Source organism: Engraulis encrasicolus, chromosome 15 (genome assembly GCF_034702125.1).
Source record: "Engraulis encrasicolus isolate BLACKSEA-1 chromosome 15, IST_EnEncr_1.0, whole genome shotgun sequence".
Lineage (NCBI taxonomy): Eukaryota > Metazoa > Chordata > Actinopteri > Clupeiformes > Engraulidae > Engraulis > Engraulis encrasicolus.
The window spans coordinates 46,402,209-46,457,568 of record NC_085871.1 but is presented as its reverse complement, the minus strand read 5'-3'; the positions used below and the strand labels follow the sequence as shown (position 1 = coordinate 46,457,568).

Below are 55,360 nucleotides of genomic sequence, written 5' to 3'. Positions count from 1 at the left end.
TTCAGTGGTGAGGGTGTGGGCAACCTCCTGGATCAGTGGAGCCTGCAGATTCACCAGGGCACAGCATAACTGCATCAGGACGTTTGCCGACTGCCGCTGATAATGTGGAATCAGCTTTAGGATCTTAAAATCCTTAAGCCTTTTTATTGCCCGTTCCACATGAACACGGTTTTTGGCCATTTCCGTGATGGCCCGGATTTCGCTCTCCGTAAACTCTCCTTTGTTTAGGAATGGCGGGATATTCACGATGACACCCTTGGGCAGGATGTCTGAAATCAAGAAGTCCTTGTCAGCCAACACAATGTCCCCAGAAACAAGAACATCTCGGATCCCAGACTGGAGGACAATGGTCTTGTCCGATACCGACCCAGGGAACAGGCGACTACAGAAATTGATGACACCATTGGGGGCCACGGAGATGAGGACCTTGATTGTGTGCCTACTTTTGTAGCTGGAGTAGGTTTTCTTCGCCTTGTCCATCTCAGACGGCTCTTCGACAGGGATGTCCGTGCAGTCCACAATCATTCGGCAGTTGGAAGCACAGGGCACAAATGACTGAGGTAAGCTTCTCTGATTCTTCTGCCGACTGGGCACTGAAGCCATGATGGTCTTGTGCAGTAGTGTGTGCAGTAAGTGCACCATGGTTGTAACCACATTACTGACAGTGGCAGTGCTGCAGCAGAATATCTCCGCCAGGTGGAGGTATGCATAGTCCTGGCCAAGGAGAGATAGATATATAGGAGGGCTTACTTACGTCATAACAGCGTAGTACGAAATGATGGCGAGGGGAGTACGGAAAGCATGCAATGCGACTTCCACGAGGGTCGGAGTGTGGAACAGGTCATAGGACAGCGTGAATGTTTGTCAGCTGTCCTTAATTACCCCCAGCAACTACTGCTGACCAACAGCTGCAGTTAATTTGGCCACAAATTATCCGTCATGATGTCGCCCCCACCAACCATGCGCAAGAGAGTACGGAAATTGTATCAATCGCACCCACTGACCAATGACCATGAGCAAGGGAGTTAATTTTCCATCCACTCGTGTCCTCAGGCAACGCCCCCGTACTACACCGTGGCCAATGCATTTCCCCCCGAGAGATTGTTCTTCTGTTGAGTTTCTTTGGTCATGGGCAAGGTTGGCAGGGTGGGGCAGTTCTATGAGCATGGAGAAGAGCAGTTCTATGAGCATGGAGAAGAGCAGAAGTTAACCAAAGATGATAAACAAGGAGGAGACAGTTTGCCCAGGGTCTCAGATTTCCTAGAACCGCCACTGATGTTTGGCGCCCCCTTTTTACTACACAGTGGCCAATGCATTTCCCCCCCGAGAGATTGTTCTTCTCTGTCGAATTTCTTTGGTCCTGGCGGACCTTCATCAGGGCCATGAACACCTGGTTCTCCAGGCTCACACCCTCCACATTCCACCCACTGTAACCGCAGAAATACACCAGCGGCGATCTGAGCGAGTCGAGCGACGGAAGTAATTGACTTTGTATTGAGTCGAGAGACAAAAGCGATTCTGGAGACTAGAGCGATTTGCGCGACAATTTGAAGTTGCCGTGACAGCCAATGACTGTATAGAGGTCAGTGACCACAGCCAATGGGAATGCTTTAATGCTTTGCCTTCTGCCTGTACGGACATACTCTTGTCTCCTCAATCGCTCGTATCGCTTGCTGCTGCACTCTGTCGCTTGAATCGCGTCGCCGCTGGTGTATCTCTGAGGTAATAATTGATGTTCCCCCTGAAACTCTCCACCAGGCCTGCCACCCTCTTAAACATCGCCATATCAAGGAGACCGGTCTCCGTTCTGATAACTTCATCCCTCTTGCCCACCACTGAATAGGGTTCCCGTGTTGTGCTGATTGCTGTTGGAATGCTCTGACACAGATTTTCCTCTTCAGGAGGGATCTCTGGTGCGGCCGAAGTGAGGAGGACTGCCTGGGCCAGTGTTGCCAGATTGGGCGGGTAAACTTGGGCTACTTTGGATGAGCGTCTGCGGGTAAAAATCTGAAAAATTGGCCATTTGGCGTTTTTTTTTTTCAGCCATTTTGGGCCCATAGAAGTCAATGTAATTTGTTGAATTTGGGCGGAATTTAGCGCATTTTGGCGGTTTTTGAGAAGCTTTTGGGCGGGATTTGGTCAGACACATCTGGCAACACTGGCCTGGGCCACATCGTTTGTCTGCTCGTACTGTAGGTGTGGTCGTGTAGGTCAGTGGTTCCCAACCTATGGGTCGGGACCCCCCTTATGGGTCGCCAAAGATCCACAGGGGGTCGCGGAGCCCTCTTGATTTCAAGGGGTTTCGTTTTAAATATATATAGCCCATGTTGAATAAAAGACAAAGCATTGAACTAATAAATGCATAGACGCAACAAATTGTAAGTGCTACATTAAACATTTATTCTATATTTGACCAAAGACGAATTGAGGAATAAAATAACTAAAATAAGTTTTCGCAGGAAACGGAGGGCATCTTGTGACTCCGTCTCGTGCGGGCGCTCACGTGGTTGGGTCACCAAAGCTTACAATAGTAAAAACATGGGTCCCTTAAGAAAAAGGTTGGGAACCACTGGTGTAGGTGGTGGGTGATGTTTCGGTCTGCATGTGGAGGGGCTGTGTTCCAGGGCACTGCGTTCCAGGGGAAGATTGAAGGGCCCAGCTCTTTTTTCCCATCAGGGAAATGACAGGAGCATACCCGGGAGTCATCATGTGGCTCCTGATCTGCTCGTCTGTAATGAGAGGTACAGTATCATCAGAACCGTGTCAGTTTAGCAGGACAAATGTGATGTTAATCAATAAATCTTGTTGAAATACAGTGAACTGTATATTAGAGATAGCCTGGTTCACACCAGACGGTGTGTGTGTAGCTTTGGCGCCCCCTGGCGGAGCAGAGCTACACACACTACCATCTGGTACAGAGTCATAGAGCATGCTCCGTCTCCAACCAGAAAATAGACGGAGCATTTATTTCTTAAATATAAACGGTAACTCACATTGAGGAGTCACAAAACAGATTAGAGACTATATTGACTCTTTAAAGATTAACAGGAAGGTTTTTGAAGGAATTTGTTGGTGAGGAGGCCGTGCAGAAGCAATAAATTCTCAGCCTATTTTCTGGTTGGAGACGGAGCGTGCTCTATGGCTATGTACCAGATGGTAGTGTGTGTAGCTCTGCTCCGCCAGTGGGCGCCAAAGCTACACACACACCGTCTGGTGTGAACCAGGCTATATAGGCCGGAAGGTGACCCTCGAAAAGTGCTTCAGAAACCGAACTTCGCTCCACAGCCTCCGAACAAACAGACATTCAGTTCATAAAAAAGAAAGACTTATATAGAGGTGTGAATGGGCTAGCGGTACCCTGGGTACGGGTGAGGCAAGGCTGGACACTTGGAGGTGGAAGGAGGCTCAGGAGGCAAGACGTACAAAAATAGTTTGTGATTTATTTTTAAAAATCTGTGCAGTTCCAAGAATACCCACCTGGGGTGCAATGCAAAACAGTCCAAAAAATGAGTGATGAAAAATAATCCAAAAATAATCAAAAATAAATGTCCAACAAAAATGCAGTGCTATTTGCTATTAGCTTGTAGCCTCTGGTTACTCACAAGCACAAAAAACAATAGCATTTAGCAAAAACAGGTCAGCATAGCATTGTACTCACTTTCCAGAATAGCAGCACAGCATTTAGCTCCTACCCCATGGCTCTCCTGAACAGAAATGAGGCCCTGTTTAAAAAGGAAACCTCTCCCTTCTAAATTAGCCAATCAGAGCCGAGTGGCTCACCCCATTTCCCATTAACAGGTAAGTACATCAAAGAAAAGTATTTACATAAACAATAAACCCCTCTAAACCAAAATAAACATAATCGCGATTATCCACCACCATAATAGAATCATAACAAATTAACAAAAAGAAAATAAACATACAGATAACTGCACAATGCACTCATTCCCCCCCAATGTTCAAAATGCGCGCTCCCACCGTTCCGAGGCTGGAGAGAAAACCCCACCTCTCCCAGCGCTCGCGTTTCACACGGCAGTTGTGCTGGAGGCGGCAGACAGGTAAGTTGGTAATGTTTGTGTTCGAGATTATGGGGAAATTAACAGTGGAAAATGTGTGGAAAATGAGACATGGTAGTAGGGCCCTTACTACGTGTCAAAGATGGTGTAAAAGTTACTTTGTGGCAGACGGGAGAAATGATAAGCGAGTGAGTTTTACTGTCGGGGTTGTGTGTGTGAAAACGCCAAACTGCGAGGCTGTCACAATGGCGCCGCCTCCAAACACTTCCCTGTTTCCCCCCACAAGTCACAAACTTTTCCCAAGTCCTGGAATGTTTCCCAAGTTTACACCAAGCATACAAATATTGTCCACAAGCATTACATTGTCCATTGAGGGTCCTGGTGCATTTTGTGAGTGTATGTGTGCGAGTGTATGCGAGTCAGTAAATATGAATACGAAATCCGCGTTGTGCTTTGCTTGCGCAATGTAACAGTCACCTGCTGCGTGTAACATCGTCAAACGCTACTCTATCAAGAGTTCACAGCGAAGCAGTGAGGAGGGGGAAGATCAACTCCTCACAAGAGGATTTAAAACCTCTGTTCGGAATAGTCCGCACTGCAAGGCTATTCAAATTCGCAACGTGTAATGACGAACTACTGTCTCCGAGGCGTATGTAGATATTCGGCCGGCGTAATAATACTTTTCGCCTCGAGAGGTGCCACGGTTGAAGCGTCATCAGAAGGAACGAATCAGCTAACTGCTATGTCAGCTGAGATGAGGAGTAAACGGAAGTAGCATGGCTACCGAAGGAGCTGGTCGATCATCTTGTAGTACCGAGGAAGACGAAATCTCGACCGAAAATGTAAAAAAAAAAGACATCTTCGAAACGCAAGTTGTGTTACATGCATATATCTTCGGTCAAGCATGAAGAAACACAGAATTTCACCAATATACGGTGGAATACATATCGAAATTTTCGGCAGCGGCTAGAATTGAAGGGTGAGTGCAGAGTAGCAGAACATTTTAAGCAATGTATTGAGTTGGAGTTTGACGAAATTCCCGAGGATGCGGCTCTCCATCCCACATGCTACCGGAGGTTTATTGACAAGCGGGAAATTGAACGAGTCACACGGCGTGTCTTGCGAGAGGCAGAGAGGGGAGATGGCCAACAAGACCCCCGAACTAGCCAGGCTACCTCCGCTTTATCGGCTGTGACCACCACTCCGACCAGGAAACTGCGATCCAGATCAAGCTTGGCCATCACGAGCTCTGGCCCCGTTCTTCCTTCTGTCTGCATGATTTGCAAGAAAGATAGCAAATTTATCGTCGCGAGTGGCAGACGTCAAAGAGAACGAAAACACAGACTTTAACCGCAGGTAAGATTACTCTCACCCCCACCACACAGTCTATGCGAATGCATCCCATCCCCCAAATCACACACACACACACACACACACACACACACACACACACACACACACACACACACAGATGTTAGTAGAAGTTGACTGACTATCTAGCCCACACTGCTGCACAATCATTGTTTTTTTGTCTAATTCTAATATGAATGCACGTGTGAATTGGCATAATGTGTTATGTGTGTGGGTGTGAAATTACATTCCAATAGCCTGCAAAACATCCCCATGCCTATAGTACCCCCAGTGTTTTAGGTTTTAGATGTTTAAATGAATCACACTTTGTCTTAAATAGGATAGGGTATGTTTATATGGATGTCAAAGCATGCCTGATGTTGATATGACTCTGAATATCTGTTCAGAAATGTGGCTCCTCAGCCTGATGGCCTGTCTGGTTAAGACACTGCTTCTGCCATCCCATCCCCCGTGCCATTCCCCTACCCCCCACTGCCCCCCTCTCTCACTTGTACACTTGGGATTTTTCCGCTTCTGTCCCTGGGCAGCCTCAGTGACCAGGCTCAAGAGGTGTATCCTGGCTGTGCTGTACATCTGTGTGCTTAACCCCTTAGCACAGCACCTATGTTATAACCTTACTGTCACCAAAATTTTAATATGTATGTCTTAATCTGTTACTCTGCACTATCATAGCAATGCTGTTATGATGTAGTTTTCAGCAAATAGTGAATAGGCCCGCTGGCAACCCCATCTGCACTGCAGTAAGAGGCTACGGAATGCTTTTTTGGGGGGTGCAACACCCATCGCCATTTTGGTTTTTTTACAATACCACTCCACCAGGAAAAATGTCTAATTGTTTGCCTGTCTATTTATTCATTCTTTTTTCTTTTCTTTTGTACAAGGCAAGTTGCAGGAAGCAGCTGAAGTAAAGGAAGCCAAGAGCATCCTCATTCACATCAAGGACAGAGACTGTGTGGCTCTGGAGGTGCAGTACCACAGAAGTTGCTACAGAGAGTACACAAGGTTTTTGAGTGAGCCTGTCAGAGCAGAGAAAGAACAGTAAGTCAATCTTAATTTTATATAGAAACACAGTACAATGTGTGTCCTATGATTGAGACAGTTTGTTCTCACAACATGGATCTCACAAAGAAAGCTCTCACAACACACATCTTCTTCTATATTTTTGTAAGGATTGGGCCAACATTTGATCTGAGCTACAAGTTATTCTGCGAGAGGGTAATCCGCTAAAGGCTACTGATCAACCAAGAGGTGCTGAGGATGAGCCAACTGAGGAAGGCCTTTATTGCCCTTGTGCAGTCAAGTGAAGGTGTTGATGCTTCAACCTACAGGTCAGTGTATTACGAATTTGTCAAATCCAAGGGAAAGTTCACGCATGTGACTTAAAGGACCACTTCAGTCAATTTCAATATGCTGTTGTATTGCTCATACCCTTAACTTGTCAGTACCCGGTGATGGCACATTTTTCGGCTCAGCCCTTTCCGAGATATGAGCTATTCTAATGGGGGCAGCATTTGTTTACATTGTTTACAACATAGGCCTACTCCAAATATTTAAAGGGTGTCGCTGTTTGCTAGTTGTCGGCTGATGTTGTATAACCTTTTGGATGTTTTTGGGAATAAATAAAAATGTTTTTTGAAATGTAAACAAAGCGCTGCCCTCATTACAATGACCAGAATCTCGGAAAAGGCTGAAGAAGAAGAAAAAAAAATCTCTAGTACTGACACGTCCAGGGTAGTGTGAGCATTACAACTGCATGTTGAAATTGACTGAAATTATTCTCTAACACTCTGCTTGTCATCTGCACATACTGTACTTGTAATATTTTGAAATAAGGAGGATGGCAGTATTCTTGATAGTGTGATGTTCGTTACAGTATGTGCTTCCCTTGGGAATACTTGGTATTATATCTGTTGCATAGCAAGTAAACTCCACCAATATTATTTATTCACTCCGAGTTAATGTGTGAGGGTGGCTATTGCATATCAGCGACTACATGAAGCCCCACTATGCTTGTACTGATATGCCTCTTTTTTTTGTTGATTTGTGTTTACAGACAGGATATATTGAAGAAGAGGCTCAGTCGTGATTTTCCTCAGCTAATGTTCCACACCCCCGCCAAACGCAACACATCTGAACTGGTTTTTGCTGAGAACTTGTCGACGAATGCAGTCTTGGACTTGTTACCATCAGGTGCGGAGACGACTCAGTCCAGCGAAATGAGCCAGACAGACAGCGACACAGAAAGGAGGAAGTCAAAGCAACCAACCACAGCAGAGGAGACACGGACACTTTACACAGCAGCTTTGCTTTTGAAGAGGCTGCTTAGTCACAGTCCTGGCATGTCATGCCCATGGCCCCCAACTGCAGTAAACTTCAATCTCACTGAAGTCATTTGCTGTGGCATGCGCAAAAGATGTGTACCTGGATGCTTTCACACAGTTCATGAAAATGCCGGTTCATGTGTATGCCACTTGTTTTGATTTTTTTATCTGTTGTATAGTTATTAGTGAATAAATGAATACATGAATACCTGAATGGTCCTTATCATTGATCATTAGATTATTTCCATTTATTAATGTGAATATGAAAAGGTAACCTTATCATCCACTTGCATAATAGTTGTTGGTGCTATAAACAAAGCACTGTTACAATCACTTAGAGGGTTATCAATAGCCTGGGTTATCTATAGCCTACTTATTGTAATTGTTTCCATTAATTGCTCAAAACCACAGGATGAAATGTCAATTGCAAAATTGTGCCTTGTGCTGTAAATAAAGCACTGTTTATGATTTATTTAGAACTTATCCCAATCCAGAGATATATGCATGAGTATTATTTTTGATAATTGTTATTATATGTGAACATGAAAAGGTAACCTTATCATCCACTTGCACAATAGTTGTTGGTAGCCTGAGTATCATCCTCCGTAGTGACCGCGCTAGCTCAATACTTTCGCTTTCCGTGGTCAGCAAGCGAAAGTATTGAGCTAGCGCGGTCACTACGGAGGATGATACTCAGGCTAAGTTGTTGGTGCTATAGACAAAGCACTGTTTGGAGTTACAATCACTTAGAGGGTTATCAATAGCCTGGGTTATCTATAGCCTACTTATTGCAATTGTTTCCATTAATTGCTCAAATCCACAGTATGAAATGTCAATAGCATAATTATGCTTTGTTCAGTAAATAAAGCATTATTTATTATTTATTTAGAATTTGTCCCAATCCAGAAATGTAGGCACGAGTATTATTTTTGATAATTGTTATTATATACCCTCTTCAAAAGGGTATTTTGGGAGATTCTTATAGGTAGGTCAGACAGACGGCTTGTCATTATTTTCAGTTTTTCAAACGGCTTGCCACTTTTTCCCCGTAAATCGGCTACGTGATTGGTTTAAAACGGTCACATGGTGTCCAGTGACGTAAAAATCGTCATTCCCTACAGAGGGTAAGATTTCTTACTAAAATGTCACCGTTTTAATTACGTGCACGATTACATGAAGCGGACATTTCACGGTAAGTTGAACATAGCTTTGGTCGTTTCATCATCTAAGGGACCTGCTGTTCGGAAGCTGTGGAGCGAGGTTGAACGAAAAGGGCTGTCACCCTACGGCCTAATATTAGAGATGCACCGGATCCTGATTTTTTGGATCCTGCCGGATACCGGATCCACTGCTTAAGATCCTGCCGGATCCGGAACCGGATACCGGATCCTACGAAAGGGTTGAAACACATGGTCTACTCGCACACGTGGGCCCTTTTTATTTTGTTGGCTCAAACTATTTTTTAGACTCTTTCTCTTACTGACAAACTGCCTGCAACGGCCACTTCCAAAGGGCTTTCACTCCATGCAGTGATTGGGGTTATGAAAGTGTAGCGAGACGCACTGAGTCAAGTGCTCTGTGTTGGGCTTAGCCAATGGAGTGCGTTGCCACCCTATTTATTTGTGGGTAACTTTGAACTCGGGAGGCGCGACAATCCGTCCCCCCTCACCTTGCCGGGTCCTGTCACACCCCTTCCTGTTTGCTTGTGGCTGGTAAGCACGATTGCGTTTTGATCTTCCTGTTATTCTGCTTACCTTTTTCATGTATTGCGATCATGACCGAATCTGGTTACTTTCTCAGTGTCCCCACCGCTTGGCTCTGCGGTCTCGGTCAGCAAATGCTCAACTTTGCGAGGCGACTTCTCTGCCAGTGATTGAACCTTTTCTATGGTCGTGCCCAGCGGTGCATGTCGTGCACGGTGAATTCCCAAATGTGCTTGTGCCGTCGCTAATGAAGCACTGATGCTCTGAAGTCTACGCATTTCGCTGGGAGTAGGCGAAGTTGTGAATCACCTGGTACGTGCCATCCTTTCGATTTTTCCCTACTCCGCGTTTATTATGCATAGTGTTAATCAGGCGTTTCATTGTACTCTCTAGGTGTTGCCGGTTTTGCTCTGTTGCTGCTGCTGTTCTTGCCAACGCCAAATTCTACTGAGTGCTGCTTCGCTGGCTGGTGTAACCTTGAACTAGCCGCCTGCACTACGAGAGCCGTGACTGAAACACCAACCACTAAAGCACTTTAAACGGCCTTATCGCTTTTTAACATTTGCAGTGTGAACGTGTGTGTGTGTGTGTGTGTGTGTGTGTGTGTGTGTGTGTGTGTGTGTGTGTGTGTGTGTGTGTGTGTGGTTGTGTTCGTCAATTTGTGTGTGTGTGTGGGGATCCTTTCCTTTTTGGGTTACTAAGTTGAGGGATTTTGTTTTGTTTTTGTCCTGCTTAAGTTCCACCACTGGCAGGAGGCCCTTTTTGCCATAGCTGTAGATAGCCAGTGGGCTGTCTTATTATTGGGCCTGTGTTGTACTTTATTTTCGATTAATCGCTTTTCTTTTGTACCATTTGTTTATTTCATTTAAGGCTACAAGCGCCTTATTTATATTCATTTTTGTTTGAGACCAATCACGCCTACACCTTCCCTGTGTAGTAGCAAACAATTGTTTGTTAAGTGCATGTTAACTCTGGTGGGAGGCTTAGGTCAGCTGCGGATCATCAATGATCCAGTTTCCCCTCCCCTTAGTCTGTAACTGGCGTGATTGAGTCATTTCTTGTTTATTTGTGTTGTATTCTGACCCTCCCCTTACCTCTCCTCTTCTTCTTTATTTTACAGGTGCTGAGTGCCCAAAGCAGGGTGGCAGTAGATCCCAAAGGTGGTGGTATTTCCTGCGTATGTATGTGATCACGTATGCCAGTTTGAATTTCTTGTAGTTTAGTGTTTGCAGTGATTTTGATTTATTTACTTATTTTCCATTGGTTTGCTGTGCTGTGAGTTTTCTTTATTTTCTTTAGTTTGATTTGTAGTGAGTGTGTCACGTGTGTTTGCATGGTGTAAGCCCTCCTTCATTTCTCAGTAGCTGGCCCCCTGCTGGCAGGCCTCAGCCCTGTTCATTTTGGTCCTCCCCTCCTAGCTCCCATACACGTCCTGTCAATTACTGTGTGAGTGAAAGTGTTGAGTGAGTGATTTAATGTTGTGAACGGTACCTTTTTAAAGACATTGGCAATTGTAATAAAAATAAAGTATACCATTTTGTATTTTTCTAACTTTGGTCTCTGGTGTCATTAGTCTACGAACCTTGCGTGTCCACATTGAAGTGTGTTCTGGGTAATACTCTAGGGGTGAGAGTCCCCTGGTGGCGTAGTCGTGCAATTGTCTTCTTTAAAGAAAAATCAAATTTTATTCAACCCTTTCAACTTTACGGCCAAGGCTACAAAAGACTGACTGAAAAGCCTAGGCTACATAAAAATTAGAGATGCACCAGATCCCGATTTTTAGGTAACTACCGGATCCACTGCTTAAGATCCTGCCGGATCCGGATCCTGTGAAAAACCCTATTATCCTGCCTTTTCCGATCCGGAACCGGTGCATCTCTACTGTATATGCCGGTGTGTTTCCACCCTCGTGTACACATATGTACAGTTAGACATATGCACATGTTGACTACCAAATCCCTGTTCAGGCACACACACACACGGGCGTGCGCACACACACACATCTAATATGCAATTGCATTGACGTGTCTCCTTTGTATAGTAGGACCAGCATGGGGTATTTGAGGGGGAGGCCGTGACCAGGACGAATGCAATGCCAAAGCACAGACTGCACAACGCCCAAGTTGGTGAGGATCAGCAGGAGTTAAATGTGAAGGTGTTTATGGAATACCATGTGATTTGAAGTGTGCCTTGCCTTTGCTGTGACCCTATACTCATGATCGACCATCCGGGTACTTTGCTCGTAAATGTGCGTTACGCCACTTTATGGGTGAAAACAAACCGAATGTCTCATCAACTTACATGCTACATCGACTTGTCTAAATGAACACAGTCCATGCTTCAGCCACGCTGTTTGGCTCTATTATTTGAACAGCCGGCAACACAACACGTTTTCAGCATGTTGCGCGTGAACAACGCTAGTCTACAGGTCCGTATCTTTCATTTATTAAACCCCAACATCACCAATTGACTTGCATGGGTTGTTTTCCCCCACAAATGGGCGTAACGCTCATGGAAAACGTTACGCCGTTCATGAGTATATGATTCCCATTTTTTCTGTGGATTTTCAGTTGTCAGTTTGTGTTATTACAGAACCCATGGGCGGCTGATGACCTCCACCATTGGTGCAGGGAGCTTTGCAGACTGGACAGTGGTTGTTAGTGGAATGCACAATGGTATGAATGCCCTACAAATGTTTTTGATATTGCTGTCCTACTGACGAAGCATTACTAAAGCCATTTGTAGCCCTCCTATCCCATACACACTGATTATTCTCACTGCTTAGTGGGAGACATAGCCGGAGCAGTCATAGATGTGTTGTTACATTTACAGTATAATGGTAAGGTGCATGCTTACACTTTTCACTTTTCTTTGTCTTTCTGTACATGCCTGTGGATAGTCACTAGAATTACATGTTTTAAGATGACGGTAGCATCTCTTTCCCTTTTCCATGTGTCTTTTTGTGATTTTTCTTTCTTGTAACTAAGGTGCTGTTTCCACGTAGCAGGGTATTTTTTGTCCTGCTACGTGGAATGCAACATATGGATTAAAAAAATCCTCCATTGTAACAAATGCGTTTCAGACCCCTAAACAGGATATTTTTTTCTCCTGCTATTTTTTCCTCCTGCACCTGGATTTTTAAATATCTGCTACGTGGAAACGGAAGGCCAAAACCAATACAAGCAGGAGAAAAAATATCCACATATAAAAATATCCAGCTACGTGGAAACGGCACCTTAATTCATGTTGGTTAATGTTTGTATAGATGAACCAGGGCCCAGCAGAGCTGCACCAGGGGCTTCGGAGTTGAGTGGGGATCAGATCCAGGACATGGCTGGCCTGTGGCTATATTATATTATTTCATATTGGTTTTTTTTCACAGTCATGGCTGTATGTCTTTGTTTTTGCTTTTTGAGCATGCTGCAGTGCTTTTATTTAGCTTGTTTTTAATGTTTGTGTTTCAATAAAATGCTGATGCTTGTGGTTCATTAAAGTGAAGAATGTGAAATAATATGTCTCTGTGATCATTTACTTCAATCTCATTTTATCTGAGCAGAAAGTGTGATTATTGTGTTACAGCTTCCTATGGCCATAGATAGGCTTATGTGTAGTGCAGTGTTACAACTGGTGTGTATTGGACTAGACATGTGTTCAGGGCATGTATTATTTATTTGGGAATAATGTAATATTTTACTCTGAATCTGGAATAGGTCAGGATGAGGTTATGCAGCCATGTGGCTGACACTGGCTTATCTGGTAATTTACAGACTGCAAGTTAGGAGGTATATCTCACCTGACCGCTTTTATCCATCTATTCCTTGCTTTTTTCTCTGTGGGAAACCGGTAGAAAGAACACCGAGCATTTGGGGAATAGTGTTCACACTGTGGCACAAAGCAAGAAGGCATCTTCATGAAGAAACAGTTGGCTTGCTCTCAGGTGAGTTTGCAGGTGGAGATGCTGTGGTGACGTCACATGCGCGACTTAAATAGTGTGGGGTGAGGTGTAGTCCAAATACTTACCTGCTTTTTCACAGTGATTTCTCAGCAGTTTGTTAACAAAATCAGTCGAAACTCACATTAAAAATGATCTTTTATTAAGAGGTACAACATATGTGTGATTCAGGGCACATGACAGAGTAGATACGATTTTAGCATTTTATTTCCCATTGGGTTTCAGTCATTCAAATCCCGATCTCCAGCCCCATGAGGCGACCGGAAGGGTTGGAGACTTAGGTGCCCCATTCCTGGGAACTGCCAGTGAGGTCTCCTCCACAGTTTAGGCGTATCTGGTTGCTATTTCTGCATGCCACATCAGCATTAGGCTACTACTTAAGCTACTGTAGGCGAACATTTGTGAAAGGTGCTAGACGTCTCCATCCGACCGACCTCTAGGCCAGTGTTTCCCNACCTTTTTTGCCCTGCGTACCCCCTAAGCAATTTTGTCATATGATAAGTACCCCTCTCACTCATGCTCTATATACCAATGTGACTATACTCCATATACTTGCTATTATACCCCCCCCCCCCCCGCGTACCCCCTGAGGTGTGCCCGCGTACCCCTTGTGGTACACGTACCCTTGGTTGGGAAACACTGCTCTAGGCTACCTCTATCTGTCATACAACCGTATCTCACGCATTTCGTGAAGTACTCATGAAAAACATAACTTTAATTTTCGTGGTGCATTCACGTTATTGCCCGTTTTTCGTGGTTGAGCAACAAAACGCTGCCTATTCATTTGAATTGCCCGACTACTGCCTAGCGACCCACTAGTTTGACGCCCTTTCGCTACCGTCACATGGTTTTGGTACCGTCACATGGTAATCAAACATTTCAAACAAGCAATTTAGGGTTAGGTTTAGGGTTAAGGTTAGGGTTAGGTTTAGGGTTAAGGTTAGGTTTAGGTTTAGGTTTAGGGTCGTATGACATAAGGCGTAAGGAGTGTATCAGCAGTGTTCTGTCAGCACCCCCTCCCCGCCCCTGCAGGCGCTTGGATAACCATAGCAGCAGTCAGGCAATTAAAATGAATAGGCAGCATTTCGTTGCCCAACCACGAAAAACGGCTGCTATGGTTATCCAAAGGTCTGCAGGGGCGGGGAGGGGGTGCTGACAGAACACTGCTGATACACTCGGGACTCACTAATTCGACGCCTTTTCGGTACTTACGCCTTATGTCCCCTAAACCTAACCCTAACCTTAACCCTACTTAACCCTAAACCTAACCCTAACCTTAACCCTAACCTTGACCCTAAACCTAACCCTAAATTGCTTGTTTGAAATGTTTGATTACCATGTGACGGTAGGCTACCGAAAGGGCATCAAACTAGAGGGTCGCTAGGCAACAGTCGAGCAATTCAAGTGAATAGGCAGCATGAAAATTAATTATTATTTTCGTGAAGACTTTACGAAAGGCGGGCAATAACGTGAATGCACCACGAAAATTAATCTATTTTTTTCGAGAATGCTTCACGAAATGAGTGAGATACGGTTGATGAGAGACAGAGTGCAGCCTGTAATACACGCCATTATCTAAACTCTCTTCCTCGACTTGCGCTTGTGGAATGGCCCTTCACAGACGCTTCCGTGGAGAAAACAGTTTCCACCCTGTCAGCCTAGGCAGAACAATGTTGGTGGAGATTTCTTCATTCAACATCCCAACATCCCAAGAAAACCAATAAACGCAAAATACTGTTCAAATTTCAGAAAAAAAGAAAAGACGGAAGCGCTGCATGGATCCAGATCTTTTGACACGGGTGCTCTAACAGTGTGTGGATAAAGTTGACATCAAAAAATTGAAGAGCAGGAAACTGTGGCACTCCGTTTTCTTATTTTTTAATAGTACAACGGCAAATAGACTGCCCGACGCGTTTCGACACAAGGTCTTTGTCAGGGTGACTGTTTGTCACTGTTCAAATTTCGTTTCGGTTTCCCTGTTTATGATTTGTTCTGTTTTAGGTTGTAAAACGAAAACAAACATCAATCCCCAATGTTTTGCTCATACTAAAAAACTATATTTTTGTTAATGCTATTGTACTTAGTTACACTGTTATTTAATTGTTTTATTTTATTATTTTGAAAACACAAAAGTTATGTGTTCATCCACTTCCTGAATTGCAGTGAGTTTCAATTCCGAATTCCATTTCCTGTAATTCAAATTCAATTCAAATTCGATTCCACTTCCTGAATTGAATTTAATTCAGAAATTCTGAATTCCGTAGGCCTACAAGCCTGATGGAAACAGAGGTTATGGTTGTCTTTTTGTGTTGCAGAGACTATGCTAATCCATTTCCCTTCACTTCTAATAATTCTATTGTATGTTTTCATAAAGCTGTAGGCCTACAGTATTTTGTGATTTTTTCCATTCACAAAATATTAACACTGTAAGATAGGCCTACAGTAGTTTGATTACTTCCGGTGATAGGACTACAAAGCGCATTCCAGGGTACTTGTGTATTATTATTATTATCATCAGTGAAATCAACTTTCTTCATCACCAGCCAATAGTGGATGTTAGTTTTACTGTAATAACTTTCGCTTTTTCACTTTCATTACTAGCCAAATACAGTCTCACGAATGTGTCAAATCTATTCTACTAGTCAAAGTGAAATATCACCAACATTTGTCTAATTGGCAGGTATTAATTTAGAGGTCTGTCTGTCATTATTATTCATTGGGAGTGGAGCGGACCTTGGAGTTTCCAGCAGGAGGCGCTAAACACTGGCGAAAATAACCCCGGAGCAGCGCTTGTGGATTGATTCGTAGAAGAAGCAAACTCGCGCAAGCAAGTCAAAGAAAGTAGGAGTGCATCCCAATATGTGTCCTTGCCTCCTCCACTTGCGCTTGTCTCCTCGCCCCGCCTCCTGGCCCCTCCTCCGTGGAGAAAACGATAAAGTTTCCCAGCTGTCAGCTTCGCCACAACAACTTTTGAGGGACTGTTTTTCATTCACCATCCCAATTGCAAATGAGAAAAGGACTTTACAATTGAGCTTTTGCAAGATATTGAAATATAATGCTGTTGTCAGTGATGTCATCATGACGAGAAGCAAGTGGAGGAGGCAAGGTCACATATTGGGATGCACCCTCGATCTAACAAGAAGCGTCATTTTGTTTCTTTTCCGGTATCCACTTTATGGGTGCATCCCAATATGCGACCTTGCCTCCTCCACTTGCTTCTCGTCATGATGACATCACTGACAACAGCATTATATTTCAATATCTTGCAAAAGCTCAATTGTAAAGTCTTTTTCTCATTTGCAATTTGGATGGTGAATGAAAAACAGTCCCTCAAAAGTTGTCGTGGCTTGGCTGACAGCTGGGAAACTTTATCGTTTTCTCCACGGAGGAGGGGCCAGGAGGCGGGACGAGGAGACAAGCACAAGTGGAGGAGGCAAGGACACATATTGGGATGCACCCTATGTCGGGTGAACGCCCCTTTAGGAGACCTTCGGTTAGGAGACCTTCGGAGTCCTGAGGTTGAGAATCAATGAAGTCCCCTTAGCGCTGTAGATGGCGGTAGCACCCGTCGTGTGCAAACACCACGAAAAGAGAAGAAGAAGGAGGGACAACGCCCCCTTAGGAGACCGAATTTTGAGCACTCGCTTTTGCATTGAGTGGGCGTGTTTCGAGTCCTCTTTATTAAATATCCAACCTCTTTGAGCAAGTCCTGTAAGACGACCCTGCAAAAACAGCTAAATTGCAAACGTTACCGTGTGTTTCCCTAAGCCACGTTATACTCACTTTTTTGATAGTGCCGTTTTGATAAGCCAGCTTCCTTTGCAGAGTTGTAGTCTCGCTGTCCCAGCTGCAACCAAAGGCAGCAATATACTCGGCTGAAAGGTGGGTGAAATCTGCCGTGTGTGGTCTGGTGGACCAGTACCACTATCACTGCCCACGTTCTGGGGTGAAATTAAATTATGAGCAGGCTTTTAGAGATAGCGGGCTTAATCTAAACGTGTTGCGAACAGTGGATGTAAACGACAATCTGGTGATATAGACTTAGTAGGCCAATGCTATCTGTTCATGTAGTCTAATTTCCAAGGTATTCAACCTTTAACATAACATTTTTAGAGCCCCTACTCGGATGTCTTGAAGTCCCAGCGAAGGCACATTCCTTGTAGCCTCGCGAGCCATCCACGTACTTCCGCCAAAGGATTGGCTCCACCGAAATGAAATGGTAGTATTATGGGATGGTCAGGACCAGGCTACATTCCTTGCACCAATGGAGTATGAGGTGAGTGGAAAATATTATTATCCCATCTCTTAGTTGTAGTGTGACTGGAAAATCAGGGCTCCCTGAGAAAGACTAACCCCAGAATTAACACCGTAGGCCTAATGGTGTTGGTTTGTTGTCACATTTGCGTAACAGCTCATTCTACACTGGCCATATAATTAGAATATCATGAAAAGGTTGATATATGTCCACAATTTCATAATTAATGTTAAACTTTCATGGCTTATGGCTGCATTTTGAAGTAATAATTCATTTGTTTGTTTATTTACACATTTTGGCCTTCCAGCTCCACAAAACCATGAATTGAGGAATTATATGGGATCTATGACTTGGTCTATCAGGCCTACCCATGTACCTGACACATGAAACATTGGATTGGTATAGATTTCCCTGCAATATTAGATTTAAGTAAATGTGACAACCAACCCCAATTTCCATTTGCTTGTAGATCAATGTTGTTTCCCACCATGTTGATGCCAGTCACAAACAAGCCTGTAGTGACCTTGAGAAGGCCAGCCAATTCATCGCAGAAGCATTGAAGGTAGGAAATCCTGTGGGTCATCAGAAACTCCGCCTCATATAGAGGCCTACAAATTTACCTGACGCATGAAACATTGGATTGGTATAGAAATGGTTTTCCTGCAATATAAGGTTTAAGTAAAGGAATAAATGTGACAACCAACCCCAATCTCTGCCTATATGCATTTGCTTGTAGATAAATGCCATTTTCCACCATGTTGATGCCAGTCACAAACAAGCCTGTAGTGACCTTGAGAAGGCCAGCCAATTCATCACAGAAGCATTGAAGGTAGGAAACCCGGTGTGTCATCAGAAGCTTAATAGTTGGCAAGGTAATCCACACCTCTTGCACAAAAAAAAACACTTTCAAACCCCAACACGTTTCACTTTCATTTTATTACTGGTTGTGCTGTGTAACAAGCAACTCTGTGTGTGTGTGTGTGTGCACACGCGCGCGCGCGCGCCATCAGAAGCTTAATAACAAGGTAATCAACACATCTTGCAAAAAAACCCCAAAAAAACGAAGGTTATGTATATAACCACGGTTCTATGAGTTCCGGATGACCGCCAGAGGCGGTGCTTACAGCACATGGATATCCATGCACGTCAGTGCAGGTCGAGTACTTAGTAACAACAAATTCACTTGTGACCTGGGTGACGTCACCCGGTGACCCCGGGGTCGGGGTCAAAAGAGCAACGCACCCAGGAAATGTCCTCTTGGCAAAATTTCTCGTGTACACTCCGAGTGACAGCCAAGCTCTGGCGGTCATCCGGAACTCATAGAACCGTGGTTATATACATAACCTTCGTTCTATATCGTTCCTCCTGACCGCCAGAGGCGGTGCTTACAGCACATGGATGACCAATACCAACAAAGTCATGAGGAGTGCCCAACCGTCGTCAGTGCTACTGAGACGGACCTGAAGCCACCGCAGTCGCCACAGGATAATGTGGGACGACATCAAGACAATAAAACCTGGTGAAGGCGCAGCCGGATGCCCAGGAGGCCGCACTGCATACGCCTTCACACGTACCATAGGCCACATGCGAGCCAGTGCAACCTGGTCTAAAGGGCCCACGGGCTGCCAAAGTGAGAACCACAGGGGCAGCGCCAACCTGGTGGGGAAGCAAAAGGTCCAACCGCACCACCCTGTAGCCGTACCAGACGGCTCGGTACCACCTCCGGGTCCAGCCTCCATGGATGAGGCGGAACACAGGAAAAGAAGGTCAGCAACAGAGTCCTGTACGATGTCCGCAAGCGTACGCCAAGACCAAGGCGAGTGTCACCACCACGGACAAAGGCAGAGTAAGCAGCCGGAGACAATGCAGAACAGTCTGCGGCATTGGGACATGGCGCAGGCAAGACCACGTACCCATACCTCAAGAGGCCACAGCAAGCGGAGGCCAAGGGAAACGATGCAGGATGCCGGGGTCGGCACACACACACACCAACACCTGGAAGGAGTACAGCGTCACGAAGGAGCGCGTCCAATGCCGGCAAGCACGTAGGATGCCAGCAGCAGGAGACCTTGAGACGGCGGTCTAGGAGGCCGCAAGTCGAGAACGGGGCAAAGCCCACGTCATGACGGGAACGGCAACATGAGTGGAATAAAACCACATGTAAGGAACCGCAGCGCCCAGAAGGCTACACCACAGCGCAGCAAGTGGACGGACCAAAGGGGCGTCCAGGGATCGCTGGCAGCAAGCAGAGGGCCCCCCAGTATGGCTCAGACAGGGGTGCTGCGCAAGCCACAGCAATCACCGTGCCATGGTCCGGTTGGGCAAAACCTTGCCCAGTACCCCGGACACATAGGCCTGCAACCAAGAGTCAGAGAGGCAGGCCCGGGCAGGCGGGTCGGCCACAACGGCCCAGGGTGGCCGAGAGACGGCCAACAAGACATGGGGCACCGAGCACCCTGGCGTGCCGCAAACAATGTTGCATCACAACTCCCGCAGACGAACACATCCGCGCCGTGACATTGCGGCCGGGGCAGTGTGCCCCCAGGCTCAAGACCTTGCACGCAATGTTGCATCACAACTCCCGCAGACGAACACATCTGCGACGTGACATCGCGGCCGGGCCACAACGGCCCAGGGTGGGCGAGAGACAGCCAACAAGACATGGGGCACTGAGCACCCTTGCGTGCCGCACGCAATGTTGCATCACAACTCCCGCAGACGAACACATCTGCGCCGTGACATTGCGGCCGGGGCAGTGTGCCCCCAGGCTCAATACCTGAACTGGTGAGGCAAGTAGAGCGTCCAGAACCGGGTTAATACCCAGGAAGGAATCAAGGCCATAGGTGGAGGCCTCCAGTATGCCGGCCAAAATCTGATCCCCAAACCTGAGCGCAAAGCGCATACGGTCAGCCACATACGAATACGGCCAGCCACAACACACACAGAGCCCTGTAGGGGGCGTTGGTACAGAGGGAGAGGGCCGTCCGCCCGACGAAGACAGTCAGGCTCTCCGAAGCCCTGGCAGAGAGTACGCAATTCCATGGGCAGACACACCCGGAGAGAGGGCAGGGTGGCACGTGCTGCCAAGCAGCAGGTGCAGCCACCGCAATAGAAATGTGCAACAGGCCAGGCGGGAATGGCAACAGCCAGGCCCAGAGAAGGCACGAGACGACACAGGGCGCACTCGCCCGCGAGTTGCGAAACAGCCAAAGGCCCTGCAAGGTCCGAAGGACGATGCGCCAGCCATAGGGCAGTGGGCAAAAGCGGACAATAGGAGGCAGAGCGGAATCACACGCATATAGCAGCCGCAGCCGAAGTGGCGAGGGCACCAACGGCAACCACAATCAGCCCACGGTGAAGCCGCACACGGCCAAACAGGCCCCAGAGGATGACGCGTAACAGTCCAATGATAATGCAGACAAGCAAAAAATAGGGCACGGAGCGGAACCACTCCCACACAGCAGCAGCAGCCGTAGAGGCGTAGACACCAACGGCACACTCAAGGAGCCGACAGGCGGAACCGCCCACGGCCAACATGGTGAAGAGTAGCGAGCCACATAGCATGATCTGGAGCGAAGTCACTCCAACAGCGGCAGCAGCCATGACGGCGCGGGTGCCCTGGTGTGCTCAAGAAGCCAACGGGCGAAACCGGCCACTGCCAACCAAAGCCTGGATAACGACTCGTACCAGTCGCAAGGCGATGAATAAAAGCAAGCCAGGCCGCAGGACAGGGAGCTGGACCACTCACTGCAATGCAATCATGCAAACCATGCACATCCGATACCATCACAAAGGTACCAAGGCCCACACATCAGCCTGCAGCAGCCGTCAAGGCGTAAGCGCCGGTGGCATCATCAAGAGGCCCACAGGCGAAACCACCAGCGGCCAAACACCCAGGAGGACGACACTAAACAGTCGTAGGACAGAGATAACAGTAGCCAGAGCGAGATCACTCATGCACAGGACCACCACAACGTACCGTAGCTGCCATAGCTGCACAAGTGGCGACGGCGTCAAGTAGCCTTCAGGCGGAAACGCCCACAGCCAGAATGACACATTAGGACGGTGGTCAACAGCCGTAAGACAACGGAGAGAGGTAGGGAACAGCGGACGAGCGGGAACACTCACGCCGTACAGCCACGCAAGGGCACAAATTGTGCAAGCATGTAGTGCCACTGTGTAACCTATGCGCACAGAAGAACGGCAGGATGTCTGGACCCCGTCAACACACCATAGCAGGCGCAGTAGCGCACGCGTCGACGGTAGTGGAGCAGCCTACAGGGCGGAAAACACCCATGGCCAGAAAACAACTCAGGGAGGCTACGTGCAAAGGTCTGAAGATCCCGGAGGAGTGTTCAGAACAGAAGGCGTGACGGAACCCTCCACATAAAATAGGAATAGCCGCAGTGGTGGGAGCACCAGCGGGATTCACAAGTAGTTCTAGCCTCAGGCGAGATCACACAAACCCAAAGGGACGTTGTGGAGCAGACCCCAGACGATGAACAAAGTTGAACACATCGGACAGGGTGTAATCATGCACACACGGTAGAAGCAGCCCTCGTGGCGAAAACGCCATCGGCACGCACAAGCAGTCCCAGCCCCAGGCGAGATCATCCCATGGCCAAACAAAACAGTCACCAGACTGGGAATAGAGGTAACGCAGCAGCGCTGTACCAGTTACATCCTGAAACAGGGCATGCCGCTGGTATCGGCGGCAGGCAACCGGCATGGCGGCAACAGAAACCAGCTACGTCGCCGGCATGTGGTGTGCAAGCGAGAACACTGCCACCCTGTGCCCTCCGAGCAGGAGGCTAGAGGAGGGGAGGTAGAACGTCCAACACTCCAAACAGCCAACACCACGTCCACCCAGCGGCGCGCGTCAGGCGGAGGGCCCACACATGGCCCAGCAACATGCAGGCTGCACAGGCCAAGCAGGTTAAACCCCGCCACAGGCGTTCCCAGGAAGGAGGGGCACTTGTGAGGGTCGACATCCATCTCCAGGACCACCCAGCAGTCGGCGCAGCAGTGGGAAAAAACCCAACACGGTAGCCAACATGGAAGTCGGTAGGCAGCCGAGGACACTGGGCTGACAAGCAAACAATGCAACATACACACTAGGGCGAGGGCACCCCAACGGAAGTCAATAAGTAAGCCAGCAGGGAGGCGAGGACACCAGGCAGGCGAGCAAACACTGAGAAAAAACACATAGAAGGGGCGAGAGCACCCCAACGGCAGTCAAAACACATGCGTACACAAGCAGACAATGCAAAATACACACCAGGGGTGAGGGCATCCCAATGGTGGTCAGTAAGGAAGTCAGCAGGTAGGCGAGGACACAGCACTGACAAGTAAGCACTGAAAATACACAACCCAGGGGGCGAGGGCACCCCAATGGCAGCCAAAACACCTGCGTGTAAGCACACAATGCAAAATATACACCAAGGGCGAGGGCACCCCAATGGTGGACAGTAAGGAAGTCAGCAGGCAGGCGAGGACACCGCGCTGACAAGTAAGCACTGCAAATACACAACCCAGGGGGCGAGGGCACCCCAATGGCGGTCAATAATGAAGTCAGCAGTGAGGTGAAGACACTGCGCCGAGAGAACACTGCAAATACACAACACCGGGGCGAGGGCACCCCGAGTGTAGCCAACAAGGCGCCAGCAGACAGGCGAGGACACCAAGCTGACAAGCAAGCAATGACACAAACTGCACATTGCGGTTGGCACTGGGCAGGCGCTGTCCAACCAAAGCGACTCACAGCAGGGAACATAACCACAGCCAACATCACTAGGCCGTAAGAAATGCACAGCAATACAATTGCATGGCAGATACACATCACAGGGGCGGAGGCACCCCAACGAGGAGACAAGCAAACAAACGACCAGGTGACAACTGAGTGAGTACACAGGCAGTTGGCAGAATACAATAATACCATAATACTAAACATGGTAACAGAATAATAGAACGGTGCGTGGCCCAGTAGGGAGACACTAGCGTCAAGTGCAGACTAACCATGTAAACAATGGAGCTGGCATGTAGCGGTGCGAGGGCCCTTTGGCGAGAACACCGGGGCAATGCAAATTGTAGATGAACCACCGCCACGCAGACAAGGAAGCCGTAATGTCAAACGAGTACGTAAGTAACGGCAATACTAGAACTTAACAGAATGCGCCAACGCAAGCCAGCCCGTGGACAGGCACAGGCTGAAGGCGCAAGTACACTAGCGTATTACCAATAAGTTAGCAACGTTGCAACAGTTCAAATAGTTGAGCAAGGATCGAACTATAAACTGAGGAGGAGTCGTGCGCCATAACCGCTTATTAAACAAAACCAGCGGGGGAACACTGGAAACAAAGCGAGAATCAACGAAATCTGAATTAAGCAAACGACAGCGGCGCACCAACATCACGCAAACGCCATGGTCTAACAAGCAGTTCAGTCAGCCAACAGAGAGGCGACGTTAACCACAACCGCTTACCAAACAAAACAGCGGCGGGAAACACCGCTGGAAAGTTGGAACCAAGCGGCGACAGAAATAAGATATTAACAACACGGCCTACCTTCAAATGAAATGCCGGTGGAAGCCATCAGCGGCGTGAACACCGCGTCGGGGCGAGGGATACAACAGGTAGCTTAGCTCAATCGAGCGAGGACACTCGGCAATGAGGCAACGCATTACCTTTACCTCCACGCAAACATGGGACATCTGAGGAAAACGAAGGGGACCAAAGCGCAGTTTCTTGGGGGATGTAAAAACACAGCCCCAATCCCGAGGGTAACGAAACCGACAGGCGCTAGTCCAAAATCCAGTAATGTTACATTTCACAGCACTCGCGACCTGCGATGATACGCGAGAAATGAAAAGAGGACATTTCCTGGGTGCGTTGCTCTTTTGACCCCGACCCCGGGGTCACCGGGTGACGTCACCCAGGTCACAAGTGAATTTGTTGTTACTAAGTACTCGACCTGCACTGACGTGCATGGATATCCATGTGCTGTAAGCACCGCCTCTGGCGGTCAGGAGGAACGATATAGAACTCACGTTTCATTTTATTACTGGTTGTGCTGTGTACCAAGCAAGTGCGTGTGCGTGTGCGTGTGCGTGTTCGTGCGTGTGTGTGTGTGTGTGTTTCAATCAGAGTGAGGTCCAGAGGAACACAACCCTGCACATGTTAATCCACCGTCTGGAAGAGAGGGCAGCTGAGAATGGAAGGAGCCAATCAGAGCAGGTGGAGTCCAACCGGCAGCTGAAGCTCCAGGTGGATGAACTACAGAAACAACTGGAGGACAAAGATAACTCCTTAACACAAGCCAAACAGGTGTGTGTGTGCGCGTGTGTGTGTGCGTGCGTGTGTGCGCGTGTGTGTGTGTGTTAAATTTTCCTTTCCCATTTTGTAAGATGTATGGAATTAGTGGATACCGTAAATCCTCAAATATTGGCCGGGGCCTGTATTTACTCAAGTGCATCTTGGACCAGGCCATAATTGGAAGGAGGCCAGAATTAGAGACAGGCCAATATTCCTATGTAAGCAAAACAGACTACCAATGGAATGAATAAAACCATGTGTCTACCGTATTTTGAACCAATAAAATACTTGGTTCATTTACTGAAAAAGTAGGCTACAGTTACCATAATAGTTACGGTATGGTGCGAATGACTAGGAGACCATCGTCGGCCCATTTTTTACTCACGAGGCGTGTGTCCCTTCCTCCTCTGTTTGTCTTTCCCCCCCGCTCTTGCCTTGAGCTTATGGACGTGACATGCGGCAACAACATTGACGGTCGTATTCCAATATCTGCGACTGTTTCACTCCCTATTTTACTCCACTTCGCAAGGCAACCTGTTTCTTGCTGCAGCCAAATGTCGGGGAAATATACATGCAATTTCTGTCTCCGGTCCGTAGCCTGAAGCAATCTCTATGCGTACGTTACTGAAATATGAAGGTTAAGCGAGGTAGCCATATTATTGTCTAATACTGTAGCGTGCCTTCTATTTTCCTCCACTGGCAACGCATAGTAAAAGTTTGACTGCCAAATGCATTTACGACGAGGGCTCTCACAACTTTGCAACCAAGGCAAAATGTCTTTCTGTATGGGCGCGCTCTGCCTCCGGCTGTATTCCGGGCTCGTGTTGTTGCTATAGGTTACCCACACGTCTTCAGGAAAGCTGACCGAAGCGGTCGCTCTCACACAGCTGATATTAACACACTGCTCACATGTAATAACTAGTCTTTGGCGTGTGCACCGTTTGTTTTTATAGTAGCAAATGAGTCCTTTTTCGAAGTGAGGAACTATGTCTAATGTTAACCAGCTTAATGATTACAGTTTTGAGAACAACGTGAGATATCCGGTAAACGGAAAATAAATCATTGATTCTATTTTTAGACCCGGCCTGTACAAGAGACCGGCCCCAATTTACATCCGCCGACCGCGAGACCGGCCAATATTAGAATCCCGGCCAGTAATGGAATACAGGCCACAATTAGAGGATTTACGGTATATGCAGGGCTCTAAATGAGCAGCTGCCAAGCAGCCAAATGCTGGTGAAAATTCAGTTTGGCTGGTAGAAAAGACCAACGTACTAGCTACTTTGACCCACCACAGGAACTGTGTCATCTTACTTGCAGTCATTATGTATGATTTGATGGATGTACATTGACTGAGTGTGTTTGCTTATTTTCTGCAGAGTTTTGCAATCCTGACAAATGAACTGACAAACCTGCAACAGCAGCTGCAGAGCCACCAGATTAGTTGCAGGTACACACACACAGGCACACGCACACGCAAGGCAAGTTTATTTGTATAGCGCATTTCATACACAGGTGCAACTCTGTCTGCTTCACAAGCAAAAGAAAGGAAACAAGAAAGACAGAAAGAAAGAAATTAGAGTCAAAGACATTAAAAACATTAAGATAAAACATGGTAAAGAATAAAAATAAGAATGCCATATAATTTATCTAGGGGAAAGCATCTGAGAACAGCTTTGTCTTGAGTCTAGATTTAAAGCTATCAATCGTGGGTGCATTTTTTGTCATCTGGAAACTGGTTCCAAAGCTTTGCAGAATAGAAGCTAAAGGCTGCCTCTCCATATTCTCCGCACACACACACACACACACACACACACACATGCTGAATACTTCAAGCCCGCCAAAAAAACCTGGTCTTCCGACGCCAACCCAAATGTTTAAAATTCACTGCTTCCATATGTGAAATCCAGGACACATCAGGGTTGAGCTTGATTCGCTCCATTTACTTCCATTTAATTTTTTTGCGAGTTGTGACCCATGATCCGTAAGTAGAAGGTTGTGACTTTGGCACCCCAATTGAATGCTGACATCAACTGTCAAATAACCTTTGAACTTTGACCTCTGAGATCTGTGTTTCCTGCAGGACGATTCAGGAAGTGACTGATGGACTGCAGGAAGGAGAGAGCCAGGCCGATGTGGTGGTATGTAAACCCACTTGCTCTCACTCACTCTCTCTCTCTCACTCACTCTCTCTCTCTCTCTCTCTCTCTCTCTCTCTCTCTCTCTCTCGCTCTCCCATACAGTGTAATATTTCCCATGTGTTTTGCAGAAAGAGGAGGACGGTCCACTGCAGAATGTAGCATTAAAGAGGAAGAAGATGACGCAGCTGTTGCTGATGGATACCAGTGTACTCAATCTGGTATGACACACACACACGCACTGTATCTACCACTGCACATGTTCTTGCTGAACAGTTTGCCAAGTCCAGATCTGACGTGTGATTGTTGGATCATCACTGGGGTTGTGGCTTTCTTAGGCCCTTGGTATGCTTGCTGTAAGCTGTAAATTACGCGCGTCACCGCGAGCAACCGACTGCCGGAAAACGCTCGCGTGGAACTGTGCGCAGTCTTCCTTACGATTGCCCCCAGCGATTTTGGAAATATCGCACAAAACGCTCGTGTATGGATGCAGTATATGAGGCACGTGAAATTGAAATGAAATACGTATGTTAACACGTTAAAGGGACACTGTGCAGGAAATGGTCAAAAAAGTTACTGCAACTATGGTACTCGTTGAAACTGGGCTGCCTATTGCCAAATTTGATGTTTACATGAAAGTTTACTAAGTAATAAACAAATATTTTCTAGCATGGTCCAAGCACAGTCATTTTTGCAGCTAAAAATTACTATTTTTGGAAATTCAAAATGGCGGACCATGGAGAAGATCCCCCTTTTCATGTATGAAAAGTGCAATTTTTCCAGTCATAATGAATACTTTGAAAATGATGCTGGTGGTAAGTATTCATGAAAAAGGTAACATTAGTGAATTGGCAGCATGAATTCTGGAAATAAACAACTACAAATCTCACACAGTGTCCCTTTAATGCACGAATCGTGCTTGCGCTCGCGTATTCTGCAGCAAGCGTACAGAGGGCCTTAGACTGTCTTGACACCTAAGTGTCATACTCAGAGCCCATGGTGGTGGATACACCAGAGGCCTTCTTTCAAATGAAACCTAGACTACCGCCAGTTGGTGTGGAAGGACAGATATGTTTCCATGTATTTTGGCCACCGCTGGTAAAAATCGCTTCAGTCCCGCGATTCTTCCACCGCTTTGGTGTGAAATCGGCCTTAGTGTCGTAGTCAGAGCCCATGGTGGTGGATACTCCAGAGGTCTGGGTTCAATAGAAACTGAGATATGAGTTAATCTTCTTTTGTTCCCCTTTGATTTTGCTAGTTGGAAAACAAATGCTTTCTGACCAATACGTTTGTTACAATCCTGTGCACTTAACTGAACTGTTCTACCAAACAAGACCATTTGTGCTTTTAGTTGTTGTTGATCTGTTATTGATTTTGTCCTGTAGATGAAACTGACTCTGCCCCAGAACAGATCACCTCCTCATCTGCAGACATTAAAGCTGAACCAGTACAGGTAGAGTGACTGTTCACTTTTACTGAAGTTATTATGAGACCAGTTTTATATGAAACTAGAAATGCACTCAGAGTGCAGACCTAAGGGAGCTGTTTGATAGAACATTTGACAGTTACACCCTATTTTGTTCAAGTCTTTCTGCCTTCTTCGTTATCCTGCTGATAGACAAACAGACAAACCAACGCAACCAAAAACATAACGTCCTTGGCGGACATAATAAAGCGTACATTTTTGAAATGGTTGTTTGTAGGTATCCAAAGATACTGCTACTGCTATTAGTCCAACACTTCTTCGATACACATACTCATGTCGATACCATACGGTACACTGATTCTGTTTTCCCCTGTCCTCCATTGAAGACAAAAGGCATAAACTGTGGGTGCGTTCCAATATGCAACCTTGCGTCCTCCAGTTGTGCTTGTGGCCTCGTAATATGTCATGATGACATCACTAACAACAGCATTGTATTTCAATATCTTGCAAGAGCTCAATTGTAAAGTAAATTTCTCATTTGCAAACTGGATGGTGAATGAAGAATAGTCCCCCAAAAACTTAATTGTTTTCTCCACAGAGGAGGGGCCAGGAGGCGGGGCGAGGCCACAAGCACAAGTGGAGGACGCAAGGTCGCATATTGGAACGCACCCTGTATCTCAAAGTCAAGGTCTAGGACGTGAAACGCCCAGTGATTGGATACTCAGTGGAGTTCACCAAAAAAATATCCAATCACTGAACGTTTCACGTCCTACCAAGGCCAGGATCCTTGACTTTGAGATACAGCCGTAGTGTGAATGAAATGACCTGAGATTACAAGGAGAATATTAAAGCATTAGTTACTGAAACTGTTTGAAAATGACCACTTCCTGTTTCCTGTCCTTCATTGCCGGGCTATAGGGAGAGGATGAAAAATCAGACCTGGCTCCAGTCGTCAGCTCAGACCTGGCTCCAGTCCTCAGCTCAGACGTGGCTCCAGTCCTCAGCTCAGACCTGGCTCCAGTCGTCAGTTCTGCAATGAGCCAGTTCCTTCCAGATCCACCGTCCTTGGTCAAGTGCAGGAGGTTATCAGTGCAAGTGGTCGATTGCTGTGCAACACAAGGCCAGCAAAAAACACAAGACCGCAAGAATAACACAGATGGAGAAAACTCAAAAACTGGTAAGAACTCACTCACTCACTCATTCACTCATTCACACACAGAAACATCCTGGAAGGTGTCTTGTGTCTTGTTTCTTATTTGGTGGCAATGACCACATTGATACAGCCATGATTACCTTTTATTTAAACATCTGTAGTTTGAATCTTGAGTAAAATCTCAATATCATTCATGTACAGTTTTTAATCAGGGGATGTATGTATATATCTGTGCAGGGATACCTAATATGAAGATTTCCAATTGTGTTGTGTTTATGGTGCAGGAACAGAAGGAGAATTCCAGCCTGCCTTGTCATCTGCCCTCCCAGAGACTACATTGGAGAAGCATCTCTGTTCTGGTGTTGACAAGAGCTTCAGTAACGTGAAAACTCTAAAAGCACACAAGCAAACCAATCAAGGAAAGCCACCTCATTGCTCTGTCTTCGCAAAACCTTTCGCCACAAAGAGGTGTTTGAAGAAGCGCCAGCGCATTGAAGATGGAGAGGACCCCAACCAGTGCAGACAGTGTGGGAAAGGTTTTAGTGCATCAACACAACTTAAACGACATCAGCTTACACATACAAAAGAGAAACTCCATCAATGCAAACAGTGTGGAAAATGTTTTTCACGGGCAGATACTCTCAATCTACACCAGCTCACTCACACCGGACAGAAACCCCATCAATGTGAAGAGTGCGGCAAATGTTTTACAGTGGCAGGGAGCCTCAGACTACACCAGCTCACTCACACCGGACAGACACCCCATCAATGTGGACAGTGTGGTAAAAGGTTTACACAGGCAGGGAGCCTCAGAGTACACCAGCTCATTCACACCGGACAGAAACCCCATCAATGTGGACAGTGCGGGAAAAGGTTTAGACACGCGTGGAACCTCAAAGCACACCAGCTCACTCACACAGGAGAGAGGCCATACAGCTGTGAACAGTGTGGTAAATGTTTCACCCAGACAGGGAGTCTCAAAGCACACCAGCGTATTCACTCTGGAGAGAGGCCATACAGCTGTGGTCAGTGTGGTAAATGTTTTACAGAATCAGGGAATCTCAAACGACACCAGCTCATTCACACCGGACAGAAACTCCATCAATGTAGACAGTGCGGGAAAAGGTATACACAGGTGTGTAAGCTCAAAGCACACCAGCTCACTCACACAGGAGAGAGGCCATACAGCTGTGAACAGTGTGGTAAATGTTTTACACAGACGGGGCACCTCAAAGTACACCAGCTCATTCACACCGGACAGAAACTCCATCAATGTGGACAGTGCGGGAAAAGGTTTACACACGCGTGTAATCTCAAAGCACACCAGCGTATTCACTCTGGAGAGAGGCCATACAGCTGTGGTCAGTGTGGTAAATGTTTTACAGAATCAGGGAATCTCAAACGACACCAGCTCATTCACACCGGACAGAAACTCCATCAATGTAGACAGTGCGGGAAAAGGTATACACAAGCGGTGCACCTCAAAGTACACCAGCTCACTCACACTGGAGAGAGGCCATACAGCTGTGGACAGTGTGGTACATGTTTTACAGAATCAGGGCATCTCAAACAACACCAGCTCATTCACACAGGAGAGAGGCCCCATCAATGCAAACAGTGTGAGATGAGTTTTCAGTACCCAGAAGCACTTAGACGACACCAGCTTACACACACATGAGAGAAATCCTACCATTGCACATACATGAGTGAAACCCTACCACTGCACATAAATGAGAGAAACCCCCCCGTCAGTGCAAACAGCATACGGCGAGCTCTGTTCCCAGACTCACTCCAACGGTACCATCTTAAGCACACAAGAGAGAAAGCTCATCGATGTGAACAATAGCAATAGCTGCCTTCGTTCCTTTTCTTGGATTCTTGTTTCTAATTTTGTAGCAATGTTCACATTGATACAGCCATGATTACCTTTTGTCATAACATGATCAACGCACCTACACCCAGCACACGGCTAAAAGTTTAAGATCTTTTTTCTTTTTATTCTGGTTCCTGCATTGTTTTTCTTTCAATCTATAGATGGGTTTCATATTCACAGTGCGCCTGCACACACCAACACGGGGCAGAAAGTTATCAATGACAATAGCAAACATTACGAGGTCCTGTTTCAATCTATTGTGTATTACTTGTTGTCTACTAATCGCTCTTTTGTGAACAAAAACAGCTGGTAGACACGGCACATTCCCAATCGTAATATTACGCGTTGAACATGGAATCTTGACCTAGAAGAAGGCAACAACAAAAAAAAGTCCAAGAAAGCTCTTATTTTTCACCCTGGATAAACCATTTACAACCGTGACAATCAGGGAGCAATGGGGCAAGTGGCAACCCTAGTCTGCATGCCACTGATCTGGACTACACAACACCCACACATGCAAACAGATGCACACCGTACATGTACTGTACACAGTATAGACGCAGACATGCAAATAGACATACTGTACACGCAGACACACACACACAGTACACACATGCAAACAGATGCATACCGTACATGTACAGTACATATAGACTACGTGTACATGGCACTGATCTGGCCTATAGTAGACACACACACGCTAAACATAGAGTAGACGTGCACTTGCATTCTGCCCTGTCTAGGACTCCCTCTGGTGGAGAGTATTGGGTGTTTCTAAGATGCTCCAGGTCTAGAACCTTCTCATAGCGTTAACACACACACACACACACACACACACACACACACACACACACACACACACACGACTGACAAGGAAAGCCAGAGCAAGAGGTGGTAGGTGGGTGAAAGACATGGCTAAACATAGACTAGAGTCCCACAATGTCTTTGTCTGTCCTCCAACAGGTATCGAATTAAACAGCACACCCCCCTTGTACCTACAGTACAATGTATATGTGCTTGTCTCTGAGCACAACAATACAGGCGTTTTCTTTTCTTTGTTTCAAAGTTGATCATGTTACTCAGTAATGATAATGTTGTTCCCTGTTGTTATTGACCACCTCCAACTGTACTGTACCCCGTACCTGGTGAATGTTCAGGGGACACATGCTGCTGTCCGTGGCACTGAAACCCTTCATTTTCAAATCTATTATTGGAATTATGCGCAAAAGTATATTTTCACGTTTTTTTTTTTTAAATACATTTTTCCATGTGTAGATTCTCTCTTGTACAGGTAAATTGTTCATAAAGAGTAAAGATGTAAGCAGGCAATCTGTGTTTATATTCAGAGCCATTTATTTAGGCAAAAACTTATTTTCAACATTCTTTTTCAGGTTGACACCCATGGTATGAAAAACATTGGGAAGGAATGAGGAATATTGCTGACTAAAACTCCCAACTTCAACAGTAGAGAAACGCAGTAAATTAGAAATAAAATAGGACATGACATGCAAAGGACAGAGAACACAGTATCATGAGTAGAGACACAAACGCCCCTTTCAGAAACATTGTTTTCCAGTTACCTCGCGTACCAGGCCACATACCAGTTGAGGTACTATACTCCTCATACTAGTTCACTTAGGGCACATACCAGTTGAAGTACTATACTCCTCATAGTAGTTCACTTAGGGCACATACCAGTTGAAGTACTATACTCCTCATACTAGTTCACTTAGGGCACATACCAGTTGAAGTACTATACTCCTCATAGTAGTTCACTTAGGGCACATACCAGTTGAAGTACTATACTCCTCATACTAGTTAACTTAGGCCACATACCAGTTGAAGTACTATACTCCTCATACTAGTTCACTTAGGCACATACCAGTTGAAGTCCTATACTCCTCATAGTAGTTCACTTAGGCCACATACCAGTTGAAGTACTATACTCCTCATAGTAGTTCACTTAGGGCACATACCAGTTGAAGAACTATACTCCTCATACTAGTTCACTTAGGCCAAATACCAGTTGAAGTACTCCTCATAGTAGTTCACTTAGGGCACATACCAGTTGAAGTACTATACTCCTCATACTAGTTCACTTAGGGCACATACCAGTTGAAGTACTACAGTATATCACGAAAGTGAATACACCCCTCACAGTTTTGCAGATTTTTGAGTATATCTTTTCATAGGAAAGCATTACAGACATTTCACTTTGACACAATGATTAGTGACCTTTTAACAACATATTTAACCGCTTAAATTTCTTGTTCACTCAGAAAGAAACAAAATACAGCCATTAATGTTTGAACATGTACTCACAAAAGTGAGTACACCCCAGATTAAAATCTGGTAGAGAAGGGGCTATGTTGGCTCGAATCGTCTCAAAATGAAACAAAATGAAAAGGGATGACAAGGGAGGTCATCAGTGTGCGTTTCAACCTTTCTTTGCATTGAACTTTTAAATTTGAGTCTGCATCTGGCTTAAATAGATTGGTGTGAGATTTGAATGCAATCCTATGGAGAATATCATGATCTGCTTCAGTAGTCACAGTGCATGTTGACATGCATGTTTCTTTTAGGTGTATTTCAGATTGCCAATGTTGACGGCATTCATGCATCCCCAAACCATGTCAGTCCCACTACCATGCTTGGCTTATGAGAGGATACACCTTTTTTGTAAAACTCACTTGTTTACCACCACACATGCTTGACACCATCTAAAGCAAATTTGTTTATCTTGGTCTCTTCAGATCACACGACATGGTTCCAGTGATCGATATCCTTGGTCTGTTCATCTCTCTTGAGACCAAGATAAACAAATTTGCTTTAGATGGTGTCAAGCATGTGTGGTGGTAAACAAGTGAGTTTTACAAAAAAAGGTGTATCCTCTCATAAGCCAAGCATGGTAGTGGGACTGACATGGTTTGGGGATGCATGAATGCTGTCAACATTGGCAATCTGAAATAGACCTAAAAGAAACATACATGTCAACATGCACTGTGACTACTGAAGCAGATCATGATATTCTCCATAGGATTGCATTCAAATCTCACACCAATCTATTTAAGCCAGATGCAGACTCAAAATGTAAAGGTTCAATGCAAAGAAAGTTTGAAACGCACACTGATGACCTCCCTTGTCATTCCTTTTCATTTCGAGACGATTCGAGCCAACACAGCCCCTTCTCTACCGGATTTTAATCTGGGGTGTACTCATTTTTGTGAGTACATGTTCAAACATTAATGGCTGTATTTTGTTTTTTTCTGAGTGAAAAAGAAATTTAAGCGGCTAAATATGTTGTTAAAAGGTCACTAATCATTGTGTCAAAGTGAAATTTCTGTAATGCTTTCCTGTGAAAAGATATACTCAAAAATCTGCAAAACTTTGAGGGGTGTACTCACTTTCGTGATATACTGTATACTCCTCATAGTAGTTCACTTAGGGCACATACCAGTTGAAGTACTCCTCATAGTAGTTCACCCAGGGGGTCCAACGACAGCTGTGGTGGTAATGGCCAGGGGCTCTGCAACACCTCCTGACACAAAACAAAATGGAGGACAGGTGATTACATCAGAAGATGTGGCGTATGTATACAGTTTAGTTGGAGCCATGCGCCTCTACACTATGTATATGCTTCTGCACAGACATTTTTCAGTTTCAGGTTCTAACTGATCATATACCTCCTTTAGTAATTTGGTTCCTTATTACAGAGCTAGAATATGCTGAAATGTAATTTTGAGAGAGTAAATAAATACAGATAACATTCTGGCAAAGTGAATTCACTGACTGTGTGTGAGGTTTGAGGTCTGATGGTTGATATTATTAAAAGTGTTTCAGGTCAATGTCTGGACTGAAAAGGACTGGGAGAAAAACGGTTTTCTTCTGCGGCCCTGGTAGGATTGCTATGGTAACAAAGGTTATGGTTGTCTTTTTGTGTTGCAGAGACTATACTAATACACTTCACTTCACCTCTAATTATTCTATTGTATGTTTTCATAATGCTGTAGGCCTACAGTAGTTTTGTGATTTTTTTTCCAGTACTTAGTGTTGTTGTTGTTGTTGTTATTATTATTATTATTATTATTATTATTATTATTATTATTATTATTATCATCACTGAAATCAACTTTCTTCATCACCAGCCAATAGTGGATGTTAGTATTAGGCCTACTAACTTTAGCTTTTTTTTACTTTCATTACTAGCCAAATACAGTCTCACGAATGTGTCAAATCTTTTCTACTAGTCAAAGTGAAATATCACCAACATTTGGCTAGTTGACATACAGCATTATTATTATTATTCATTTGGAGTGGAGCGGTCCTTGGAGTTTCCAGCAGGAGGCGCTAAACACTGGGAAAACGTATCCCGGACCAGCGCATGTGGATTGATTCGTAGAAGAAGCAAACGCGCAGACAGAGGAAACTTCACAAGCAAGTCCTGTAACACACGAGACCTACAGGTAAAACAATTACAAACGGTACATTGTTTTTCCCCACGTTATGCTCACTTTCATGATAGGCTACCGTTTTGTGTCTTCAGTCCCAGCCAATGATACAGTAAAGTAAGTAACTTATGTAGACCTCCTTGGTCCCAGCTGCAACATACTCCGATGAAACGCGGGTGAAATCCGCCTTACTGTAGCCTAGTCTGGTGGTCCACGGTCACTGTCCACGTTCTGGGATGAAATTAGATTGTGATGTAACTGAGAGAGCGGGCTAAATGTGTTCCGAACAGTACAAGGAAACGGAAATTTGGTGCTACGATATACTGTGCTAATGCTATGTTCAGGTAGCCTAATTTCCAAGGTATTCAACCATAACCATTTTTTTTAGCGCCCTGACTCGATGTCTTGAAGTCCCAGCCCAAGACGCATTACGTTAAAGTATACACCAATGGAGTATGAGGTGAGTGGAGATGAATTATTATCCCACCCCTTGTCGAGTGAATGGAAGTCAGCTGACTCCCTGAGAAAGAATAATTAACCTCAGAATTAACACCACAAATGTAGTCACGTTTTTGACAGGCCATTCTACAGGTCCCGGCAGCATAGGCCTACCGGTATTATGAAAAAGTTGATTTCCATAACTCCATCAATAATGATTAATTTTTATGGGTTATAGATGAATTGCCCACATTTTCAACTATTCCAATCATTCATGTCATGTGTTTATTTATTTATTAATTGTACACATTTTGGCCTTCCAGCAGCGCCACAAAACTATGAATTGAGGAATTATATGGGATCATCTATGACCAGGGGCAGAGCTATAGAGAGAGCGAGCAGGGCACCTGCCCCGGGGCCCAGGCCCTCCCGTATTGGTGGTGGGGGACTTATTGTGGGCTTGGCAAGCTGTGTAGGGGGGCCTAGAAGTGTCTTGCCCAGGGGCCCTGTGTGCAATTGTTCCACCTCATCTATAGGCCTACAAATGTACCTGACGCATGAAACATTGGATTGGTATAGAAATGGTTTTCCTGCAATATTAGATTTAAAGGGACACTGTGCTGGAAATGGTCAAAAAGGGTACTCCAACTATGCTGCTCATTGAAACTGGGTTGCCTATTGCCAAATTTGATCTTTTCATGAAAGTTTACTAAGTAATAAACTAATATTTTATACTATGGATGAAGTACAGTCAGTTTTACAGCTAAAAATGGCTATTTCTGGAAATTCAAAATGGCGGACCATGGAGAAGATCCCCCCTTTTCATGTATGAAAAGTGCCATTTTTCCAGTCATAATGAACACTTTGAATTTGATGGTGGTGGTAAATATTCATGAAAAAGGTAACATTGGGGAATGGGTAGCATGGATTCTGGAAATAAACAAGACAAAAATCCTTAAATGAATAAATGTGACAACCAACCCCAATATCTACCTATATGCATTTGATTGTAGATAAATGCCATTTTCCACCATGTTGATGCCAGTCACAAACAAGCCTGTAGTGACCTTGAGAAGGCCAGCCAATTCATCACAGAAGCATTGAAGGTAGGAAACCCTGTGTGTCATCAGAAACTAAATAGCTGGCAAGGTAATCCACACATCTTGCACAAAAAAACACTTTCAAACCCCAACACTTTTCACTTTCATTTTATTACTGGTTGTGCTGTGTAACAAGCAACTCTGTGTGTGTGTGCATGCTTGAGTGCGTGTTTGTGTGTGTGTGTGCGCATGCGTGTGTGTTTCAATCAGAGTGAGGTCCAGAGGAACACAACTCTGTGCAGGTTAATCCATCGTCTGGAAGAAAGGGCAGCTGAGAATGGAAGGAGCCAATCAGAGCAGGTGGAGTCAAACCGGCAGCTGAAGCTCCAGGTGGATGAACTACAGAAAAAACTGGAGGAGAAAGACGACTCTTTAACACAAGCCGAGCAGGTGTGTGTGTGTGCGTGTGCGTGTGCGTGCGTGTGCGTGAGTGAGAATGATATGAAGATAAATATGATAACTGCCACTGTGGGCCCTAAAATGGGTCCATTTTACTTCAAACCAACTGCAACATTGTCCTTTTCCATTTCGTAAGATATATGGAATTAATGGATATATATGGAATGTAGAAATGAGCTGCTAGTGTGTTGTCCCAGTTGAAAAACAACACATTTCCCCTCATTTAACCCATTTTCGTTTTTTTGAGGACCTAGCTTTTAAATGTAACTTATTTCATGTTTGTATGTGCTTCGGAGGCTGAGATATTTAGGATTTAATAGGCAGAGGGCACCCTTTCCCAAAAAGGGCTTAGGCTAGAATGAGTTAAACACAGGTAAAAAAATAAATAAGAGAGAATGGGAGGAACTGTGTTATCATACAGTCATTATGTATGATTTGATGGATGTACATTGACTGAGTGTGTTATTTTCTGCAGAGTATTGCAATCCTGACGAATAAACTGACGGACCTGCAACAGCAGCTGCAGAGCCACCAGAGTAGTTGCAGGTACACACACGACACTGCTCGCCTTCAGCTACGGTTCACTTCAAATATGTGAGACGCATGTAGTCTATCTTCTCTTCTCTTGCTCAAAAAACAAAAATGTATTTTCTAGTCTGCCGAAAACAACTGGTCTTCCGATGGCAACCCAAATGTTTAAAATTCACTGCTGCCATGTGTGAAATCCAGGACACATCAATCAATCAGGGTTGAGCTTGATTCACTCAATTTACTTCCATTTAAAGTTGTTAGAGTTATGACCCATGATCAGTAAGAAGAAGGGTGTGACTTTGGCACCCCATTGAACGCTGACATCAACTGTCAAATAACATTTGAACTTTGACCTCAGAGATCTGTGTTTCCTGCAGGACGATTCAGGAAGTGACTGATGGACTGCAGGAAGGAGAGAGCCAGGCCGATGTGGTGGTATGTAAACCCACTTGCTCTCTCTCTCTCCATCTCTCTCTCTCTCTCTCGCTCTCTCGCTTCCTTTCTCCCTCTCTCTCTCTCTCTCTCTCGCTCACTCACTCACACATACACACACAGTAATATTTCCCATGTATTTTGCAGAAAGAGGAGGACGGTCCACTGCAGAATGTAGACATCTGCATCAAAGAGGAACAAGATGACGCTGCTGTTGCTCATGGATACCAGTGTACTCAATCTGGTATGACACACATACACCACACACACACATCTTCTTGCTGAACAGTTTGCCAAGTCCAGATCTGACGTGTCCAGAACTGCCGGAAAACACTCGCGTGGAACTTCCTTGCGCTCGTCCCCAGAGATTTTGAAGATATCGCATGAAACGCACGTGTATGGATGCAGTATCTGATGCGCGTGAAATTGAAATGCAATACGCATGTTAATAACACGTTCATGCACGAATCGTGCTTGCGCTCGCGTATTCTGCAGCAAGCGTACCGAGGGCCTTAGACTGTCTTGACACCTAAGTGTCATACTCAGAGCCCATGGTGGTGGATACACCAGAGGCCTTCTTTCAAATGAAACCTAGACTACCGCCGGTTGGTGTGGAAGGAGAGATATGTTTCCATGTATTTTCACCACCGCCGGTAAAAAGCGATTCCGTCCCACGATGTTTCCACCGCTTTGCTTTGAAAGTGACCTTAGTGTCGTAGTCAGAGCCCATGGTGGTGGATACTCCAGAGGTCTGGGTTCAATAGAAACTGAGATATGAGTTCATCTTCTTTTGTTCCCCTTTGATTTTGCTAGTCGGAAAACAAATGTTTGCTGACCAATAGACGTTTGTTACAATCTTGTGCACTTAACTGAACTGTTCTGCCAAACAAGACCATTTGTGCTTTTAATTGTTGTTGATCTGTTTTTGATTTGTCCTGTAGATGAAACTGACTCTGCCCCAGAACAGATCACCGCCTCATCTGCAGACATTAAAGCTGAACCAGTACAGGTAGAGTGACTGTTCACTGTTACTGAAGTTATTATGAGACCAGTTTTATATGTAACTATGCACTCAGAGAGTGCAGACCTCCGTCAAGGAAGCTGTTTGATAGAACATTTGACAATGTTACACCCTATTTTTCCAAGTCTTTCTGCCTTCTTCGTTATCCTGCTGATAGACAAACAGACAAACCAACGCAACCAAAAACATAACGTCCTTGGCGGACATAATAAAGTGGACATTTTTGAAATGGTTGTTTGTAGGTATCCAAAGATACTGCTACTGCTATTAGCCCAACACTTCTTCGATACACATACTCATGTCAATACCATACGGTACACTGATTCTGTTTACCCCCTGTCCTCCATTAACGGTACACTGATTCTGTACGGTACACTGATCCTCGTACCAGGAAGTAATATGTCATGATGACATCACTAACAACAGCATTATATTTCAATATCTTGCAAGAGCTCAATTGTAAAGTAAATTTCTCATTTGCAAACTGGATGGTGAATGAAGAATAGTCCCCCAAACACTTTATTGTTTTCTCCACAGAGGAGGGGCCTGGAGGCGGGGCGAGACCCCAAGCAAATGTGGAGGACGCAAAGTTGCATATTGGAACGCACCCTGTATCTCAAAGTCAAGGTCTAGGACGTGAAACGCCCAGTAATTGGATACTCAGTGGAGTTCACCAAAAGAATATCCAATCACTGAACGTTTCACGTCCTAGCAAGGCCAGGATCCTTGACTTTGAGATACAGCCATAGTGTGAATGAAATGACCTGAGATTACAAGGAGAATATTAACGCATTAGTTACTGAAACTGTTTGAAAATGACCAATTCCTGTCCTTCATTGTCGGGCATTAGGAAGAAGATGAAAAATCAGACGTGGCTCCAGTCGTCAGTTCAGACACAGCTCCAGTCGTCAGTTCAGACGTGGCTCCAGTGGTCAGCTCAGACCTGGCTCCAGTCGTCAGCTCAGACGTGGCTCCAGTCGTCAGTTCTGCTATGAGCCAGTTCCCTCCAGATCCACTGTCCTTGGTGAAGTACAGGAGGTTATCAGTGCAAGTGGTCGATTGCTGTGCAACACAAGGTCTCCAAAAAAATAAAGACCACAAGAATAACACGGATGGAGAAAACCCCAAAACTGGTAAGAACTCACTCACTCAATCACTCACTCACTCACTCACACACAGAAACATCCTGGAAGGTGTCTTGTGTCTTGTTTCTTATTTGGTGGCAATGACCACATCGATACAGCCATGATTACCTTTTATTTAAGCATCTGTAGATTGAATCTTGAGTAAAATCTTAATATCATTATGTACAGTTTTTAATCAGGGGATGTATGTATATATCTGTGCAGGGATACATAATATGAAGATTTCCAATTGTGTTGTGTTTATGGTGCAGGAACAGAAGGAGAATTCCAGCCTGCCTTGTCATCTGCCCTCCCAGAGACTACATTGGAGAAGCATCTCTGTTCTGGTGTTGACAAGAGCTTCAGTAACCTGAAAACTCTAAAAGCACACCAGCAAATCCATCAAGGGAAACCACCTCATTTTTCTGTCATCGCAAAACCTTCTGCTACAAAGAGGAGTTTGAAGAAGCGCCAGCGCATTGAAGATGGAGGCGACCCCAATCAGTGCAGACAGTGTGGGAAAGGTTTTAGTACATCAACACAACTTAAACGACATCAGCTTACACATACAGCAGAGAAACCCCATCAATGCAAACAGTGTGGGAAATGTTTTTCACGGGCAGATACTCTCAAACTGCACCAGCTCATTCACACCGGACAGAAGCCCCATCAATGTGGACAGTGTGGGAAATGTTTTTCATCAGCAGATTATCTCAAACGACACCAGCTCACACACACCGGACGGAGACCCCATCAATGTGAAGAATGCGGCAAATGTTTTATCCAGACGGTGCACCTCAAAGCACACCAGCTCATTCACTCTGGAGAGAGGCCATACAGCTGTGAACAGTGTGGTAAATGTTTTACACAGGCAGGGAGCCTCGGACTACACCAACTTACACACAACGGACAGAAAGCCCATCAATGTGAACAGTGTGGTAAATGTTTTACCCAGGTGTGGAATCTCAAAGTACACCAGCTCATTCACACAGGAGAGAGGCCATACAGCTGTGGACAGTGTGGTAAATGTTTTACAGAATCAGGGAGTCTCAAAGCACACCAGCTCATTCACACTGGACAGAAAGCCCATCCATGTGGACAGTGCGGGAAAAGGTTTACACACGCGGGGCACCTCAAAGCACACCAGCTCACTCACACAGGAGAGAAACCATACAGCTGTGAACAGTGTGGTAAATGTTTCACGCAGACAGGGAATCTCAAAGCACACCAGCTTATTCACTCTGGAAAGAAGCCATACAGCTGTGGTCAGTGTGGTAAATGTTTTACAGGATCATGGAATCTCAAAGCACACCAGCTCATTCACACTGGACAGAAAGCTCATCTCTGCAAACACTGTGAGAGAAGTTTTCAGCGCCCAGAAGCACTTAGACGACACCAGCTTACACATACATGAGAGAAACCCTACCACTGCACATACATGAGTGAAACCCTACCACTGCACATACATGAGAGAAACCCCCCCCCGTCAGTGCAAACAGCATACGAGCTCTGCTCCCAGACTCACTCCAACGGCAACATCTTAAGTATACAAGACCGTAAGCCCATCGATGTGAACAATAGCAATAGCTCCCTTCGTTCCTGTTCTTGGAGTCTTGTTTCCAATTTTGTAGCAATGTTCAGCCATGAATACCTTCTGTCATAACATGATTAACGCACCTACGCCCTGTTCAAGTTTTTGCACACGACTAAGAGTTTAAGATCTTTTTTAGATGCGTCCCTATAACAGGGTCTGTCTGTCCGTCCGTCCGTCCGTCTGAAACGCTTTCATTAAATTTCCGTCCGTCTGAAACGCTTTCATTCAATTGTTGTCCGTCTGAAACGCTGTCTTTAAATTGTTCCTTCCTGTGGCCACCAGGCGGCAGACTACGGAGCGAATGCGTGCAAGCATAGCCTTTCTATACTAAACCGGATGCTAACGTTGGCGAAAAGTAGCCTAGCCACAGGCTAACTGACAAACGTGAGGCCAACAACTCAGCCGATCGTGATGTACGCCACAAATAGACCAATCGACCTCATATTTAGACACTACAATGTTGATTTCTGCCTTCGATTTTCATCAGTTAAGAAATCTAGCGTCGGATTAACACATTATTAAGGTAGTAAAGCGAGTTGCCGCCATGTTTGTTTTCCAGAATCACCCGGGTAGAGAGCTCACGTGCAGCATTCTGGGTAATTGAGTTTCACGTTATTAATGCACAAAATGCGTGTTTTTAAAAATAATGCTGCAGTGAGTTTAAAAAATCAAACCAACTGCCATTTGGAAGGGCAATGGTGCTTTTCGTTGCGCTCAGAGAGAGTACAGGAGAGAACGCGTCTTTCGTAATTGCTTTGCAGTCGTGTGCATTTGATAAACTCTGGCACGGAAGTTCACTGCTTTGTGCCTTGACGGTGAAGCTGGTATTGAAAAAAAGTCCATAATTCACCTAAAGGTTCAACCCATAAGCGCATGATTCACCCAAACGGTTTTATTTATTTATTATTTGTCGATGTTTAGATTCTTTCCCACATGCACATAATTCTGAAATGGCGTGATACTAAAGGTTGTTAGGCCTAATAAATGTCTGGTAATTTGTAATGTAGCCTACTTCATCTAGGCTATGTGAAATTTCAAATCATAGCCTATGGTTCTTTTCCAAATCCAAGAATGATGATAAGCTTATTATACCCTAAACTGCAAAAAATGAAGCCATGTCTCGCCATTTTGCTGCCTTGCTGCCTGCCACAATATTTGGAGTGTCCATGATGACCAATAAACAAAAAGTACATCCTCGGGGGGCGTTGACAGGCTAGGAGGAGGCCAGGGGGGCGTTTGGGGGGAAAATGGCATAGTTGGAACTGGCATAGAGGGACGCATCTGTTGTCCGCCTGTCGGCCTTGTTTTGTTTTTATTCTGGTTCTTGCATTGTTTTTCTTTCATCTATAGATGGGTACCATATTCACAGTCTGCCTGCACACACCAACACGGGGCAGAAAGTTATCTATCACGATAGAAAACATTACGAAGCCCTGTTTCAATCTATTGTGTATTACTTGTAGTCTACTAATAGCTCTTTTGTGAACAAAAGCAGCTGGTAGACACAGCACATTCCCAATCGTAATATTACGCGTTGATCATGAAAAAGGCAACAGCAAAAAAAATCCAAGAAAGCTCTTACCTACCACTGCACATACATGAGAGAAAACATTAGAAAACATTACGAGGTCCTGTTTCAATCTATTGTGTATTACTTGTAGTCTAATAATAGCTCTTTTGTGAACAAAAACAGCTGGTAGACACAGCACATTCCCAATTGTAATATTACGCGTTGAACATGAAAAAGGCAACAACAAAAAAAGTCCAAGAAAGCTCTTATTTTTCCCCCTGGATAAACCATTAACAACCGTGACAATCAGGGAGCAATGGGGCAGATGGCAACCCTAGTCTGCATGCCACTGATCTGGACCACACATCACCCACACATGCAAACAGATGCATACCGTACATGTACAGTACATATAGACTACGTGTACATGGCACTGATCTGGCCTATAGTAGACACACACACGCTAAACATCTGCCCTGTCTAGGACTCCCTCTGGAGAGTATTGGGCGTTTCTAAGATGCTCTAGGTCTAGAACCTTCTCATAGCTATAACACACTACTGGGCCACTACTGTATTACTAGAGTGACTATTCATTTTATGTCCATTAAAACGGTTGTTTGGTAATTGATTTTGTTCTACTGATGGCTGGTCGCACCGGTGCGCCTAAAAATATTTTTTAGGCGCACCATTGAAAAAAATGGGCGCATATGCGACCAAATTGGTCGCACTCTGGAGCCCTGCACACACACACACACACACACACGCGGCTGACAAGGAAAGCCAGAGCAAGAGGTGGTGGGTGGGTGATAAACGTGGCTAAACATAGACTAGACTCCCATGTCTTTGTCTGTCCTCCATCAGGTAATGAATTGAACAGCACACCCCCCTTGTACCTACAGTACAATGTATATGCGCGTGTCTCTGAGCACAACAATACAGGCAGGCAGGCGGTTTCTTTCCTTTGTTTCAAAGTTGATAATGTTACTCAGTGTTGATAATGTTGTTCCCTGTTGTTATTGACCACCTCCAACGTGTACTGTACTGTACCCCGTACCTGGTGAATGTTCAGGGGACACATGCTGCTGTCCATGGTACTGAAACCCTTCATTTTCAAATCTATTATTGGAATTACAATGCCAAAAAGTTATATATTTTCACATTTCTTTAAAATACATTTTTCCATGTGTAGATTCTCTCTTGTACCGGTAAATTGTTCATAAAGAGTAAAGATGTAAGCAGACAATCTGTGTTTATGTTCAGAGCCATTTATTTAGGCAAAAACTTATTTTCAACATTCTTCAGGTTGACACTCATGGTATGAAAAACATTGGGAAGGAATGAGGAATATTGCTGACTAAAACAACCAACAGAGAAACACAGTAAATTAGAAATAAAGTAGGCCATGCAAAGGACAGAGAACACAGTATCATGAGTCGAGACACAAACGCCCCTTTCAGAAACATTGTTTTCCAGTTGTACTTCACTTAGGCACATACCAGTTGAGGTACTATACTCCTCATAGTAGTTCACTTAGGGCACATACCAGTTGAAGTACTCCTCATAGTAGTTCACTTAGGGCACATACCAGTTGAAGTACTCCTCGTAGTAGTTCACCCAGGGGGTCCAACGACAGCTGTGGTGGTAATGGCCAGGGGCTCTGCAACACCTCCTGACACAAAACAAAATGGAGGACAGGTGATTACATCAGAAGATGTGGCGTATGTATACAGTTTAGTTGGAGCCATGCACTAGGCTACTACAGAAGATGCTTCCGCAGACATTTTTCACTTTCAGGTTCTCAACTGATCATATACCCCCTTTAGTAATTTGTGTCCTTATTGCAGAGCTAGGATATGCTGAAATGTAATTTTGAGAGAGTAAATAAATACAGATGACATTCTGGCAAAGTGGATTCACTAACTGTGTGTGAGGTTTGAGGTCTGATGGTTGATATTATGAAAAGTGTTTCAGGTCAATGTCTGGACTGAAAAGGACTGGGAGAAAAACTTTTTTTTTTTTTTTTTTTACCTGCGGCCCTGGTAGGCATTGCTATGGTAACAAAGGTTATGGTTGTCTTTTTGTGTTGCAGAGACTATACTAATTAATTTCACTTCACCTCTAATAATTCTATTGTATGTTTTCATAATGATGTAGGCCTACAGTATTTTTGTGATTTTTTCCAATACTTTTTTCCAGTACTTAGTGTTATTAGTATGCTTGCCATGCGGCAAGCATACTATTGTTATTCCCCCATTTCCGGCTTATTAGTATGCTATTGTTATTGTACCCGTTTCCGACTTATTAGTATGCTTGTGTAGTGGAGCGCTGCTCCTTTAAGGGAAAGTCTGGCGCTGCGGCACACGTCACCACGCCGCTCGTAGAGGCTTATGAAGAGACTTCCCATAAGCCTCTACGAGCGGCGTGGTGACGTGTGCCGCAGCGTCAGACTTTCCCTTAAAGGAGCAGCGCTCCACTACAATCGCCATGCGGCAAGCAAACTATTGTTATTCCCCCGTTTCCGGCTTATTATTAATTTTCATCTATTTCTACGATCCATTCGTTTTGAAGAACCGCTCAAGATAGAAAATCCGATAGATAATCCGTTCAAAGACCGAAACGTGCGGCTCGGTGATCCGCTTTGGATTTGTATTTTTCACAGGGCTACCTCAAACTCTGCAGCGCCACCAGCAGGTCAAAGTTACAAATATTAACTTTGCTTTAACTTTTGAACCGTTGGTCGGAGTTTCAAAAACTTGGTATCCCTGGAATCCTTGGGCCAAGCCGAATCCATTGCACCCTATGACGTCATTTTCCGCCTGGAAAGTTTTTCCACCATTTTGAATTTTGTGAAAATCAATAAAAATGACGCCCCGCCCACAAATGTTGACCGATCGTCACGGAAATTCTAGGAGGGCATCTTCGGACTGAGATACATCTACCCAAAAAAGTCCTGGAACGATTGATTAAACCGTCTTCAAACAGAAGCCAATCAAATTTGGCGGCGAAGACGCCAAACAGGAAGTGAGCTCATATCTCGGCAACGGCTGCTTGTATCAGAACCCAACTTTATATACATCATAAAGACTATCCCCAGAGGGAACATAAGAATGTTCGTGTCATTGCGCCACTAGGGGGCGCTACAATAAGCAAAAAAAAGTGTTTTTCCACATATTGGCCCGTATTTACCTCAATTCAGCAAACGCTTCGTATCGCTGAAATCCTTGGGTCAAGCCGAATCCAACGCATACTATGATGTCATATTTACAACCATGAATTTCCTGCCATTTTGACATATTCAAAAATCAATAAAAATGATGCTTCGCCCACAATTGTTGTCTGCTTGTCCTACAATTTTTATCAGACCACCATTGGACTATTCTGCATCTATGTTGAAAATTCTAGAGCAATAGCCGAAAGCATCGGTGCACAGCAGCCAATCAAATTTGACAACAAAGACGAACACATCGTCCAAACAGGATGTTAGCTCATATCTCAGCAACGCCTTGAGAGATCTTAACGAAATGTCTCATACATGATCTCCGGGACACCCAGAGGGCACAAACCGAATTTGGTGCAATACGACCCCCGGGGGGTCGCTACAGTTAGTGAAAATGTGTTTTTGCTAATATGATACATACTAAACAGGAAGTTCATGTCTAGATGGTTAACTGTATGTTTTGTATGCATGAGGGGCAGCATATGCATGAAGGGCAATTCATGCATGAAAGGCAAGGCATGCATGAAGGGCAGCAAATGCAAGACGGGCAAGCATACTCCAGCATTTTGTGTGAGGAAATGCAATCTAGTTATTATTATTATTATTATTATTATTATTATTATTATCATCAGTGAAATCAACTTTCTTCATCACCAGCCAATGGTGGATGTTAGTATTACATTATTACATTACACTATTGATAGCTTTAAATCTAGACTCAAGACAAAGCTGTTCTCAGATGCTTTCCCCTAGCTCAAATTCGTATTTTTTATTTTTTTGTATGTTTATTTAATTGTTTTTATTTTATTATTATTTTTACCGTATGTTTTATCTTAAAGGGACACTGTGTGAGATGTTTTGTTGTTTATTTCCAGAATTCATGCTGCCCATTCACTAATGTTACCTTTTTCATGAATACTTACCACCACCATCAAATTCTAGGTATTCATTATGACTGGAAAAATTGCACTTTTCATACATGAAAAGGGGGATCTTCTCCATGGTCCGCCATTTTGAATTTCCAAAAATAGCCATTTTTAGCTGCAAAAATGACTGTACTTGGACCATACTAGAAAATATTTGTTTAATACTTAGTAAACTTTCATGTAAAGATCAAATTTGGCAATAGGCAGCCCAATTTCAATAAGCAGCATAGTTGCAGTACCTTTTTTGACCATTTCCTGCACAGTGCCCCTTTAAGTAGGATTAAAAAGTTCATTAATCACTGTTCAGAGTCATCTGATACTTATTTGAGTCATTAGTAGGTGAAGGGTGACTCTCGCGACCACTTCCACAGTCTACTGTCAGAAAACCCCAAATGCAGCTTTTGATAGATTTAAATAATAAGAATTATCTCCTCCAGGTACTAATTATTTAATACATCATGCAAACAACATGTATTTTATGAAAGCACTTCACAAAAACCGAAAACATTTATTTATTTATTTTACCTCTGTTGACCTTTTGACCTTCAAATTTGACCTTAAAAGGTCAAGTTCTATGCTGGCAACCATGGACCATGAAACTTTTGTCCATGCCAGAGATTCTCTAAGCTATGAGAAAGCCATCTCTCATTGGCTCCCATTATAGCCCCGTTGGCGAACGCAGCCAAGTAAAAGATGAATGGGAGCCTATTGGGCTAAATGGCTCAGCAGGGATTTGTGACGGTTCTGTTCTCTGGTTTGTAAAGATGTGTGCACATGCTGTACCTTATCATGGAAGTTGTATTAGAAGTGAAGTTAAAGGTTCCTGACATGGCTTTGTTCTCCCAAAGACGTGTTAGTTTTGTCCTGCAACACGCTAGCATTCGGCTAATACCTGCTGGCTGAGGAATCTCTGCGACTATTCATGACCAGAGCTGACGAGAGACGTACTCTGACTGATCCTAGCAGAGACATCTACGGTCACACACCTCAAAACCCCCCACCGCCGTCCAACATGTTAATTGAAGGTGCCCAAATTCTTAAGGGTGAGCGCAGTCATTTCCTTTACCCCATGTACACATGCCGCTTTTCCACCACCTTAAATGCAATAAATAACAGGTGTCCGCAACAATCCTAACATAACTTTAAACACATCGACATCTGAAGTCAGACAAACTACAAAACAAATGGCGTAGTGCCGTAAAGTCGATTGTCACGTTATGTCATTGCTATAGTTGAAATAAGGATCATTTTCACGAATCTAACACTTGACAAGATGCAAACGTGTCGGCAAATGCTTTCACTTACTCATATCTATCGAACGCGACTTCATTGTTTCCAGGGAAAAAATCACACGGGCAGATATGTCACCAGGCGGAACTGCATCCACTGACACTGTTTCCGGGGGGAACAGTTTCGAAACGACACTTAAGGTGGCGGCCTCCTTACCGGTAAACAGCAGCCCACTTCATGAAGGCTGGCGGGCCATCATCTAGCTGATTAATCAGTAAGACACTCAAACAATTAACCACCGATTGGGTAGCGGTAGATAGAAGTGCCTTTAAAAAGTGTTTGTGTCTGAGCTTCCGACACGCAGGACCGGAGCAGCGACCCGAGAGGACGAAGCCGAGAGAGAGGAAACCGTGGATGACTGGCGGAGTTGGGAACGACGGAACCGTTGTGGAAGGACCCCCCCCCCTCGCAGACCGACACCCGTGGACGGAGCCCCCATCTGCCCTTTGGGCGAGATAAGTGGAATCGTGCTTGCTTGCTATACCCCTAGCCGCTGCCATACCTCTGCTTCACGCTTCGCTAGCAGCTAAAGCTACCTTCTGCCCTGCTGTCATTCTGTGTCGCTTGGCTGCATGTTGTCCTCCCGGTTGCATTCGATTGCATAGCTGCCGCTATCACTTCTGCTCCCTGCCCATACGCTTGGCCTTAACCCTTTACCTGCCTGAGCTGTCTGCTGCATTGTGCTGTGCCCACCTCTGCTGCTCTTAACCCCTGCTCCTTGCCCGCATGTATGGCCTTAACCCTTTAGCTGCCTGAACTGCTGCAATAGTGCTGTGCTCGCCTCCCCTGCTATCTCACTGCATGCGCTACTACATGCGCTACTACCCCCCTGTGCCCTGCTTGTCTGCATGCTGCTAGCTCTGTGCCCTGCTAGAACTGTGTTGTGCTTGCCTTTCTGACCTGTCCCTGCATACAACACCGCTGCAACCCCCCGCCACTGCTTTTACCAAGGCTGCTAACCCAGGGCCCCAGGACTGCTGAAACTGTGTCTCGTTATTCCTCTCTTGGCCCTGCTGTAGCTACTTGCTAACTGCCCATTTCCTCTGCTCTCTAGTGCCCCCCCCATAGGAACAGCAATAGCCCGGGCCCGTTGTGCCGCAGACCCTGCTGCCGAGGCTCTCTCCCTCTCGCTCCCGGCGTGGGCCTGTCATCACGTGTGAGTGTAGTTAATTCAAGTGTTTCACCTGATTGCCGTGTAGTGTTCTGTGTGACCCCCGTTTCTCTCAGGCCCCGTTGGCGAGACTGCACGGCTGTAGGCCCAAACTAAACAACTCTATCGCTGCTCCACCCCTTTCCCCCAAAGCCAAGGATCTCGTAGACCCCCCCTTTGACCTGGAACCCAGTGTCGTCCCCTCCTGCCCCTTCCGTCCAGCTCACCACCTTGCCTGACTTAATGTGTGCTGTGCCTCGTTCACCCTGCTTGGATTGCTGAACTTCATTAACTCATCGTGTGCCACGAGTGTGCTTCTGACTATTCCCCTCAGGCTTGGCGGCGGAGCTGGAGATTCCGCACTCGGACAGGACTGGAGCGACCCGATCCTTCTTCCTCCCCCCCTTTCTCTGGCTGCCTTGGACGCCCCTCTCTCCCCGGACTCTCACCCCCCAGCACAATTCCTATTTTAGTTAATAAAACATAACCTTTTTGACTTCATTCTGTGGTCCTGTGTCTTATTGGTGGTGTGTCTCAACTCCTCAAGGTTGCTAGGGGTAAAGTTTCAAGTAGGCATACTTGCCTGGTGACAGATAGTTCTATGAGAAGCGTACAGCCCCATTGGCACCCATTCATTATTTACTTGGCTGCGATAACATAGCTGCAGTGCCACTCCTGGCCACACCAGCTAGTGGTCGTTCTTGTACAATATTCCATTTTCTTTGTCCATGCTGATAACTTCAAGCATGATTGTCAACTTTTAAAAAAGAATTCCATGGATATGAAGACCCCTCAAAAGGCAAACTAGAAAATGCATTGTTTTTGACATTCAAATTTGTCCTTAAAAGTCAAGTTCCATGTTGGCATTAGTCCATGCTGATAACATCTAACATGGTTGCTGACATTTGAAAAAAGAATTCCATGAATATTCAGTTCCCAAAATAGACTAACCAGAAAATACATTGTTTTTGACCTTTTGACCTTCACATTTGACCCTAAAGGTCAAGTTCCGTGTTGGCAACAAGTTGATTCTGAATCTTTAGTTCATGCTGATGACTTCTGGCATGGCTGCCCACTTTTAACATCATTTTAACATTTTTTAACTAAATAACACTGTCATTTGACCGTGGTTGACCTTTTGACCTTCATATTTGACCTTAAAGGTCAAGTTCCATGTTGGCAACCAGGTGATTCCAGAGAAATTAGAACACAGGGAGAAGGCTCAGTCTCATTGGTTCCCATTGTAGCCAGTTAGCTTTGCATGCATACTGCAGTAACCAGCGTAGGCCAGTCCTTCATGTGGGAAAATGTATTAAGTGGAAAGGGGAATGCTAAATATATTGCTACTGCCATTTCCAGTCACAAATATTATCAACAAAACATTCCTGGTAAGCATTATGACTGTTGTTTAACAATAGGCTGTCTTGACAAATCGTTCAGGTGTGTAGTTTTACAGCAGGTTAGAAGATTTCAACAAAGAAATTGGATCTAAGAAGAAGCGTCATTTTGTTTCTTTTCCGGTATCCCAGGGATTAAAGTTTTCCGTCGCTATGACGGATTTCCGTCAACTGGATTTTCGTTTGGACGGATTTCCGTCCTTATAATTCATGTCAATTAATTTACAATTTTTACTTTCCAACTGAACTCAACTCGAGAGCACTCCTGGTCATGAGAAGGGGAGGAAAGGTGTGTTTGGTGTTCGGATTTAGTTATATACGCCACCACCGGTGGTGTCATACAACAGATTCACTCAGTAGTTTTGAGCCATCGTCTTCCGTGTTCCAAAAAAAAGTAGGCCTACACGAGCGGTCAACAAATCAGTTGCGGCGCAGCGCGAGAGATTAAAAAAACAAATAGCCAACATTGTTGCTGATGGCAGAAAAGAAAATAAGTGTAATACTATGTCTTTAAAGTGCAATGACCATCATTAAACGAGTTGGACTGATATTCCAATATGGGCTAATAATAATGCATATGCATGGAATGCATAGCTGGAAGAAGGTAGGACACGTATGTTTCCATTATCATTGCACCTGCCGTGGTGGATAGTTAGAAAAAAAAGAACAGTTTACTTCGACTGCGCATGATGTCCTTTTCATGAAGGGTTTTCCTTTTAAGCATTGTGACTTTTACTAACATTATTCATAGCCCCAATGGGACGGCTATCATCGGCAGCTAGCTAGGATATACCATGCGTAATACCATGCGTTTCATCCTCAAAGTTTAGCGCGTTTGACTGGCTACGTGTAGAACTAGCTCTAGTTGTCTTTCTGACAATTTACAGTCTCACCTGTAATCATAGCATATTAACTTTGTTGTTGTCGATATATATTTAAGAAATAAGTTAAAAATGGGTTGCATTTTACAGGGGTCACGGAGGCTATCCCTGGCAGAGCCAATATTTTATGTTTTGTTCTGGGAAGCAGTGTTCTGATGGGTGGACTCATGGTCAATAAATGCCGTTCTTTTTCTAACTTCGCCCGGTGTTTCACTATGGGATACGCTTCGGGCGTGACCATCTACGGAAGCTCCAATGACAATACGTCTGTCGAAGACAGACAGGTCGACGCGGTCGGGCTCCGCCCCTCAGGGTGTATACCCCGGCGACCTCCTGTGATCCATCATTCTCGCTTTCTTCCTGACTAAGAAGAGCGGAGCTCCCGAACAAACCAGCACTAGGTAAGGCTGTTCTCGCTTAACCGTTCGCCGACGGACCGCCAAGGACCCCGTCACCGAACGCGAATTCGGCCCGATAGTGCTATATTGTGTGCCTTCGCCTAAAAGTGCACAGAGAGTTGGCAGTTCACCCTGCTTACTTTCAAATTCCGCTAAAGTTCCGTGTCGTGACGAACTTGACCAGGGTAGCGTGGTCGGCTACTCGCCCACCTAGCTAACCTAGCTGCAGCATTAACTTGTTTCAGCTTACTCCCCACCGGCCACCAGCCGGCGGGAAGTTTGTACGGTGAACCAAACCGTTTAATACAGTGAGTCGCCTTAACTTGCTTGTATTTTTAAATTTAATTAGACTTGCTTACCGGACCTCACCCCGCTGGGCGGGAAGGGTGCTAGCAAGCAAGTGCAGTTAGCAGCACGTGTTGGCTAATCTGCTAGCAGGTGTTAGCTAGAACCACGCACGTGTCGCGACGAGTGGTTCCACTAACATTTTCTCCTCTGATATTTTCTCAGGAATATGTCAACTACCTCTTCCCCCACCAAGGGGTCAGATGGGAAGGGGCTGAGCCAACAGCCTCCTTCCCGCCCATGCCCGGCCAAGTGTGGATCCTCCATCTCCGGCAGAGATCGTCACATCATGTGCGTCTTCTGCACCGGCGTGGAGCATGCGCGGCTGGCGGTATCCAACCCCCAAGTATGCCCCCACTGCGCAGAGATGCCTCAGAAACTCCTGGACCGACGCCTGAGCAGGGCCACCGGCAACAACAGGGGTCCCAACCAGGGAGTCAGCCCGAGACCTTTCTGGGCCGATGAAGTGGAGAGCGAGTATCCACTTGAAGACGAGCCCAGCGTCGACTACCCCCGTTTTCAGGGAACATAGGAGGACCAGGGCGCTATGGAGTGCGACGACCTGTACCTAACGGGCGACATCGACGAGGAGGGTGACCAAACCCTCCTCCTACACTCCAGACCCCCCAGCTCCAGCGACCGCACTGGACCTGGGGACACTAACTTCTTTGAGGTCTGCAAGAGGGCAGCCGCCAGCCTGTCCCTGCAGTGGCCCGCCGCCCAGGACGCCGTGGGACAGGAGAGGGACCTCTACGACGGCCGTCGTCTCCCCCCCCAGACTGCGCACACCAGGCAGCTGCTCCCTGCAGTACCTGACTGCATGAAGGAGGTCAGGAAGCACTGGGACAGCCCGTTCCGGTCCAAGTTGCCCTCCAGAGGCTACACGACACTGGAGGTCGACAACATGGCCAACCTAGGCCTCAGCGCCCCCCCACCAGTGGAGACGTCTCTGGCTTTCCACCTGCATCCAAACAGGCGTTCGATGCCCGCCACCGCCACCGTTGCCCTGCCCGCCAAAGCAGACCGCCTCACGTCATCCATCCTTCAGAGGATGTACAAGTGTGCGGGCCGCTCTGTGTCTTCCCTAAACGCCGTGACCTTGCTGGCAGCCTACCAAGGCAACCTACTCGAAGACATGGGGCGGCAAATTGATGTAGACAGCCCAGATCTCAAGCTGTGGGACGAGATCTGCGTCGTCAACGACCTCCTTCTCCGCACCGCCAGGGGAGCTGTCCAAGCGAGCGGCCGGACCATGGGCCTCGCTATCGCCGGAGAGAGAGCACTGTGGCTGAACCTATCAGGCCTAGGTGACGCCCAGAAAGCGGAGGTCATGGACGCGCCATACGACCCCACCAAGGGACTCTTCGGCCCAGCCCTGACGAAGATGAGGGAGGCGTCCTCCCAGCGAAAGCAGGAGGACGAAGCGTTCAGCCTGTGCCTCCCGAGAAAGCCAACTCCCCGCCCCCAGCCGGCCTACGCCACGCCGGGGAGGGGCAGAGCTCAGATGGGCAGAGGCCAGCGTCCCCCACCCAAGGCTCAAGGAAGCCAGAGCAGGGGCAGGAGCCCTAACCCTGGCCAGTGGCCTAAACCCTCCTTCGCCGCCGCGGCATCGAGGAACCGCCATCAGCCGGCCCAGAACAA

General features: G+C 45.6%; 2 protein-coding genes and 2 long non-coding RNA genes across 6 annotated transcripts; all 4 read left to right on the top strand.

Moving 5' to 3' along the window:
• Window positions 1–4,587: 4,587 nt before the first annotated feature.
• LOC134464699 (uncharacterized) lies at window positions 4,588–7,916 on the top strand. Of its 2 annotated transcripts, XR_010038032.1 has the most exons (4): window positions 4,588–5,372; window positions 6,269–6,425; window positions 6,557–6,715; window positions 7,441–7,916. It is a non-coding gene; the product is annotated as an uncharacterized LOC134464699 (long non-coding RNA). The 2 variants fall into 2 exon arrangements; XR_010038031.1 differs by lacking the exon at window positions 4,588–5,372 and having other exon boundaries at window positions 6,168–6,425.
• Window positions 7,917–9,274: 1,358 nt separating this feature from the next.
• On the top strand, window positions 9,275–12,888 carry LOC134464113 (uncharacterized). Of its 2 annotated transcripts, none has more exons than XR_010037842.1 (4): window positions 9,275–10,588; window positions 11,453–11,537; window positions 12,004–12,086; window positions 12,677–12,888. It is a non-coding gene; the product is annotated as an uncharacterized LOC134464113 (long non-coding RNA). The 2 variants fall into 2 exon arrangements; XR_010037841.1 differs by having other exon boundaries at window positions 11,453–11,566.
• Window positions 12,889–24,192: 11,304 nt separating this feature from the next.
• Window positions 24,193–32,360, top strand: LOC134464300 (zinc finger protein 883-like). Its single transcript, XM_063217769.1, has 7 exons — window positions 24,193–24,249; window positions 24,761–24,940; window positions 27,012–27,024; window positions 27,198–27,287; window positions 28,452–28,519; window positions 29,411–29,669; window positions 29,930–32,360. Exons 1-7 carry the CDS (start codon window positions 24,193–24,195, stop codon window positions 31,321–31,323), a joined length of 2,061 nt encoding a protein of 686 aa, XP_063073839.1. The 3' UTR covers window positions 31,324–32,360.
• A 3,491-nt stretch (window positions 32,361–35,851) lies between these two features.
• On the top strand, window positions 35,852–42,804 carry LOC134464299 (zinc finger protein 829-like). Its single transcript, XM_063217768.1, has 11 exons — window positions 35,852–35,981; window positions 36,355–36,426; window positions 37,418–37,510; window positions 37,715–37,894; window positions 38,379–38,449; window positions 38,812–38,869; window positions 39,014–39,110; window positions 39,808–39,875; window positions 40,738–41,020; window positions 41,284–41,674; window positions 41,843–42,804. Exons 2-11 carry the CDS (start codon window positions 36,415–36,417, stop codon window positions 42,423–42,425), a joined length of 1,836 nt encoding a protein of 611 aa, XP_063073838.1. The 5' UTR covers window positions 35,852–35,981; window positions 36,355–36,414; the 3' UTR covers window positions 42,426–42,804.
• The last annotated feature ends 12,556 nt before the right edge of the window (window positions 42,805–55,360 follow it).

Excerpts from the sequence above, each read along its gene's own strand:
- LOC134464300 (XM_063217769.1), top strand. The coding sequence starts at position 24,193 with ATGCCGGTGGAAGCCATCAGCGGCGTGAACACCGCGTCGGGGCGAGGG. Across the intron at positions 27,288-28,451 it reads ATACCAGTGTACTCAATCTG|ATGAAACTGACTCTGCCCCA; the intron begins GTATGACACACA and ends TTTGTCCTGTAG. Across the intron at positions 28,520-29,410 it reads TTAAAGCTGAACCAGTACAG|GGAGAGGATGAAAAATCAGA; the intron begins GTAGAGTGACTG and ends GCCGGGCTATAG.
- LOC134464299 (XM_063217768.1), top strand. Across the intron at positions 37,895-38,378 it reads CTTTAACACAAGCCGAGCAG|AGTATTGCAATCCTGACGAA; the intron begins GTGTGTGTGTGT and ends TATTTTCTGCAG. Across the intron at positions 39,876-40,737 it reads TTAAAGCTGAACCAGTACAG|GAAGAAGATGAAAAATCAGA; the intron begins GTAGAGTGACTG and ends GTCGGGCATTAG.